Genomic DNA, 72089 nt, shown 5'->3' with positions numbered 1-72089 from the left:
CGAGGAGGTCACAAAGATGATTGATGCAGATAGGGCAGTGGATGCTGTCTATATGGACTTCAGTAAGACCTTTGACAAGGTCCCTCATGGTAGACTAGCACAAAAGGTGAAGTACACGGGATCAGGGGTGAGCTGGCAAGGTGGATACAGAACTGGCTAGGTCATAGAAGGCAGAGAGTAGCAATGGAAGGATGCTTTTCTAATTGGAGGGCTGTGACCAGTGGTGTTCCGCAGGGATCAGTGCTGGGACGTTTGCTGTTTGTAGTATATAGAAATGATTTGGAGGAAACTGTAACTGGTCTGATTAGTAAGTTTGCAGACGACACAAAGGTTGGTGGAATTGCGGATCGCGATGACGATACAGCAGGATTTAGATTGTTTGGAGACTTGGGCGGAGAGATGGCAGATGGAGTTTAATCTGGACAAATGTGAGGTAATGCATTTTGGAAGGTCTAATGCAGGTAGGGAATGTACAGTGAATGGTAGAACCCTCAAGAGTATTGAAAGTCAGAGAGTTCTAGGAGTACAGGTCACTGAAAGGGGCAACACAGGTGGAGAAGGTAGTCAAAAAGGCATACGGCATGCTTGCCTTCATTGGCCGGGGCATTGCGTATAAGAATTGGCAAGTCATGTTGCAGCTGTATAGAACCTTAGTTAGGCCACACTTGGAGTATAGTGTTCAATTCTGGTCGCCACACTACCAGGAGGATGTGGAGGCTTTAGAGAGGATGCAGAAGAGATTTACCAGAAGGTTGCATGGTATGGAGGGCATTAGCTATGAGGAGCGGTTGAATAAACTCGGTTTGTTCTGACTGGAACGACGGAGGTTAAGGGGCGACCTGAAAGAGGTCTACAAAATTATGAGGGGCATAGACAGAGTGGATAGTCAGAGGCTTTTCCCCAGGGTAGAGGAGTCAATTACTAGGGGGCATAGGTTTAAGGTGAGAGGGGCAATGTTTAGAGTAGATATACGAGGCATGTTTTTACACAGAGGGTAGTGGGTGCCTGGAACTCGCTACCAGAGGAGGTGGTGGAAGCGGGGACGATAGTGACATTTAAGGGGCATCGTGACAAATACATGAATAGGATGGGAATAGAGGGATACGGACCCGGGAAGTGTAGAAGATTGTAGTTTAGTCGGGCAGCATGGTCGGCACGGGCATGGAGTGCCGACGGGCCTGTTCCTGTGGTGTACATTTCTTTGTTCTTTGTTCTTTGATGCATTTTGGTTGATCCAATCAGAGCTGGACTCGCTCAATTAATAGGAGGGATTTGGGTATAGTTATAGAACAAAAAGATCAAGGAGTACAGGTCCATAGCTCCTTGAAGATAGACTCGTAGTCGGACAGAATGCTGAAGAAGGCATTCAGCATGCTAGGTTTTATTGGTCAGAATATTGAATACAGGTGTTGGGACGTCTTGTTGAAGTTGTACAAGACATTGGTAAGACCGCACACGGTATGCTGTGTTCAGTTATGGTCACCCTATTATAGGAAGCATATTGTTGAACTAGAAAGAGTGCAGAAGCAATTTACGAGGGTGCTACCAGGACTTGATCGTCTGAGTTATAAGGAGAGGCTGAATAGGCTGGGACTTTCCCCCCTGTAGTGTGAGAGGCTTACGGGTGATCTTACAGCGAACTATAAAATAATGAGGAACATAGATAAGGTAGATAGTCGACATATTTTCCCAAAGGTAGATGTGTCTCGAACTAGTGGGCATTTGTATAAGGGGAGAGGGGAGAGATACTAAATAGACCAGACAGGAATTTCTTCACGCTGAGGGTGGTGAGCATCTGGGACGGGCTGCCAGATTCAATTCAATTTTTAAAAATCAGTTGGACAGTTACATGGGCAGGGTGGATAAGAGAGGGATGTGGGCCAAACACGGGCAAGTGGGACTAGCTTAGTGATAGAAACTGGGCGGCATGATCAAGCTGGGCCGAACGGCCTGTTTTCATGCTGTAAACATCTATGACTCTATCCATCTTCCTGAGGACATTCGAATTTCCTCCACAGAATTGTATTGAACCGATTGATACATAATCATTTATTCTACACTTTATTCAAATCAGACAGATATTGTGGATTCATTAGGGGCTAAACAAAATACTAAGATGAGAGACAATTGAATGAACAAAGTTACAAGAAATTACATTCAAAAAAACCCCAACAGTGTTTGGATGGACAGGTGGAAGTTTGAGCTGAGGAGGGAAAACTCGGCTGTCAGCAAGTTCCACCGGATTTCTGTATAAAACGACCGCGGCAGGACTCGAACCTGCAATCTTCTGATATCATCACTGAAATTCACCGAAGTCAGACGCCTTATCCATTAGGCCACGCGGCCAACAGCGAGAATCTGCGAGCTGATGTTTAGCCCATGTGAATAAATACTGCGATTATATGTGTTTCACTTCTATTGTTTGGTGATCCGCTGTTTCCCCAGATCCCAGAAAATACAAGGGAAAGCTCCAGCTGCCGGACATGGTCATTTTAAAAGTGGAAAAGCCCTTCACTCTGTGAGCTGTTCAGATTCATGGAGGCTCGGGGACTCTCAGGCCGGCCAGGGCTCTTTATCCGGCTCCATTCACAGGAAAAGTGACTTCAGTTTTCTCAATAACATCCGCCCTCTCTGAAAACCCCCAAACTGAAATTCAGACTCACCGTTAAGGTGAAGACTGCGGACTGCGGTTCCCGCTCCTGCTGTTTAATACAGATCACTACAACTGTGTACATTGAGCAGAAAGAAATTGCTGTTGTTTGTAAACATTTCTTACTGAACTCACTGACATTCTGCTTTAACGGGACGGGTCTGAGTCTCGTGATATTTGATCCGATATTAAACCGTGCAAAAAGAGAAACTGAGCTGTTGAATCAGAAATATCCGGAAAAGATTATTTGAATTGTGCTTTTGAAAGGAGTCATTTCAAAAACATTCCAAAGCAGAGAAAAATTCCTGGAACCAGCTGCAGAAAATCTCCGGGAGCCTGACGTGATTTGGACGCAACCTTGTGGAGTCAGACGCGCTACCTTAGCGCCAGAAGCCCAAGTTCTAATAACTGAACCTTTCTCCTCAGAGATTTATTTTGTATTTACACTTTGACGGTACACTGTAAATCAGCACCTGTGCGAAAGAAACCCAAGGAAGTTAGATTCAGGGATACTAAAGGGCCCTGAAGTAAAGCAGCTGTACCACGTGGTTAAGGTGATGCACAATAATCCATTGTGCTCTGTGCACGTGGCTTCAAATCCCATCCTCGTCTGTAACGTGTCTGTTGTGTCTCTGTTTGGTCCACTTGATGTGGGTGAAGTGAAAATGCTGTGATTTTTAGCTTTTGTTTGAGGGCTTGGTGGTGAATAGTCAAACACTGTCCATACTGAAAGCACATTCATCGTGGACGGAAACTTCCACAAGGCCAACCTCAAGAGTGTACTGCCAAAATTCCACCAGCACATCTCCTGTCCCCCCAGGGGGGACAACACTATTGACCACTGCTCCTGAAAAATCAAGGGCGCCTACCGTTCCATCCCGCGGCCGCACTTTGGAAAATCAGACCATAAGACGGTGCTCCTTCACCCGGCAGACACGCAGAAACTTAATTGGAGAATCCGGCTAAGAAGTTCATGCAGTGCTGGTCCGAGGAAGCAGAAGAGCTCTGACGTGACTGCTTGGAAGCAGTGGACTGGTCCATATGTAAGAAATCAGCGACTAACTGAAATGAGTATGTCACCACCGTCACAGACTTCATCAGCAAATGTGTGGACGACTGCCTGCCAAAGAAAGCAGTGCATACATTTCCCAACCTGAAACCATGGCTTAATCGGGAGATTGACTCCCTCCAGAAGGACAGGTCCGAGGTGTTCAAGTCAGGCGACCCTGACCTATACAATAAATCCAGGTACAACCTCGGTAAAGCCATCCGGGATGCCAAGAGAGACTATCAGACCAAGCTAGAGTCACAGCCTAGCGTTACAGACTCTCGTCGGTTGAAGCAAGGTGTAAACAACATAACGGGCTCAAAGCCGAGCAGTATCTCCCGCAGCAGCGCACCCCTCGCCGATAAACTCAATGCATTCTATGCGTGGTTCAAGCAGGGAACCATTGACCCGCTGTTGAATGCCCCAACAGCCCAAAAAACACTCATACCCACCGATACTGAATTAATCCCACTTTTCCCAAACAGTAATTGTGATTGGTAGATACAGAAAGATTTCCACACTGATATTCGGCACCAATACCTGACAGAGACTGGATTCCACCCTCACCTGCAGTACCAGTCATTGACTCATAATGAATAAATCTATGAGGAGAAAGGTTCAGTGACCAGCACTTGAGCGTGTCGCGCAACGGTAGCGCGTCTGACTCCAGATCAGAAGGTTGCTTGAAACAAAAGAGAAAACGATGGAAAATCTCAGCAGGTCTGGCAGCATCTGTAGGGAGAGTAAAATCTAATGTTTTGAGTCTAATGACTCTTTGTCACATCAGGAGGTTGCTTGTTCAAATCACGTCAGGCTGACTGAGTTTATCTACAGCTGATTCCACAATTTTACATTTGGACAAAGTTCATTGTGTGGAAATGAAATGACTCCGTTTAGAAGCATAATGTAAATAATCTTTTCAGGATATTTCACATTTAACCGTTCAGTTTATATCTTTGCACAGTTTAATATCGATTCAAATATCAGAAGACACAACCTCGTCCTGTTAAAGCAGAATGACAGTGATGTCAGTAAGAAATGTTTACAAACAACAGCAATTTCTTTCTGCTCAATGTACACAGTTATAGTGATCCGTATTAAGCAGCAGTCTGAATTTCAGTTTGTGGGTTTCAGAGAGAGTGGATGTTACTGTAGAAACTGAAGTCACTTTTGCTGTGAATGGAGCCGGCTAAAGAGCCCTGGCCGGCCTGAGAGTCCCCGAGCCCGGGGTCAGTGGGAGCCCGGAAACAAGGGAGAGACCAGAGAACGAGAAAGAGAGGGGGAGTGGGGGAGGAAGGGGGAGACATGGAGGGGTAAAGAGAAGGAAATCGAAGGATGGCACAATGTGTGAGAGTGAAGGAGGAACAGAGGGAGGGAGCTGGAGGAAGAAAGGCAGCTGGAGACAGGACTCCGGGTAAATCTCCTCTTCTCTGGTTGTAAATAGTCTGGTTGGATTGTTCACACCCGTCCAAGAGGGGAAACTGGGGTCTCGATTTCTATTGTGGTTTATTACTGGATATTGTTAAATATCCTTATTGCCCCTCTGTGGGGTGTTACTGGAAATTGTTAAATATCCTTATTGCCCCTCTGTGGGGTATTATTGGATATTGTTAAATATCCTTATTGTCCCTCTGTGGGGTATTACTGGATATTGTTAAATATCCTTATTGCCCCTCTGTGGGGTACTACTGGATATTGTTAAATATCCTTATTGCCCCTCTGTGGGGTATTACTGGAAATTGTTAAATATCCTTATTGCCCCTCTGTGGGGTATTATTGGATATTGTTAAATATCCTTTATGTCCCTCTGTGGGGTATTACTGGATATTGTTAAATATCCTTATTGCCCCTCTGTGGGGTACTACTGGATATTGTTAAATATCCTTATTGCCCCTCTGTGGGGTATTACTGGAAATTGTTAAATATCCTTATTGCCCCTCTGTGGGGTATTATTGGATATTGTTAAAAATCCTTATTGCCCCTCTGTGGGGTATTACTGGATATTGTTAAATATCCTTCTTGCCCCTCTGTGGGGTATTACTGGATATTGTTAAATATCCTTATTGCTCCTCGGTGGGGTATTACTGGATATTGTTAAATATCCTTATTGTCCCTCTGTGGGGTATTACTGAATATTGTTAAATATCCTTGTTGCCCCTCTGTGGGGTACTACTGGATATTGTTATATATCCTTATTGCCCCTCTGTGGGGTATTACTGGATATTGTTAAATATCCTTATTTCCCCTCAGTGGGGTATTACTGGATATTGTTAAATATCCTTATTGCCCCTCTGTGGGGTATTACTGGATATTGTTAAATATCCTTATTGCCCCTCGGTGGGGTATTACTGGATATTGTGATTCTAACTTTACCAAATGACGTCACCGTGATAATAAAACATAACCCATTCCAGTCAGTGGAGATGTGATATTGGCAGGAATAATACTGACACACCACAGCAGATGTTGTCTGTTTTATCATGACTCATCATAGAATTTGCAGTGCAGTAGGAGGCCATTCGGCCCATCGAGTCTGCACCGGCTCTTGGAAAGAGCACCCTACGCAAGGTCAACACCTCCACCCTATTCCCATAATAACCCAGTAACCCTACCCAACACTACGGGTGCCCCTGTTCAAAAAAGGAACTAGGGATTACCCTGGGAATTACAGGCCAGTTAGTCTTACTTCGGTGGTAGGCAAAGTAATGGAAAGGGTACTGAAGGATAGGATTTCTGAGCATCTGGAAAGACACTGCTTGATTAGGGATAGTCAGCACGGATTTGTGAGGGGTAGGTCTTGCCTTACAAATCTTATTGAATTCTTTGAGGAGGTGACCAAGCATGTGGATGAAGGTAAAGCAGTGGATGTAGTGTACATGGATTTTAGTAAGGCATTTGATAAAGTTCCCCATGGTAGGCTTATGCAGAAAGTAAGGAGGCATGGGATAGTGGGAAATTTGGCCAGTTGGATAACGAACTGGCTAACCGATAGAAGTCAGAGAGTGGTGGTGGATGGCAAATATTCAGCCTGGATCCCAGTTACCAGTGGCGTACCGCAGGGATCAGTTCTGGGTCCTCTGCTGTTTGTGATTTTCATTAATGACTTGGATGAGGGAGTTGAAGGGTGGGTTAGTAAATTTGCAGACGATACGAAGATTGGTGGAGTTGTGGATAGTAATGAGGGCTGTTGTCGTCTGCAAAGAGACATAGATAGGATGCAGAGCTGGGCTGAGAAGTGGCAGATGAAGTTTAACCCTGAAAAGTGTGAGGTTGTCCATTTTGGAAGGACAAATATGAATGCGGAATATAGGGTTAACGGTAGAGTTCTTGGCAATGTGGAGGAGCAGAGAGATCTTGGGGTCTATGTTCATACATCTTTGAAAGTTGCCACTCAAGTGGATAGAGCTGTGAAGAAGGCCTATGGTGTGCTCGCGTTCATTAACAGAGGGATTGAATTTAAGAGCCGTGAGGTGATGATGCAGCTGTACAAAACTTTGGTAAGGCCACATTTGGAGTACTGTGTACAGTTCTGGTCCCCTCATTTTAGGAAGGATGTGGAAGCTCTGGAAAAGGTGCAAAGAAGATTTACCAGGATGTTGCCTGGAATGGAGAATAGGTCTTACGAGGAAAGGTTGAGGGTGCTAGGCCTTTTCTCATTAGAGCGGAGAAGGATGAGGGGCGACTTGATAGAGGTTTATAAGATGATCAGGGGAATAGATAGAGTAGACAGTCAGAGACTTTTTCCCCGGGTGGAACTCACCATTACAAGGGGACATAAATTTAAGGTGAAAGGTGGAAGATATAGGAGGGATATCAGAGGTAGGTTCTTTACCCAGAGAGTAGTGGGGGCATGGAGTGCACTGCCTGTGGAAGTAGTTGAGTCGGAAATATTAGGGACCTTCAAGCAGCTATTGGATAGGTACATGGATGACGGTAAAATGATATAGTGTAGATTTATTTGTTCTTAAGGGCAGCACGGTAGCATTGTGGATAGCGCAATTGCTTTACAGCTCCATGGTCCCAGGTTCGATTCCGGCTTGGGTCATTGTCTGTGCGGAGTCTGCACGTCCTCCCCGTGTCTGCGTGGGTTTCCTCCGGGTGCTCCGGTTTCCTCCCACAGTCCAAAGATGTGCGGGTTAGGTGAATTGGCCAATGATAAATTGCCCTTAATGTCCAAATTGCCCTTGGTGTTGGGTGGAGGTGTTGAGTTTGGGTATGGTACTCTTTCCAAGAGCTGGTGCAGACTCAAAGGGCCGAATGGCCTCCTTCTGCACTGTAAATTCAATGATAATCTATGATTAATCTAGGACAACGGTTCGGCACAACATCGTGGGCCGAAGGGCCTGTTCTGTGCTGTATTTTCTATCTACGGGCAATTTTGGACACTAAGGGCAATTTATCATGGCCAATCCACCAATCTTTGGATTGTGGGAGGAAACCGGAGCACCCGGAGGAAACCCACGCACACACGGGGAGGATGTGCAGACTCCACAAAGACTTCATCAGTGGCCTCATGATTAAGGTGTGAGTGATGTTAATCATGATGTGATCAAATGTGTGTCTGATTCTGCCTTTCCGCGGGGAGTTTTCATGCTGAGAAGAAAGGGGCATTGAAATTTCCAAATCTCCGTCCGAAAAGGGCGACACCCTTGTTTTTAACTGCCCAGTAGTTCTGCTCTTACCCACAAGCAGAGACATCCTTTCCACGTCCACCTTGTCAAGGCCATTCAAAATCTGATCTTCTTCAATCAAACCAACTGTCACTCTTCACCTCTCCTTTCCTCAATAGAAAACCCGCTCATTCCTGGGACCAATCGAGGAAACCTCCAAATTCACTTTCGGCTAGGTTTATCACCAAACCTGCCTCCTGAAGTCGATCGAAGAACTCCATACGACGCTTTAAATGCTCTTTCCATGTCTGGAAGTAGGAAGTAAAAGCAGATTGTCCACTTTCTCAATGCAATCCCTCAATGTTGGGATAGGATAAGAGTCCGTTCTTGTAACTGCATTCACCTTTCTGTAGACCACACACAACCATTGGGTCCCGTCTGGTTTAGGTGCCATCACTATGGGTGACCTCCATTGGCTGCAACCCACTTCAATTATGCCATTCTTCAGCATAACATCAATCTCTCTGTTAACCTGTGCCAATTTTAAAGGATTAAGTCTACATGAATGTTGTTTGATAGGGACAGCATTTCCCACATCTACATCATGTATAGCCATTTTAGTACTTCCCGATTTATCTCTACAAACTTGCCCATGTGATATCAATAACTCTTTCAGGTCAGTTCGTTTTTCCTCTGGCAGGTAACTTCACAATTCATCCCAATTTTTAAGAACATCCTCATTTTCCAATTTAATTTGAGGTATGTCAAATTCACAGTCATCTGGATTTGGTTTGTCACTTTGAGTTAGAATCATTTAAACCTCCTTTCTCTCTCCTTACCTTTCAAAGTACCTTTTAAGCATATTCACATGACACACTCGGTGAGTCTTCCTTATATCTGGTGTTTTTACCACATAATTCACCTCACTTAATTTCCTTTCAATCTGATACGGTCCACAAAACCTAGCTTTTAAAGGCTCCCCTACCACTGGTAACAACACTAAAACGTTATCTCCACTGGTAAAACTACGAACTTTGGTTTCTTGTCTGCTACCCGTTTCATCGCATTTTGTTCAATTTTCAAATGTTGTCTAGCCAATTCACCTGCTCTATTTAATCGTTCCCTAAAATTTGACACGTAATGCAATTTCCGATTTCTCACACACCAATTTTTCGTGAAGCAATTTAAGTGGTCCTCTTACCTCATGACCAAAAATTAGTTCAAAAGGACTAAATTCGGTAGACTCATGAGGTGCATCCCTAATTGCAAACAATACGAATGGGATTCAGGCACTAGCTCATATGCACTCAAGGTGGGTTTCTTCACCTCCTCATACGTTGCAGATACCTCCTCCGGGAGTGATGCAAACACTTCACTAACTCTACCTACCAGCTTTGTTTGAATCAGTAACACCCACATGTCCTGTGGCCATTTCATTTGTTTAACTACCTTCTCAAATTAAATGAAAAAGGCTTCCACATCCTTCTCGTCAACCCTTGGCAATGCTTGGACATACTTGAATAGATTCCCACCAAGCCTTCTACTATGACGCTCTTTCTCATCACACTATCCTCATCACTATCATCCAACTGTACGTTTCCCTTTATGCCTGCCAATTTTAATTAATTGTCATGTTTCATGGCCATTTTCTGAAGTTCAAACTCCCTCTCTTTATCTTTTTCCCTGATCTGTATCTCCCTTTCTTTTTCGTTTTGTTCTGCTAGGGCTATTCTTGCTTTTCTCCTTTCTTCTCTCTCCTTTTCATTTTCCTCTCTCTCTCTTTCTCTTTCGACTCTCTCACTCTCGTATTCAAGCCGCTTTAATTCTTTCTCATGTTCCATTTGTTTAATTTGCAACTGAATTTTTGCCATTTGCAATGAGCCAAACTCCATCTCAGGCAACTTTTAATGCTTAATCACCGCCATAATTACCTCATCTTTTCGCATTTTGTCAATACTGTTAACTGCAATGTTCTTGCAAAATCTAACAGTCTGCTTTTCGTTTCTGTCCGTAAAGACCATTAGACCATAAGACATAGGAGCGGAAGTAAGGCCATTCGGCCCATCGAGACCACTCCACCATTCAATCATGGCTGATTTCAACTCCATTTACCCGCTCTCTCTCCATAGCCCTTAATTCCTCGAGAAATCAAGAATATATCAACTTCTGTCTTAAAGACACTCAACGTCCCGGCCTCCATCGCCCTCTGTGGCAATGAATTCCACAGACCCACCACTCTCTGGCTGAAGAAATTTCTCCTCATCTCTGTTCTAAAGTGACTCCCTTTTATTCTACGGCTGTGCCCCCGGGTCCTAGTCTCCCCTGCTAATGGAAACAACTTCCCTACATCCACCCTATCTAAGCCATTCATTATCTTGTAAGTTTCTATTAGATCTCCCCTCAACCTCCTAAACTCCAATGAATATAATCCCCGGATCCTCAGACGTTCATCGTATGTTAGGCCTACCATTCCTGGGATCATCCGTGTGAATCTCCGCTGGACCCGCTCCAGTGCCAGTATGTCCTTCCTGAGGTGTGGGGCCCAAAATTGCTCATAGCATTCTAAATGGGGCCTAACTAATGCTTTATAAAGCTTCAGAAGTACACCCCTACTTTTATATTCCAAGCCTCTTGAGATGAATGACAACATTGCATTTGCTTTCTTAATTACGGACTCAACCTGCAAGTTTAACTTTAGAGAATCCTGGACTAGGACTCCCAAGTCCCTTTGCACTTCAGCATTATGAATTTTGTCACCGTTTAGAAAATAGTCCATGCCTCTATTCTTTTTTCCAAAGTGCAAGACCTCGCACTTGCCCACGTTGAATTTCATCAGCCATTTCTTGGACCACTCTCCTAAACTGTCTAAATCTTTCTGCAGCTTCCCCACCTCCACCATACTACCTGCCCCTCCACCTATCTTTGTATCATCGGCAAACTTAGCCAGAATGCCCCCAGTCCCGTCATCTAGATCGTAAAGTACTACATGTGCCATTCTGCACCCCCAAAAACTTCTGAGCCTCTGAAAGAGACATTGTTCGCAACACTCTCCCCACTCAAACTAAAATACCACACCGGAAAAGCAACAATCGTTCACTGTGTTTAACTTCACAAAAAACAATCCAATAGATAGACTATTATCGCTGACGAGCACCCAATTGTTATGGGCGAGGCGTTTTCAGAACCCCAAAATGTATCATGGAGTTCAACCAACCTCTCCCTTTAATGGTTTTGTTGCTTTTCCTAGCACACGGCTTGTTCCCTAGGGGTGAGATTACAATATGGACACGTGGCTTTTTAAACACAAAACACTGTTCATTCCATGAACTCAGCTTAACATCTTAAATAAACATTCGATCTCTTAACACCCCTTACTTCAAAAATAACTCAGAAAATATTGCAACAGTAACTAAATCCTTAAAATGTTCCTTCAAACTTCCAAGCGACTTAACACATTTGAACAGAATCACATCAGGTTAAAGGCTTAACAATTATGAATTTACATCACCCAAATGATCCAGAGATGGTCTTTTATGTCAGAGATCCAGCTCTCTGCAAACACAGACACTCCCAAGCTCTTTTCAATCTTGCAGCTCTCTGGAAACACACAGACACACACAAGCTGCTTTTTAAACTGAATCTAAAAACCTGCAAAATGGCTGACCTAAACCCCAGCTCCACCCACTCTCTGACATCACTGTTTTCTTAAATGTACATTGCTTAAATATCCATGTCTTGAAGGTACACTCACATGACAGTACACTATGCAACCATGTGATTTATCTACCTTCTGTATCTGATTCGTCATTGTTTGCGATACGACCTACCACAGTGGTATCATCCACAAACGTATAGATAGAGTTGGAGCTAAATCCTGCCACACAGAATATGCCTCCATATTCAGCGGGTCCGTCCATGACAAGACTGAAGAACGATCACTCGTCTATCCAATCAGTGAGGTTTGCCTCACTGTGAGACAAGATTAGCAGAAGGAAAACCAGATGAATTAGATTCAGATCACACGGTTATGCTAGAACTGAATCATGAAAACCCCGCCTTCACACAATTCCCGTTCCAGCCTCCCCGAACAGGCGCTGGAATGTGGCGACTCGGGACTTTTCACAGTAACTTCATTGAAGCCTACTTGTAACAATAAGCGATTATTATTAGTAGTAGTATTATTGCTCCTCGCCTGAGGTATGATGGTCCTGAGGTTAAATCATCACCAGTCAGATCTCACCCTCAAAGGGGAAAGCAGCCTATGGTCATCAGGGACGAGAGCGACTTAATTTACTTTAGAACTGGATCAATGTTTGACATTTCCAGGATGTGACTTCCTCAGACTGACCAAAGGATTGACAGCCGGGAAATTAACGACCATTGAGGAGTTACTGGTACCTGAGGCTTGGTTGGAATGTTGGTTTTAAAGGTTCATCGTGAAATCTAGATATAAAAAGCCGGGAAAGTGGACATGAGGGTTATCATGAAATCTTTAAAATGTAAAAGGTGGCCATTCTGCCAATCGACTCTGCAACGATATTCTGAAAGAGCCCCTATGTCCCCACCACATCCCTGTAACACCACCCAACTTTCTGAACACTAAGGGGCAATTTAGCATGGACACTCCACCTAACCCGCACACATTTGGACTGTGCGAGGAAATCGCAGCACCCAGAGGAAACCCACACAGACACGGAGAGAAAGTGCAAACTCCACACAGTCAGTGACTAAAAGCTGGAATTGAACCCGGATCGCTGGCAGGTATCCACTGTGACAACGTGCCACCGTATGAGATCATAACACGTCATATATGCGATCAATTATGATCTCATTGAAATACGGAGCATATTCGATGGGCTGAATGGCCTACTTCTGCTCCTAAGTCCTATACCCTGATATTGTGCAAATGTGTTCCGGCTCTTGTTAAACCAACACAGACACCGCGTGTCGACTGCGTCTGATTATCTGGCGCAGAGAAGGTAATTGTGGAATCCATGTCGTACCCATCAAACTCTGCTACTCACCTGACTGAGATTTGTTCTGTATCTGTAAATCACAGGTAGTGTTCGGGAGTGGAGGGAACACTCTGCACCTTAGTCTCTGGAACTGTTTGTGAGAGCAGGATTCCTTCATTATGAGTCAAAGTCTGGTACTGTATTTGAGGGTGGAATCCAGTCTCTATCAGACATTGGTACTGAATGTCAGTGTGGAAATCTTTCTGTATCTATCAATCACAATTATTTTTGGGACAAGTGAGATTAATACATAACATCAGCATTGCTGTAACAGACAGAGAAAGACACACAGAAAATCAGGAAGAGACTATCAGGACACACCCACAATGACACACAGAAAAGGTGCCGAGATGGAGAAACTGGTTATTTAGGAAAATGTGTTTTCTGCTGCACACAGGGAGCACTGTTTGTAAATGTATATCCTGCTGTGTAACTGTCGGCTGTGTAACTGAGCTATCTGCCGTGAAACTGTGCTCTCTGCGATGTAACTGTTCTCTCTGCTGTGTAACCGTGCTGTCTGCTGTGTAACTGTGCTCTCTGCTGTGTAACTGTGCTCTCTGCTGTGTAACCGTGCTCTCTGCTGTGTAACTGTGCTCTCTGCTGTGTAACTGAGCTCTCTGCTATGTAACTCTCCTCTCTGCTGTGTAACCGTGCTCTCTGCTGTGTAACTGTGCTATCTGCTGTATAACTGTGCTCTCTGCTGTGTAACAGAGCTCTCTGCTGTGTAACCGTCCTCTCTGCTGTGTAACTGAGCTCTCTGCTATGTAACTGTTCTCTCTGCTATGTAACCGTGCTCTCTGCTGTGTAACTGTGCTCTCTGCTGTGTAACCGTGCTCTCTGCTGTGTAACCGTGCTCTCGGCTGTGTAACTGAGCTCTCTGCTATGTAACTGTTCTCTCAGCTGTGTAACTGAGCTCTCTGCTGTGTAACTGTTCTCTCTGCTGTGTAACCGTGCTCTCTGCTATGTAACTGTGCTCTCTGCAGTGTAACCGTGCTCTCTGCTGTGTAACTGTGCTCTATGCTGTGTAACTGTGCTCTCCGCTATGTAACTGTTCTCTCTGCTGTGTAACCGTGCTCTCTGCTGTGTTACTGTGCTCTCTGCTGTGTAACTGAGCTCTCTGCTCTGTAACTGTGCTCTCTGCTGTGTAACTTTGCTCTCTGCTGTGTAACTGAGCTATCTGCTATGTAACTGTTCTCTCTGCTGTTCAACTGAGCTCTCTGCTGTGTTACTGTGCTCTCTGCTGTGTAACTGAGCTCTCTGCTCTGTAACTGTGCTCTCTGCTGTGTAACTGTGCTCTCTGCTGTGTAACTGAGCTCTCTGCTATGTAACTGTTCTCTCTGCTGTGTAACTGAGCTCTCTGTTGTGTAACTGTGCTCTCTTCTGTGTAACTGTGCTCTCTGCTGTGTTACTGTGCTCTCTGCTGTGTAACCGTGCTCTCTGCTGTGTAACCGTGCTCTCTGCTATGTAACTGTGCTCTCTGCTGTGTAACTGTGCTCTCTGCTGTGTAACCGTGCTCTCTGCTGTGTAACCGTGCTCTCTGCTATGTAACTGTTCTCTCTGCTATGTAGCTGTTCTCTCTGCTGTGTAACCGTGCTCTCTGCTGTGTAACTGTGCTCTCTGCTGTGTAACTGAGGTGTCTGCTGTGTAACTGTGCTCGATGCTGTGTAACTGAGCTCTCTGCTGTGTAACTGAGCTCTTTGCTGCGTAACTGAGCTCTCTGCTGTGTAACTGTGCTCTCTGCTGTGTAACCGTGCTCGCTGCTGTGTAACTGTGCTCGCTGCTGTGTAACTGTGCTCTCTGCTGTGTAACTATGCTCTCTGCTGTGTAACTGAGCTCTGTTCTGTGTCACTGTGCTCTCTGCTATGTAATCTGCTGATTATCTGATCTCTCTGCAGAGTAACTGTGCTCTCTGCTGTGTAACTGTGCTCTCTGCTGTGTAACGGAGCTCTATGATGTGTAACTGCTTTCTGCTGTGTAACTGAGCTCTCTGCTATGTAACTGTGCTCTCTGCTGTGTAACTGTGCTCTCTGCAACGTAACTGATCTCTCTGCTCTGTAACTGATCTCTCTGCTGTGTAACTGTGCTCTCTGCTGTGTAACGGAGCTCTATGCTGTGTAACTGTGCTTTCTGCTGTGTATCTGAGCTCTCTGCTATGTAACTGTGCTCTCTGCTGTGTAACTGTGCTCTCTGCTAAGTAACTGATCTCTCTGCTGTGTAACTGACCTCTCTGCTGTGTAACTGTGCTCTCTGCTGTGTAACTGAGGTGACTGCCGTGTAACTGTGCTCGCTGCTGTGTAACTGAGCTCTCTGCTGTGTAACTGCGCTCTCTGCTGTGTAACTGTGCTCGCTGCTGTGTAACTGTGCTCTCTGCTGTGTATCTATGCTCTCTGCTGTGTAACTGAGCTCTCTGCTGTGTCACTGTGCTCTCTGCTATGTAATCTGCTGATTAACTAATCTCTCTGCTGTGTAACTCTGCTCCCTGCTGTGTAACGGAGCTCTATGCTGTGTAACTGTGCTTTGTGCTGTGTATCTGAGCTCTCTGCTGTGTAACTGAGCTCTCTGCTGTGTAACTGTGCTCTCTGCTGTGTAACTGTGCTCTCTGCTGCGTAACTGTGCTTTCTGCTATGTAACTGTGCTTTCTGCTATGTAACTGTGCTCTCTGCTATGCAACTGTGCTCTCTGCTGTGTAACTGAGTTCTCTGTTGTGTAACTGTGCTCTCTGCTGTGGAACTGTGCTCTCTGCTATGTAACTGAGCTCTCTGCTGTGTAACTGTTCTCTCTGCTATGTAACTGAGCTCTCTGCTGTGTAACCGTGCTCTCTGCGATGTAACTGTGCTCGCTGCTGTGTGACTGAGCTCTCTGCTGTGTAACAGAGCTCACTGCTGTGTAACTGTGCTCTCTGCTGTGTAACTGTGCTCTTTGCTGTGTAAACATGCTCTCTGCTGTGTAACTGTGCTCTCTGATGTGTAACTGTGCTCCCTGCTGTGCAACCTTGCTCTCTGCTGTGTAACTGTGCGCTCTGCTGTTTAACTGTGCTCTCTGCTGTGTAACTGAGGTGTCTGCTGTGTAACTGTGCTCGCTGCTGTGTGACTGAGCTCTCTGCTGTCTAACTGAGCTCTCTGCTGTGTAACTGTTCTCTCCGCTGTGTAACTGTGCTCTCTGCTGTGTAACCTTGCTCTCTGCTGTGTAACTGTGCTCTCTGGTGTGTAACTGTGCTCTCTGCTGTGTAACCGTGCTCTCTGCTGTGTAACTGTGCTCTTTGCTGTGTAACTGAGGTGTCTGCTGTGTAACTGTGCTCGCTGATGTGTAACTGAGCTCTCTTCTGTGTAACTGTGCTCTCTGCTGTGTAACTGTGCTCTCTGCTGTGTAACTGTGCTCTCTGCTGTGTAACCGTGCTCTCTGCTATGTAACTGTGCTCTCTGCTGTGTAACTGATGTGTCTGCTGTGTAACTGTGCTCGCTGCTGTGTAACTGAGCTCTCTGCTGTGTAACTGTGCTCTCTGCTGTGTAACTGTGCTCTCTGCTGTGTAACCGTGCTCTCTGCTGTGTAACTGTGTTCGCTGCTGTGTTACTGAGCTCTCTGCTGTGTAACTGTGCCCTCTGCTGTGTAACTGTGCTCTCTGCTGTGTAACTGTGCTCTCTGCTGTGTAACTGTGCTCTCTGCTGTGTAACAGTGCTCTCTGCTGTGTAACTGAGCTCTCTGCTGTGTAACTGAGCTCTCTGCTGTGTAACTGTTCGCTCTGTCGTGGAACCGTGACTCTGCCGGTGACAGATCTTCACTGTGGTTGTGTCAAATCATTCCCTGTTGTGTAAATTTGTTCCCAGTTGTGGAAATATGATCCGTCTGAAGCGGAACCTTTCTCCGCCATTACTGAGACGATATTTCAATTCCAGATTTATTAAAGTTTGTCACGAAACGTTTGTTCAGACCTCTGGACTCCAAGTCCAGCGACATAATCTTGTGTTCCTGTTATGAATACAATTCATGCAGCATCAATATTTTCATGGAAGCGCCCACGATCCTAGGATTAAGTGTCCCAGGCTCTACCGACTGAGCTAGCCGGGCTGGTGCTGCACCAACTCTGAAATCTCTCCTTGAAGAGAGTTGCTGCGGTGCTCTTTCGGAGGGTCAGTGCTGACTCGTTGGGCCGAATGGCCTCCTTCTGCGCTCGAGATTCTACGATTCTATGATCCAAGGAGGTTGATGCGGTGAAGTCCTTCTGCCATACTGCCCACTCCTGACACCATGTAGAAATGCTGCTCTCTCAATGAGTGGTGACCAAGGACTTGTAATAAAAAACAACTGAGTTAACAATTGAGCAGCCCCTCCTGGCTTGTGCTCTGACCGCGATCCGGTGAGAACTGCCGGAATCCAGACACGTGATCATGTTAGTTGCGTCATCAGGTCATCGTGTGACCGTTCGGCCTGCACAGGTCTCCTTCTGTGCTGTAATTTCTGGATTCCACCTTTTTAATCAGTGGAATTGTGCATTTAGGGAGCTGAGATCTTCGAGTCTCTCAACGCTTCTCTCCAAATCCAATGGTCATTTTCCACGAAGATTCAACCCCTCCTCACATAAACCCCGGAGCCCCGTTTATCGTTGGAATGCAATAACTTCCTGGAGTGATTCCAGGCTGGTTTTAGAATGTATTCTATCGACCAAATTACTAATGAATGACGCAATGGACACAGCTGCGATGGCCGAGTGGTTAAGGCGTTGGACTCGAAATCCAATGGGGTTTCTCCGCGTAGGTTCGAACCCTACTCGCAGCGAAATAATGGTGATGTTGGAGCCATTTGTTCGTAAAATGCGGTGTTATATCATTTAAGCATCAATTTGTTTCATCATTCAATGTAGTCTGATGAAATGTCATTACATTAGAATCTTCTTGTGCCCTGAAGCTGTGTTTCTCATTCTGCTTTCGCTCTGAATTTTCTGATTTGTCAGGACAAGATCACCACCTCAGTAACGTTCATATTAACTTCATCAGGAACCAGAATTGTGAAAATGACTGATAACAAAGCAATGTGAAATTTATTTTTGTCACATCTTTTGCCAGAATTTGTCATATGTCAGATCTTTTAATGTCTCTTATTTTCAAACTGACCAGCCGAACTGAAAGTTCGAAATAAAGCAGCGCAACAAATTGAAGGCTGGTCAACAGCCGGGAAGGCTGTGGGACTGTGTTCTCTGCTGTGAAACTGCTCTCTGCTGTGGAAATGTGGACCAGATGTGATGCAGCCGAGGATGCTGAGTAATGTGACGTGGACATTGTGAAGTTACTGGCCAGAAATTTCCGAATTCTATTTTTGTTTTTAATGGACAGCTAAAATCCACGTGTTTATTCTGGGACACAACAATGAATAAAAATGAATCAGTGCTGAGCAGATTCTAACATCCCACACCTCCAGTTGTTCTTATTGAAAACCCCGTCCTCGATGGAAACTTTTGCTCTCCGAATCAGACCACCGCCTCCTGGGAATACAGCAGCGATATCTCCAAGATCTGATCTGTAACAGAATCACAGAATAATACAGTGTCCCCTTGTGACAGACCCTTCTACTGAGGGGAGCAGGTGCTCCCTATCCGCCCTCTCTATGCCTATCAGAATCTTGTACAACTCGATGAGATCACGCCTCAGTCATCTCTGTTCCTGCGAGAGAGAAAAAAACAAACCTATCCAACCTCTCTTCATATCTTAAATGTTCCATCCCAAGCAACATCCTGCTGAATCACCTCTGCACCCCATCCAGTGCAGTCACATATTTCCTATAATGTGGTGACCAGAATTGCACACGGTACTCCAGCTGTGACCTCCCCAACATTCTATACAACTCCACCATGACCTCTCTGCTTTTGTAATCCATGCCCCGATTGATTAAGACACGTATCTCATATGTCTTTTCCACCACCCAATTAACCTGCCCTTCTGCCTGCAGAGATCTCTGGACAAACATTCCAAGGTCCCTTTGTTCCTCAGGACTTCCCAGTGTCAGGCCATTCACATTAATCCTTTAATAATAATCTAATATTCTTTATTGTCACAAACAAATATGCTTATATTAACACTGCAATGAAGTTACTGTGAAAACCCCCCTACCAAATGGATCACATCTAATTTTTTAGCGTTAAATTCCATCAGCCACTTTTCTGCCCATTTGACCATCCCGTCTGTATCTTCCTGTGACTCAAGACACTAAACCGCACTGTGAGCTTGAAACTCAGTGAAAGGATTTCACCCTCCTCTCGGAATTTGATCACCAGCTCAATCCCAACATTCAGCTTGGGTGGGCAGACAAGACGCAGCTTCCCGCAGCTTCCCATCACAGTCTGGATTATATCCCAAACTCGTATCCTGCTATTGTCACATTGCTCCACCACCTTGTTCTCTTCACAAAACGCCAGGAATCTCAGACCAATTCTTCAGACCTTTGATTCTCTCTTCAAACAACATATTGTCACCGATTAAGTCCATCTTGAGGAGAGGGGATCGTCATTCTGAGTTCCTCTGCAGACATCCGGTTGCCGTTGATGGACCAAAAGAGGCTTCAAACCTAAAAGGAAGCCTCTCTCACAGCACTGTGAGCATGTCTCCATTAGACGGTGCAGTCAATACCTGCAGAGTAGTTAACAATGGAGAGAAGTGTGAGCAATTTCAGCGTCACAATTCTCTGGACACAGTGGATTAAAAATAAAACATTATTGAAAATACTGAACAGAACCTCCGGGAGCAGGACTCAAGTCAAAGGGGAAAGATTTAACAACTGGATGATGGCAGCTGAAATCAATCCTTGCGTTACAATCTTTGTGGATATTCTACTGAATTGAAACCGGCAAAAGGCATATTTTTCGACTAGAAATCCAACACATTTCCCCCTGTTGTGGAGGAAGTTCTCAATCGCACAGGTGGTCAAACGGAATAAGGCTGGGCTGGGATTTGAATCCAGATTTTTCTTTAGGGAACAGACACTTTACCGGACGAAGCTACAGAGTCTGAGGATGTTCAGCTAATCACAAGGGAATGCTGGAAATACTGTACGGATCTGTAGTATCTGTGAAAAGAGAAATAGTTAACATTTCACAACCTGACCTTTCGTTGGAACGATCTGTTTCTCTCTGCCGGATCAGCTGAATATTTCCAGCATTTTCTGTCTTTGTTTCAGATTTGCAGCATCCGCAGTATTTTGCTTTTGAGCCTTTCCTGCTCTGAGGGTTATTGCAGGTCTCTCTGGCTTTGATTGTCGCTGATTCGGCCAAACATTTACAATCTATCATTAATTGACCGTGAGAATGGGCGGTGAGGGGATTTTGGAACCGCTGCAAGTCCATATGGTGTATGTACACACACAGTGCTGTTAGGGAGGGGTTCCAGGTTTGGATGGTGCTTCGCGGAGGAAAAGTCAATTTCAGGAGTGAGATTCGAGCCCTGGCCTCCAGAGGAAACTGCGACCAGCGCTCGGCCATCCTGACGTATTCGAAAGGTTAGGTGCGTTTCGGCCGAAATCTGGTGCTTTTTCCGAGGGTCGGTACCGGTTCCATGGGCCGAATGGCCTCCTTCTGCACTGGAGGCATTCTGTGATTACTTAAACAGGATGAAAATGGCAGCATCAGGACACAGGGACGAGTTAAGGTCTCAGGCCAGAGTAAGTGTCCTATGTAATGACACATAGAATGTACATTTATTGTGGACTGGTGCCATCTCCTGGCGACACGGACACTTTCATTCAGGAGCATTTTAAATTGGAGTGAAATAACTTACGCAAAGTAAGTACTTGATACGAAACAGTTAATCAAACTGATCTAAAGAACCAAAAGGGCACGTCACCAAACAGTGAGCGATGGTGGTATAGTGGTGAGCGTAGCTGTTTTCCAAGCAGTTGACTTGACCCGGGTTCGATTCCCGGCCATCGCAATAACAAATTGGCAACTTTTGCGCCTCTTCGTGAGTTTCAAACTGAGGAAGAGAAAGTTTATCACTCAGAATTTAGACGCAAATACAGCGGGGAATGAAATAAGTACTTATCGTTTTTTAACGTGGTTTCAATGTGGACAGTGTTCGACTATTCAACCCCCCCCCCCCCGCCAGCCATCAAATAAAAGCTAAAAATAACAGCATTTTTACTTCACCTTTGATGCACGATCAATTGCACAAAGACTAAAGTTGTGTACAACTGTGGCTTTATTACAGTCAGATGCGAGGCCTCCTGCTGCATCTGGCGAAATGGCAGGGCACTGGAGGGCATGCATATTTATACAGTTCACACTGGGCGGAGCCAGCAGGCAGGAGCTACCGGCGAACCTGTAGTGCAGGCCCTACCTTACATCTCCTGTTACAGTGGATCATCACATTCACCCATGAGGGGACCAAACAGAGACGTTACAGACCAGGATTGCATTTGAAGCCACGTGTACGGAGCACAATGGATTATTGTGCATCCCCTTAACCACGTGATACAGCTGCTTTACTTCATGGCCCTTTAATATCCCTCAAGAGAACTTCTTTGCGTTTCTTTCGCACAGTTGGGTATAAATAAAACATAAATCTATGAGGAGAAACAGGCAATGGTCCGCACTTGGGCTTGTGGCGCAACGGTAGCGCGTCTGACTCCAGATCAGAAGGTTGCGTGTTAAAATCACGTCAGGCTCAGGAAGTTTTTCTGCCGCTTGTTCCAGGAATTTCTCTCTGTGGGAATGTTCCCGAAATGACTCCGTTCAAAGCCACACTGCTGGTAAATGTTTCCGGATATTTCAGTTGACCCGCTCAGTTTATATTTTTGAGCAGTTTAATCAAACATGCGGAGACTCGGATAGCTCAGTCAGTAGAGCATGGGACTCTACCTCCCAGGGTCGAGGGTTCGACCCGCACGTTGGCCGCGTCCATATTATTATCTGAGAATATTGAACCAACCATTGTGCTGTCCAAACAGTTGGTTCAATCTCACTGCTCGTGGATGCCACCAGAACAACTGGGCAGTTAAAAACAAAGATGTCGCTCTTTTTCTGACGGAGATGAGGAAATTTCTCACTCTCAGAGAGTTGTGCGACTTTGCAACTCTGCCTCAGAAGGCCGCGGAAGCGGGACATTGGTTATTTTTAAGGCGGAGATGGGGAAATTCTTGTTCAGCAAATAAATCAAAGGTTTCTCGGGGTTGCATACAACCATTGCATTCAGCCAGTAACCTGCGTGCTGTTTTTAAAAAAATGTCGTTTTCATTTCTTCACGTGTTCTCCACTGATATATTCGCTGCAATAAATTCTCTGGGCACAAAGCACGGTAGCACAAGTGGCTAGCACTGTGGCTTCACAGTGCCAGGCTCCCAGGTTGGATTCACTGCCTGTCCGCGGAGTCCTCACGTTCTGCCCGTGTCTGCGTGGGTTTCCTCCGGGTGCTCCGGATTCCTCCCACAGTGCAAAGACGTGGATTAGGTGGATTGGGTAAATTGCCATGGAGTTTGCTCATTCTTCCCATGTGTGCGTGGGTTTCACCCCCGCAACCCAAAGATGTGCAAGGTATGTGGATTGGCGCCGCTAAATTGGCCCTTAATTGGAAAAAAATAATAATTGGGTACTCTAAACTAATACAGAACTAAAGAAATAAATAGAAACGCCGAGCACAAAGGCAAGGCCGCTATGGAGATTCTTCATAAAATCCTGCAACAGAAATAGACAATGTTGGATAACTCGGCTGGTCTGGCAGCATCTGTGGAGAGAGAAACAGAGTTACAGTTTCCAGTCCAGTCTGACCCTGCTTCCCATTCTCTGTTTCCCGCTCCACAGATGCTGCCAGACCTGCTGAGATTTTCCAGCTCTGGGCGACTGACATGGGCACGGTGGGCGGAATGGCCGCACCCTGTGCTGGAGCCATTCTATGATTCTATAATTCTAATCTGTTCTCGTAATTGAAACCTTCTATGTCTGTATCATTCTGGTGAAGCTCCATTGCCGCCGCTACATTAAAGTTCTGAATACATTTTTGGAATCCCCTCATTCCCTCCTCCAGCACATTTTTGCCGGGTAAATATCCTGATTCCCTAAACTCCTCATTCTCTCGAACAATGAAATGTCGCTTGGCTTTGACACTACCCAATAGACAGAGTGGTTCCGACCTCACTACCCGATCAATGCATCTCAATCGGAACAAGGCTGCATTTTCAAGACTCGTTCTTCCAACACAACTCGATGAAATCCGGCCTCAAAACTTGGACTGGATTGTCACATCAGTGATTGCAGATTCTTTGGAAAAATAAGTTCCACTGGGAGAAAACCAGATGGAAAATCGACAATGATGGGATTCGAACCCACGCATGCAGAGCACAAGGGATTAGGAATCCGTCCCCTTAACCACTCGGCCACCTCATCCCGCAAGCGCGTTGGTCAAATCAAAGGCTTATCAGGTACAAAGAACCATTGTATTCAGCCAGCTGCGCGGATGCACAAGCGTGCGTCTGTTTTTACTTGAGGATAAATTCAGAATCCCACACCATGATCAAACGACCTTTAAATACCCTGTCCGTTTCTTCACGTGTTCTGCACTGATATATTCGCTGCAATAACTTCCCGGGAGCTCAAACCTCCTCTCGATTTCAGTCAATGTCACCATCCGGGCTCGTCCGGGTTTTTGAACCCGTGTCCTCTGGCATTTTATCGCAGCTGAGAATCAATGTCAATGTCAGGAGTGGGATTGAACCCTCGTCTCCAGAGGAGACTGACACCTGATGTATCCAAACGGTTCGGAGATGATTGGGCCGTGTTGGGGTGCTCTTTCCGAGGGTCGGTGCAGACTGGATGGGCCGAATGGTCTCCTTCTGCATTGGACGCATTCTATGATTACTTAACCAGGTTGCAAACGGCAGCATCAGGCCACAAGGACAAGGTGAGGTCTCAGGCCAGAGCAACAGTCCTGTGTAATGACACACAGAACATCAGAAATAAATACATGTATTGTGAACTGGTGCCATCTCCTGGCTGACGGGGAGCAGTGCGACACGGACACTTTCATTCAGGAGCATTTTAAATTGGAGTGAAATAACATAAACATAGTAAGACGTTGTTTACGAAACAATTTATCAAACTAATGCAAAGCATCAAAAAGACTCAACATTCGGCAGTAAGTGATGGGGGGATACTGGGGAGCATCGCTGCCTCCCAAGCAGTTGATCCGGGTACGATTCCAGGCCATCGCAATAATAATTTGGTCGGAGGCGTTTGCATGATGTCGTGTGTTTCGAGCTGAGGAAGAAGCTGGAGAAAGTGAGGTGGCTGGAGGCAGGAATCTTCGCTTGTTGTAAATAGCCTGGTTGGATTGTTCACATCCGTCCGAGTGGCGAAACTGTGATCTCGGTTTCTATAGTGGTTTATTATTGGATATTGTTATATATGCTTATTGCCCCTCTGTGGGGTATTCCTGGAAGTTAAAGAACATAGAACACTACAGCGCAGTACAGGCCCTTCGGCCCACGATGTTACACCGAAACAAAAGCCATCTAACCTACACTAGACCATTATCATCCATATGTTTATCCAATAAACTTTTAAATGCCCTCAATGTTGGCGAGTTCACTACTGTAGCAGGTAGGGCATTCCACGGCCTCACTAGTCTTTGCGTAAAAAACCTACCTCTGACCTCTGTCCTATATCTATTACCCCTCAGTTTAAAGTTATGTCCCCTCGTGCCAGCCATTTCCATCCGCGGGAGAAGGCTCTCACTGTCCACCCTATCCAACCCCCTGATCATTTTGTATGCCTCTATTAAGTCTCCTCTTAACCTTCTTCTCTCCAACGAAAAAAACCTCAAGTCCATCAGCTTTTCCTCATAAGATTTTCCCTCCATACCAGGCAACATCCTGGTAAATCTCCTCTGCACCCGCTCCAAAGCCTCCACGTCTTTCCTATAATGTGGTGACCAGAACTGTACGCAATACTCCAAATGCGGCCGCACCAGAGTTCTGTACAGCTGCAACATGACCTCCTGAGTCCGGAACTCAACCCCTCTACCAATAAAGGCCAACACTCCATAGGCCTTCTTCACCACCCTATCAACCTGGGTGGCAACTTTCAGGGATCTATGTACATGGACACCTAGATCCCTCTGCTCATCCACACTTCCAAGAACTTTTCCATTAGCCAAATATTCCACATTCCTGTTATTCCTTCCAAAGTGAATCACCTCACACTTCTCTACATTAAACTCCATTTGCCACCTCTCAGCCCAGCTCTGCAGCTTATCTATATTCCTCTGTAACCTGCTACTTCCTTCCACGCTATCGACAACACCACCGACTTTAGTATCGTCTGCAAATTTACTCACCCACCCTTCTGCGCCTGCCTCTAGGTCATTGATAAAAATGACAAACAGCAACGGCCCCAGAACAGATCCTTGTGGTACTCCACTTGTGACTGTACTCCATTCTGAACATTTCCCATCAATCACCACCTTCTGTCTTCTTTCAGCTAGCCAATTTCTGATCCACATCTCTAAATCACCCTCAACCCCCAGCCTCCGTATTTTCTGCAATAGCCTACCGTGGGGAACCTTATCAAACGCTTTGCTGAAATCCATATACACCACATCAACTGCTCTACCCTCGTCTACCTGTTCAGTCACCTTCTCAAAGAATTCGATAAGGTTTGTGAGGCATGACCTACCCTTCACAAAGCCACGCTGACTATCCTTGATCATATTATTCCTATCTAGATGATTATAAATCTTGTCTCTTATAATCCCCTCCAAGACTCTACCCACTACATAGAACATAGAACATAGAACAATACAGCGCAGTACAGGCCCTTCGGCCCACGATGTTGCACCGAAACAAAAGCCATCCAATCTACACTATGCCATTATCATCCATATGTTTATCCAATAAACTTTTAAATGCCCTCAATGTTGGCGAGTTCACCACTGTAGCAGGTAGGGCATTCCACGGCCTCACTACTCTTTGCGTAAAGAACCTACCTCTGACCTCTGTCCTATATCTATTACCCCTCAGTTTAAGGCTATGTCCCCTCGCTATCTCCCCTCACAGACGTGAGGCTCACCGGTCTATAGTTGCCGGGGTTGTCTCTGCTCCCCTTTTTGAACAAAGGGACCACATTTGCTATCCTCCAGTCCACTGGCACTATTCCTGTAGCCAATGATGACATAAAAATCAAAGCCAATGGTCCAGCAATCTCTTCCCTGGCCTCCCAGAGAATCCTAGGATAAATCCCATCAGGTCCCGGGGACTTATCTATTTTCAGCCTGTCCAGAATTGCCAACACCTCTTCCCTACGTACCTCAATGCCATCTAATCTATTTACCTGGAGCTCAACATTCTCCTCCACAACATTATCTTTTTCCTGAGTGAATACTGACGAAAAATATTCATTTAGTATCTCGCCTATCTCTTCAGACTCGACACACAACTTCCCATCCCTGTCCTTGACTGGTCCTACACTTTCCCTAGTCATTCGCTTATTCCTGACATGCCTTTCGAAAGCTTTTGGATTTTCCTTGATCCTTCCTGCCAAATACTTCTCATGTCCCCTCCTTGCTCGTCTTAGCTCTCTTTAGATCCTTCCTCGCTACCTTGTAACTATCCATCGCCCCAACTGAAACTTCACACCTCATCTTCACATAGGCCTCCTTCTTCCTCTTAACAAGAGATTCCACTTCTTTAGTAAACCACAGTACCCTCGCTCGGCACCTTCCTCCCTGCCTGACCGGTACATAATTATCAAGAACACGCAGTAGCTGATCCTTGAACAAGCTCCACTTATCCAGTGTGTCCAACACTTGCAGCCTACTTCTCCACCTTATCCCCCCCAAGTCACGTCTAATGGCATCATAATTTCCCTTCCCCCAGCTATAACTCTTGCCCTGCGGTGTATGCTTATCCCTTTCCATCCTTAACGTAAACGTCACCGAATTGTGGTCACTGTCCCCAAAGTGCTCACCTACCTCCAAACCCAACACCTGGCCTGGTTCATTACCCAAAACCAAATCCAATGTGGCCTCGCCTCTTGTTGGCCTGTCAACAAACTGTCAGGAAACCCTCCTGCACACACTATACAAAAAACGACCCATCTAATGTACTCGAACTATATATTTTCCAGTCAATATTTGGAAAGTTAAAGTCTCCCATAATAACTACCCTGTTACTTTCGCTCTTATCCAGGATCATCCTCGCCATCCTTTCCTCTACATCCCTCGAACTATTTGGAGGCCTATAGAAGACTCCCAACAGTGTGACCGCTCCTTTCATGTTTCTAAACTCAGCCCATACTACCTCGCAAGATGAGTCCCCATCTAGCATCCTCTCCACCACCGTAATACTACTCTTGACTAGCAGCGCCACACCTCCCCCTCTTTTGCCTCCTTCTCTGAGCTTACTAAAACACCTAAACCCCGGAACCTGCAACATCCATTCCTGTCCCTGCCTCCGAAATGGCCACAACATCGAAGTCCCAGGTACCAACCCATGCTGCCAGTTCCCCTACCTTATTTCGTATACTCCTGGCATTGAAGTAGACACACTTCAAACCACGTACCTGAACACTGGCCCCCTCCTGCGACGTCAAATCTGAGCTCCTGACCTCTATACTCTCATTCTCCCTTACCCTAAAACTACAATCTAGGTTCCCATGCCCCTGCTGCAGTCGTTTAACACCCCCCCCCCCCCAAAGAGCACTAACAAATCTCCCCCCCCAGGATATTTGTGCCCCACAGGTTCAGATGTAGACCATCCTGTCTGTAGAGGTCCCACCTTCCCCAGATATAGCCCCAGTTATCCAGAAATCTGAATCCCTCCCGCCTGCACCATCCCTGTAGCCACGTGTTTAATTGCTCTCTCTCCCTATTCCTCATCTCACTATCACGTGGCACGGGCAACAACCCAGAGATAACAACTCTGTTTGTTCTAGTTCTGAGCTTCCATCCTAGCTCCCTGAAAGCCTGCCTGACATCCTTGTCCCCTTTCCTACCTATGTCGTTAGTGCCAATGTGGACCACGACTTGGGGCTGCTCCCCCTCCCCCTTAAGGACCCGGAAAACACGATCCTAGACATCACGTACCCTTGCACCTGGGAGGCAACATACCAAACGTGAGTCTCTCACGCTCCCACAAAATCTCCTATCTGTGCCCCTGACTACAGAGTCCCCAATTACTAATGCTCTGCTCCTCTCCCCCCTTCCCTTCTGAGCAACAGGGACAGACTCCGTGCCAGAGGCCCGTACCCCATGGCTTACCCCTGGTAAGTCGTCCCCCCCCCCCCCCCCCGCAATTAACCAAAGTGGTATACTTGTTTCGCAGGGGAACGACCGCAGGGGATCCCTGCACTGACTGCTTTTTCCCAGTCCCTCTTACAGTTACCCATCTATCTCCAATCTTTGGTGTAACTAATTCCCTGAAGCTGCTATCTATGACCCCCTCTGCCTCCTGAATGATCCGAAGTTCTTCCAACTCCAGCTCCAGTTCCCTAACTCGGTCTTGGAGGAGCTGGCGATGGCAGCACTTCCTGCAGGTAAAATCAGCAGGGACACTGACTGCATCCCTCACCTCAAACATCCTGCAGGAGGAACATTGCACTCCCTTCCCTGCCATCCCTCTAACTTTCTACCAAGATCTGGCTAACAACTAAATTAAATTTTTTATATGAAAAAAATATTAATAACAATAATAAAATATGTTACTTACCTCACACCAAAGGGTTTTATTATTAGGTTAGAGGTGGAGGGCGGGTGGGAGACACTACACGTGTAGTGTCTCGGGTTTGCTCTCCACCAGAATTTATTGGTGAGGGTCTTCCCAGAAGTCCGCAGGTCAACTACCTGTTCCCACCTTAAACACTAAAATTAAAAAAAAATTTTTTAAAGGAGAGACTTACCTCCCAGAAATCACTTCCGCACTGTTTCTAAGGTCCCGGCTCTCACTCCCGAACTAAACAGCTGACCTGCAAGGTAAGTAAGTTAATCAGTACTTACCTCACCCAGGCAGCGACCTTTTAAACGGTCCCCTCTGCCTCGCAGCTCCCGCGCTGTTTCTAAGGTCCCGGCTCTCACTCGCGAACTAAACAGATGACCTGCAAGGTAAGTAAGTTAATCAGTACTTACCTCACCCAGGCAGCGACCTTTTAAACGGTCCCCTCTGCCTCGCAGCTCCCGCGCTGTTTCTAAGGTCCCGGCTCTCACTCCCGAACTAAACAGATGACCTGCAAGGTAAGTAAGTTAATGAGTACTTACCTCACCCTGGCAGCGACCTTTTAAACGGTCCCCTCTGCCTCGCAGCTCCCGCGCTTTTTCAAATTCCCGCGCTGTTTCTAAGGTCCCGGCTCTCACTCCCGAACTAAACAGCTGACCTGCAAGGTAAGTAAGTTAATGAGTACTTACCTCACCCTGGCAGCGACCTTTTAAACGGTCCCCTCTGCCTCGCAGCTCCCGCGCTTTTTCAAATTCCCGCGCTGTTTCTAAGGTCCCGGCTCTCACTCCCGAACTAAACAGCTGACCTGCAAGGTAAGTAAGTTAATGAGTACTTACCTCACCCAGGCAGCGACCTTTTAAACGGTCCCCTCTGCATCGCAGCTCCCGCCTCTCACTCCCGAACTAAACAGCTGACCTGCAAGGTAAGTAAGGTGTTAATCAGTACTTACTTCACCCAGGCAGCGACCTTTAAAACGGTCCCCTCTGCCACGCAGCTCCCGCGCTGTTTCTAAGTTCCCGGCTCTCACTCCCGAACTAAACGGATGACCTGCAAGGCAAGTAAGTTAATCAGTACTTACCTCACCCAGGCAGGGACCTTTTAAACGGTCCCCTCTGCCTCGCAGTTCCCGCACTTTTTCAAATTCCCGCGCTGTTTCTAAGGTCCCGGCTCTCACTCCCGAAATAAACAGCTGACCTGCAAGGTAAGTAAGTTAATCAGTACTTACCTCACCCAGGCAGCGACCTTTTAAACGGTCCCCTCTGCCTCGCAGCTCCCGCGCTTTTTCAAATTCCCCCGCTGTTTCTAAGGTCCCGGCTCTCACTCCCGAACTAACCAGCTGTCGTGCAAGGTAAGTAAGTTAATCAGTACTTAACTCACCCAGGCAGCGACCATTTAAACAGTCCCGTCTGCCTCGCAGCTCCCGCGCTTTTTCAAATTCCCGCGCTGTTTCTAAGGTCCCGGCTCTCACTCCCGAACTAAACAGCTGACCCGCAAGGTAAGTAAGTTAATGAGTACTTACCTCACCCAGGCAGCGACCTTTTAAACGGTCCCCTCTGCATCGCAGCTCTCGCCTCTCACTCCCGAACTAAACAGCTGACCAGCAAGGTAAGTAAGTTGTTAATCAGTACTTACCTCACCCAGGCAGCGACCTTTTAAACGGTCCCCTCTGCCTCGCAGCTCCCGGGCTGTTTCTAAGGTCCCGGCTCTCACTCGCGAACTAAACAGATGACGTGCAAGGTAAGTAAGTTAATCAGTACTTACCTCACCCAGGCAGCGACCATTTAAACGGTCCCCTCTGCCTCGCAGCTCCCGCGCTGTTTCTAAGGTCCCGGCTCTCACTCCCGAACTAAACAGATGACCTGCAAGGTAAGTAAGTTAATCAGTACTTACCTCACCCAGGCAGCGACCTTTTAAACGGTCCCCTCTGTCTCGCAGCTCCCGCACTTTTTCAAATTCCCGCGCTGTTTCTAAGGTCCCGGCTCTCACTCCCGAACTAAACAGCTGACCTGCAAGGTAAGTAAGTTGTTAATCAGTACTTACCTCACCCAAGCAGCGACCTTTTAAACGGTCCCCTCTGCCTCGCAACTCCCGCGCTTTTTCAAATTCCCGCGATGTTTCTAAGGTCCCGGCTCTCACTCCCGAACTAAACAGCTGACTTGCAAGGTAAGTAAGTTAATCAGTACTTAACTCACCCAGGCAGCGACCTTTTAAACGGCCCCCTCTGCCTCGCAGCTCCCGCGCTTTTTCAAATTCCCGCGCTGTTTCTAAGGTCCCGGCTCTCACTCCCGAACTAAACAGCTGACCTGCAAGGTAAGTAAGTTAATCAGTCAATTAATCAGTTCATTATATAAACTTTTCCCCTTCTCGCTGTAAAGTATTTGAAAACACTGAAAAACTCCCGGTTTGATCTTTACCAAATGACATGACTGTGTTCATAAAACATAACTCATTCCAGTCAGTGGAGATGTGATATTGGCACCAATAATACTCACACACCACAGCAGATGTTGTCTGTTTTCCTCAGAGAGAGTCAATTGAAGAGCTTCCCTATTTTGTTACTTTGAGCTTCACAGTGATGTAATGCTGTCTGCTTCATTCCTGGGCAAATGCCCGGATCACACTGGATGCAACACTTTGATACTAATCTACTGAACAGAAAAGGCGGATATGCTGCAGGGTGATAGCGTCATGTTTAATTTTGGGGTGACTGAGAATATAAATAGCAGAGGATGGTTTCCATCCATCGACCTCTGGGTTATGGGCCCAGCACGCTTCCGCTGCGCCACTCTGCTTTTTCGATCCGCCGTGTTCGCAATTGCTGTTCTGCGGCAGCCACATAACTATTTTTTTCTTAAACGAGAACCACGTGTTGTGAAGCTCACCTTGGCTGGACAATAACACGGAACATCAGCACGGCTGTAACAGACAGAGAAAGACACACAGTAAAGCAGGAAGAGACTATCAGGACACACACACAATGACACACAGAAAAGGTGCCGAGCAAACCAGCAAGATACTGAAATGGAAAAACTGGTTATTTAGCAAAAAGGGATTTTCTGTTCCACAAAGATAGGCAATTAAATGTTTTTCCTGCTGTGAAACTGTGCTCGCTGCTGTGTAACTGTTCTCTCTGTTGGAACCGTGACTCTGCCGGTGACAGATCTTCACTGTGGTTGTGTCAAATCATTCCCTGTTGTGTAAATGTGTTCCCAGTTGTGGAAATATAATCAGTCTGAAGCAGAACCTTTCTGCGCCATTACTGAGACGAAATTTCAATTCCAGATTAATTAAATCTTGTCACGAAAGATCAGTTCAGGCCTCTGGATTCCCAGTTCAGGAACATAACCTTGTGTTCCTGTTATCAAATCAGTTCGTTCAGCTCAACACTCTCAGATTACAATATGGAAGCGCCCAACGCGGGTCTGGAACCCACGACCCTGGGATTAAGAGTCCCATGCTCGACCGACTGAAGTAGCCGGGCTGATGTCCAAAATACCATTAACCCTCTTCCTGAGGAGATTAGAATTTGCTAAGCAGCGAACTTTGCGTCAAACCGTATACTAAAAATCGATTAATTCTTCAGTCACAGTCGTTGGGAGCAGGGCTCGAACCTGCTGGGGAAAGTCCAACACCTTAACCACTCGATCATCGCAGCTGTGTTCAATAGGTCATTCATTAAACATTATAAAACATACACAACATTGTTAAACCGGCCTGGAATCACTCCAGGAACTTCTTGCATTCCTGCGATGAACAGTTCCCCGGTGTTTATGTGAGGAGCGGTTGAATCTACCTTAAAATGACCATTGGATTTGGAGAGAAGCCTTGAGAGACTCGAAAATCCCAGCTCCCGAAACGCACAATTTCACTAATTCAATTGTTTCCGTAAGAAAAACAGTTACATTGGAAATATCCTCGAAGTTCATTTTTGCTTTACATGGAACAGCACCGAACGTCCCAGTCTAGATCCAAATTAAAGCATGAGTGGGGTGCAGGATTGGAGGGTCAGTGCAGAGTCGATGGGCCGAATGGCCTCCTTCTGCATTGTACTGGTTCCTAGGGAAACAGAGAGAATTACAGTATTTATTTACATGCGATAAACATCGGCTCGTATGTCCCATGCGGTGGTCGCGTGGCTTAATGGCTGAGGTGTCTGATTTCGGTGAACCTAATGAAGATATCAGAAGATTGGAAGCTCGAGTACCACCTCGATCGTTTGATATAGAAATCCGGTGGAGCTTGCTGTCAGCCGAGTTTTCCTTCCTCCGCTCAAAGTTTCACCTTTCCATCCAAACGTTGCAGGGCTCTTTTTGGAATATAATTTTTTGGAACATTGTTCATTCAATTCGCTCTCATCCTAGTATTTTGTTTATCCCCTGATGAATCCACAGTATCTGTTTGACTTGGATAATATATAGAATAAAATATTATGTATCAATCGGTTCAATACAATTCTGTGGAGGAAATTCTAATATCATCAGGACGACAGACAGAGTCAAAGAGTCGTGGATGTTGGCAGCATGGAAACAGCCCTTCGTGCCAGCTTGTCAATGCCGCCCAGTTTCTATCACTAAGCTAGTCCCACTTGCCCGCATTTGGCCCATATCCATCTACACCCACCCTGCCCTTGTAACTGTCTAACTGATTTTTAAAAGACAAAATGATAACTGCCTCTACTACTGCCTCTGGCAGCCCGTTCCAGATGCTCCTCATTACCTTATTTATGCCCCTCATTATTTCATAAACCTCTATGACATCACCCATGAGCCTCCTACGCTCCAGGAAAAAAAAGACCCAGCCTATCCAGCCTCTACTTTTCACTCACACCATCAAGTCCTGGTAGCATCCTTGTAAATCACTTCTGCACCCTTTCTAGTTTAGCAATATCCTTCCGAAAATAGGGTGACCAGAATTGAACACAGAATTTCCCGTGTGGTCTTACCAGCATGTCTTGTACAACTTGAACAAGACATCACAACTCTTGGATTCAATATTTTGACCTTAAAATCTAGCATGCTGAATGCCGTCTTCACCACCCTGTCCACCTGCGACACTACCTTCAAGGATGTGTGAACCTGTTCTCCTCGATCTGTTTGTTCTGTAATATTCCCCAACTCCCTACCATTAACTGAGTATGTCAATCACTGATTTGAGCTACCAAAAAGCATCACCTCTCATTTATCCAGATTAAACTCCATCTGCCATTCATCGGCCCACTGGCCCAAGATGTTTAATAATGAGCCGAATCAACTGTTGTTCAGAGGGATGAAATATTATGTCACTGGATTGGGAATCCAGAGGCCTGAACTAATTTTTGGGACAGGGAATAAATCCCACCATTCAAATTCACTGATTTAATAGCTTTTCAGGGGGGTTGACAGGGTGGATGCTAAGAGGTTGTTTCTCCATGTGGGAGAGTCTGGGACCTGAGGGATTAATCTCAGGGTAAGGGACCGCCCAGTTAAGCCAGAAATGATGAGTAATTTCTTCTCTAAGGAGATAGTATATCTGTGGAAATATCGTTTCTAAGCGAATAGGATTGTCGAGGATGAGTCAGTTAATATGTTCAAGATTTAATCAGTAAAGAAAACAAGGATTATGGGGATGTAGCGGGAAAGTGGGTTTGAAGATTATATCAGATCAGTCATAATCTCTTTGAATGGTAGAGCAGACACGATTGGCCGAATGGCCTACTTCTGCTCCTCCGTCTTACAGTGTAATGAGATCATCTGATGAACTTGATTTCACGGCTGGGCGGCCGGTTCTGGAAAGATAAAATCTGCCAGCCGTGCCCCAGATGAAGCTGGCGTCTGTTTTGGAGTTTCTGAAGCCGCACGTTTTCATGGTGCCAAACTCCTGCCCAAAGCTGGTGTCGTGATTTAAATCGATTATCAGACAGAGGATTCGGAATATCGGTATAGAGATTGGTGCAAGAAGATTCACTCCTCAGGCCTGTTGAACTCCAAATCTAAACTCCATCCTAGTTCCGGATACACTGAATGAATCATCAGGTCACCCTCAATAAGTGGCCCAACGCGGAGACGCAGGAAATGGATCATCGACGAGGATGGATTCAGACCCGCAGATGCAAAGCACAATGGAATAGCAGCGCATCGCCATCACCCGTCGGCCAACTCGCCAAATGACCTGACTTCACCAAACCACCTCATGGATGTTTAATATCCACAATAACTAACGGAAGAAGGTCGTCTTTGTGCATCGGTCCAGATGTGCAGCCGGATGTGAAGTGTTGGGAATGTTGTTTCTGTCAGCAAATTACATTTCCATCATATCAGCTGAAGGATTGTTCTGAATGGACTGATGGGAAACACTTCAACACCATGTTAAACATGTTTCTACACATTGTAAATACATTGTAAAGACTGAAAGATACAAACATTTGATCGCATCATGATGAAGATCAGTCAGACGCCTAAAACATCCCGTCAATGTCGGAGTTCTGACGATTCTAATTTATTATCCAGAGAATCCCTGCAGGACATTCGGCCTCTTGAGTCTGCACCGAACTTCCGAAAGAAACCGGAGGCACCCGGAGGAAACCTACGCAGACACCGGGTGAACGCGCAGACTCCACACAGGCAGCTCCCTGGGGCTGTGAAACAACTGTGCTAACCACTGTGCTACCGTGCTGCCTACAGTGCGAGTAGGTTTCGAATCTGTGCGGGCGAACCTCATTTGATTGCAAGTACCAAGCCACAGCCACTCCGCTAACTGAACTACGTTTAACAAGACATTCATTGACAATTTATGCGATATAAACCCAACCTGGAATCACTCCAGGAAGTTATTGCTTTCATGCGATGACGGGTCTCCCAGTCTGTCTGTGAGAAGGGATAGAATCTCCGCGGAAAAAGACCATTGGATTTGGAGTCTGTCATAATATCCACTCATGTATATAATGAGATGCAGACAGTCAGTGATGGACACACAGGATGACCAGTAAGCACAACACAGTGCAGCCAATCACCAAACAGGACACTACCACTATAAAGCCAGAGGGCACTAGGTTTCCCGCTCTCTCTGGTCCCAGCCACTGAGACAGTCAGAGTCCACGAGCTAGCAAGTACAAACACCATGCGGTAGCTAGTAAGTCTGATCAGGCTACTACAAGGTCTCCAGTCAGTTCAGTATAGTGTCGACCCACAGCTGAATATGTGTATCAGTTCTATCGTTGAATAAAACAGTGTTGGATTTTCTCCAGTGTTCGACGTCTGTTTTTAGCTTCCCTGCATCGAGTGCAGTCCACATTGAACCTACCTGCCTAACACATCATTGTACCAGAGTGATACTGATCTTGACGGACCTACCTCGAGCGAATTAGCATTGACCAGGAAGCAGCCATCCGGTGAAATGGAAAACACCAGCCTCCTCCGCAGCTCCGCATCTCCGGCAACCTTGGCGCCAATTGGAAAATCTTCAAGCAAAAGTTCCTCCTGTACATCGAGGCCTCCGACCTCGAAGCAGCATCGGATGCCAGGAAGATCACGCTGTTTCTCTCCACCATGGGGGACCATGCCATCCACATCTACAACTCCCTTACGTTCGCTGCCGGCGAAGACAAAACAAAATTCAAAACAGTCCTGCTGAAGTTTGACAGCCACTGCGACACTGAGGTGAATGAGGGCTTTGAATTGTACTTTTTCCAGCAGAGGCTTCAGGGTAAGAATGAACCTTTTCAGTCCTTCCTGACCCATCTCCGCATCCTAGCGCAGTCATGTAACTATGACTCGACGGCTGATTCCATGATCCGGGATCAGATCGTTTTCGGGGTCCACTTAAACTCCCTTCGGCAGCAGCTCCTGAAAGTCAAACAGTTGACCCTCTCAGTTGCTATCGAGACATGCGTTATCCATGAGCATGCTAAGAATCGTTACTCCCACATCAGGGCGGCAGAAACTGCAAAACTGGCCTCCCACGAGGCGGAACGGGTGCAGGCTATTGTTCAAATGCAAGGCCTGAGCATCGAGGAGAGTGGTCACTTTGTGCGATTTTCCCGGGTCCCTGCGCATGTGCGCCATGACCGAGTGGACAGCGAGGCCAAAAACACGACTGCATAGGTGTGTACGTCGACCGACCGCACTGCGCATCCGCGATGGCGCACGGAATGCCCTGTCGTTGGCGTCATGACGTCTCCGAATTGTAGCTCCACCCACTTAAAGCAGAAATGTCCGGCAAAAGGACGCCGGTGTCTACAGTGTGGCAAGCTTGGCCACTATGCAGCCCTTTGCAGATCTGCTCCACCACTCAGCAGCCAGCGATCCCAGCTGTGGCGCAGAAGTGTCCGCTCAATACAACAAGGCATGCCAGATTCCGATCCCGACAGCCCAACAGACCCTGATGCTGAGTGCGTCAGGTCCCCGTACCGGGTGGGCATCATAACTACACATGCGCTGCCTTCCACCACAACGGCGAAACGCCTCTCGATCCTCAGTGTGGATCGACGAGTGCAGTGCTGTCCACACAATTAATGAAATGAAAACGAAATGTAATGAAATGAGACAAGGCTTGCATCCGATTCAAACTTCACACCGGCGCATCAGCGAACCTCATCTCAAAATCCGGCCTCGACACCATCCGCAGCATTCTTCCACCGGCCTGCCAGTTCCTTGACTACAATGGCAATGCCATAGCTGCCAGTGGTTCCTGTCAACTAGGGGTATCCAACAAGGCGACACGGCAACACTGTGGTTTGAAATCGTCGGGCCTGACAGAGCGTCCCTGCTCGGTGCTCGAACCTGGTTCGGCGAGTCCACACCACGTCATCATCACCGGCGACGGCCTCACCAGCAAGTTGCAAGCCGATTTCTATTCTCACTCACACCAAACGGAAACAAGTCGCTATTTGTCAGCAGCACACCTGCCTTCTTCTTTATTAGTAGCAAAGTTTTGCTTTCTGTCTGATCCGCTCCTTGTTTTTCAGCGAACCACAGTACAGTCTGTGAACTTGTCTGTGAAAGCAGTACGGGAAGCAACTGTGGAGAGAGATTGCAGTCGCCAGAATGCAACTCTCCAAATGGATACTTCACGTCCTCAGATCTTAGACTTTCAATAGCTTCGTGTGAGGAAACGGTAGAGCGGGAATTCGGACCTTGTTGATTTGACCAAACGGATCAATGCAGCAATGAGAAGCTCCTGAACCTCCAGCGGTTTGGACAAGGAGGGCACTCAGATACAGGACTCTGGCAGGGGTTCAAAAGTAGGAAAAGCATATCTTGTTTGAAATGAAATAACGATGAAGATAGACTTTAAGTCGATTTGTGCACGGATCTTAATTTCCGCGACAACGCCTCAGGATGGCCGAGCGGTCTAAGGCGCTGCGTTCAGGTCGCAGTCTCTTCTGGAGCCGTGGGTTCGAATCCCACTCCTGATATTGCCTTTTACACCACGAGGTTCAATTTCTCCAGCAAGATTTTCAACCTCAGGAAGATCCAATACCTCCCTTTCAATGGAAAAGCGTTGGTCTCAGGACATGAGATTCCTGCTTAAATATGCACAGCAAGACCCCACCGGCAAAAACCCAGTTCATGACTCGATAACTTGCTTCCGTGACTCTGGTTGAGGAATTAACATTGATCCCAAGAGAAGGGTAAAATTCGTCTTCTCTTGTAAATAGTCTGGCAGGTTGGATTGTTCACATCCGTCCAAGAGGGGAAGTTGGGGACTCGGTTTCTATTGTGATTCATTGCTCGATAAAGCTTTATTTCCTGATTGGCCCCCTGTGAGTTATTACTGGATATCGCTATATATCTATATTGCCCCTCTGTGGGGTACTACTGGATAACGTTTCCCGAGCAGCATTCACGATGGGTCACCTGTACTCGACACGTTAGCTCATTTCTCTCCCTACAGATGCTGTCAGATCTGCTGAGACTTTAAAGCATTTTCTCTGTGGTTCCCTCTGTGTGAGCATTACTATGTTGTAATGTGTCGTGCTGTCTCTTTCATTCTTGGGACTAATGTCGGGATGAGACTGCAAGAAAGTTTCTGATAGGTATTTGCGGCAAAGCCAGGAACGTGTGTTATGTTAACTTTTAGTGTTAAAGAGAATGTAAATAGCAGAGAATACCCTCGATTCCTCGACCTCGGGCTAATAGCCCAGCACGCTTCCGCTGCGGCACTCTGCTCCTTAAACCAGGAGCTACAACATTACTGGCCTGCGGTAGCCACACAACTATTCACTTCCTCACTTTTTTATTTCAAGAACATAGAAAATACAGCACAGAACAGGCCCTTCGGCCCACGATGTTGTGCCGAACCTTTGTCCCAGATTAATCATAGATTATCATTGAATTTACAGTGCAGAAGGAGGCCATTCGGCCCTTTGTGTCTGCACCGGCTCCTGGAAAGAGCACCGTACCCAAACTCAACACCTCCACCCAACACCAAGGGCAATTTTGGACATTAAGGGCAATTTATCATTGGCCATTTCACCTAACCTGCACATCTTTGGACTGTGGGAGGAAACCGGAGCACCCGGAGGAAATCCACGCAGACACGGAGAGGTCGTGCAGACTCCGCACAGACAGTGACCCAAGCCGGAATCGAACCTCGGACCCTGGAGCTGTGAAGCATTGTGCTATCCACAATGCTACCGTGCTGCCCTTAAAAACAAATAAATCTACACGATATCATTTTACCGTAATCCATGTACCTATCCAATAGCTGCATGAAGGTCCCTAATGTTTCCGACTCAACTACTTCCACAGGCAGTGCATTCCATGCCCCCACTACTCTCTGGGTAAAGAACCTACCTCTGATATCCCTCCTATATCTTCCACCTTTCACCTTAAATTTATGTCCCCTTGTAATGGTTTATTCCACCCGGGGAAAAAGTCTCTGACTGCCTACTCTATCTATTCCCCTGATCATCTTATAAACCTCTATCAAGTCGCCCCTCATCCTCCTCCGTTCTAATGAGAAAAGGCCTAGCACCCTCAACCTTTCCTCGTAAGTCCTACTCTCCATTCCAGGCAACATCCTGGTAAATCTTCTTTGCACCTTTTCCAAAGCTTCCACATCCTTCCTAAAATGAGGCGACCAGAACTGTACACAGTACTCCAAATGTGGCCTTACCAAAGCTTTGTACAGCTGCATCATCACCTCACGGCTCTTAAATTCAATCCCTCTGGTAATGAACGCGATCACACCATAGGCCTTCTTCACAGCTCTATCCACTTGAGTGGCAACTTTCAAAGATGTATGAACATAGACCCCATAGACAGAGACCTGTATTCCGCATTCATAGTTGTCCTTCCAAAATGGACAACTTCACACTTTTTAGGGTTAAACTCCATCTGCCACTTCTCAGCCCAGCTCTGCATCCTATCTATGTCTCTTTGCAGCCGACAACAGCCCTCCTCACTATCCACAACTCCACCAATTTTCGTATCGTCTGCAAATTTACTGACCCACCCTTCAACTCCCTCATCCAAGTCATTAATGAAAATCACAAACAGCAGAGGACCCAGAACTGATCCCTGCGGTACACCACTGGTAACTGGGATCCAGGCTGAATATTTACCATCCACCACCACTCTCTGACTTCTATCGGTTAGCCAGTTCGTTATCCAACTGGCCAAATTTCCCACTATTCCATGCCTCCTTACGTTCTGCATAAGCCTACCATGGGGAACCTTATCAAATGCCTTACTAAAATCCATATACACTACATCCACTGCTTTACCTTCATCCACATGCTTGGTCACCTCCTCAAATAATTCAATAAGACTTGTAAGGAAAGACCTACCCCTCACAAATCCGTGCTGACTATCCCTAATCAAGCAGTGTCTTTCCAGATGCTCAGAAATCCTATCCTTCAGTACCCTTTCCATTACTTTGCTTACCACCGAAGTAAGACTAACTGGCCTGTAATTCCCAGGGTTATCACTAGTCCCTTTTTTGAACAGAGGCACGACATTCGCCACTCTCCAATCCCCTGGTACCACCCCTGTTGACAGTGAGGACGAAAAGATCATTGCCAACGGCTCTGCAATTTCATCTCTTGCTTCCCATAGAATCCTTGGATATATCCCGTCAGGCCCGGGGGACTTGTCTATCCTCAAGTTTTTCAAAATGCCCAACACATCTTCCTTCCTAACAAGTATTTCCTCGAGCTTACCAATCTGTTTCACACTGTCCTCTCCAACAATATCGCCCCTCTCATTTGTAAATACAGAAGAAAAGTACTCGTTCAAGACCTCTCCTATCTCTTCAGACTCAATACACAATCTCCCGCTACTGTCCTTGATCGGACCTACCCTCGCTCTAGTCATTCTCATATTTCTCACATATGTGTAAAAGGCCTTGGGGTTTTCCTTGATCCTACCTGCCAAAGATTGTTCATGCCCTCTCTTAGCTCTCCTAATCCCTTTCTTCAGTTCCCTCCTGGCTATCTTGTATCCCTCCAATGCCCTGTCTGAACCTTGTTTCCTCAGCCTTACATAAGTCTCCTTTTTCCTCTTAACAAGACATTCAACCTCTCTTGTCAACCATGGTTCCCTCACTCGACCATCCCTTCCCTGCCTGACAGGGACATACATATCAAGGACACGTAGCACCTGTTCATTGAACAAGTTCCACATTTCACTTGTGTCCTTCCCTGACAGCCTATGTTCCCAACTTATGCACTTAAATTCTTGTCTGACAACATCGTATTTACCCTTCCCCCAATTGTAAACCTTGCCCTGTTGCACGTACCTATCCCTCTCCATTACTCAAGTGAAAGTCACAGAATTGTGGTCACTATCTCCAAAATGCTCCCCCACTAACAAATCTATCACTTGCTCTGGTTCATTACCCAGTACTAAATCCAATATTGCCCCTCCTCTGGTCGGACAATCTACATACTGTGTTAGAAAAGCTTCCTGGACACACTGCACAAACACCACCCCATCCAAACTATTTGATCTAAAGAGTTTCCACTCAATATTTGGGAAGTTAAAGTCGCCCATGACTACTACCCTATGACTTTGGCACCTTTCCAAAATCTGTTTCCCAATCAGTTCCTCCACATTTTAGCTACTATTGGGGGGCCTATAGAAAACTCCTAACAAGGTGACTGCTACTTTCCTATTTCTGACTTCAACCCATACTAACTCAATAGGGTGATACTCCTCGAACTGCCTTTCTGCAGCTGTTATATTATCTCTAATTAATAATGCCACCCCCCCCCCACCTCTTTTACCACCCTCCCTAATCTTATTGAAACATCTATTACCAGGGACCTCCAACAACCATTTCTGCCCCTCTTCTATGCAAGTTTCCGTGATGGCCACCAAATCGTAGTCCCAAGTACCGATCCATGCCTTAGGTTCACCCACCTTATTCCTGATGCTTCTTGCGTTGAAGTATATACACTTCAACCCACCTCTGTGCCTGCAAGTACTCTCCTTTGTCAGTGTTCCCTTCCCCACTGCCTCACTACATGCTTTGGCGTCCTGAATATCGACTACCTTAGTTGCTGGACTACAAATCCGGTTACATTCCCCTGCCAAATTAGTTAAAACCCTCCCGAAAAGTACTAGAAAACCTCCCTCCCAGGATATTGGTGCCCCTCTGGTTCAGATGCAACCCGTCCTGCTTTTACAGGTCCCACCTTCCCCAGAATGCGCTCCAATTATCCAAATACCTGAAGCCCTCCCTCCTACACCATTCCTGCAGCCACGTGTTCAACTGCACTCTCTCCCGATTCCTAGCCTCGCTATCACGTGGCACCGGCAACAAACCAGAGATGACAACTCTGTCCTGGCTTTTAACTTCCAGCCTCACTCCCTAAACTTGTTTATTACCTCCACACCCCTTTTCCTACCTATGTCGTTGGTACCAATGTGCACCACGACTTCTGGCTGCTCCCCCGCCCCCTTAAGGATCCTGAATACACGATCTGAGACATCCCTGGCCCTGGCACCCGGGAGGCAACATACCTTCTGCACTTCCCGCAGGTATAGTCAGCGGGGACACCGGTGGTATCCCTCACCACCCACATCCTACAGGAGGAGCATGCAACTGGCCTAGCCTCCATCCCTTCTTACCTGACAGAATATAGCTGCCCCGTGGATTAACTAGATCTCCGCCCTCCGACCCTGCTCCCAGTCAGCTCCACTTTCTGTAAACTCCTGGCTCTCTTCGCACTCTTTGCGGAAATGTCGGAAACAAAATGAAAGGAGCACCTTACTCCCTCCTCATCTAACTCCCTCGGTCACCAAACTCTTACTGTAGCACTCAAAAAGCACCAAATTCAGCACTCAGTGCAAACAAAGTCTGCACTGTCGGGGATCACTTTTATTCTGTGAATCTAGCCACTGAAAACTGGCCTAATCCAATTAACTAATTAACAAGCTCCAGCTGCAAGTGCCTACAAGTAGAAGTATGTTTAAAGCTTATTGAAAATTCACCTTCTTCTAAACCAAACAGCAACTTTTAAGTTAATTAACTAAATAAAAGAAAGACTAAACTTTGGATAAAAATGAAGCCTTATACTCCCTCGGTCACCAAACTCTTACTATAGCACTCAAAAAGCACCAAATTCAGCACTCAGTGCAAAACACAAGTTTGAGCTCACTGATTCTGGTCAGCATCGTTTAGATAATTTACTTTCGTGCTGAATGGTTGTTCTGTGAAGGTGATGTGATTTCTTCTGTGACGTTGTTCTGATGGGAAAATGGGGAGTGACTGGAATCACCTTCATAAAATGAAGTTCGGGGCGGCAGTTTCATCTCTCTCGGAACATTGATCACGCTGTTACAGACTTCCTCAAACTTTGCCTCAAGTCCGACCACAGCAATAAAGAACACCGAGCAGAGTGGCGCAGCGGAAGCGTGCTGGGCCCATAACCCAGAGGTCGATGGATCGAAACCATCCTCTGCTATTCATATTCTCACTCACACCAAACGGAAAAAGTTGCTGTTTTTCAGCAGCGCATCTGCCTTTTTCTCTATTGGTGCCAAAGTTTTGCTTTCAGTCTGATCCACTGCGTTAACGCGGAAACTAAGATCCGTGCACAAATCGACTTAAAGTCTTTCTTCATCTTTATTTCATTTCAAACAAGATATGCTTTTCCTACTTTTGAACCCCAGCCAGAGTCCTGCATCTGAGTGCCATCCTTGTCCAAACCGCTGGTGTTTAAGGAGCTTCTCATTGCTGCATTGAGCAGTTTGCTCTCATCAACAAGGTCCGATTTCCCGCTCTACCTGTTCCTCAGACGAAGGTATTGAAAGTCTAAGATCTGAGGACGTGAAGTATCCAATTGGAGAGTTGCGTCTGGAAACTGCAATCTCTCTCCACAGCTGCTTCCGGTGCTGCTTTCACAGACAAGTCGCCGAAGAACCCCTCCAGTGTCCAATCAGGTGAACGTTCATCCAGCAGAGGAGGCAGAAGACTGTTCTGGGATAAATCAACTTAGTCACCTCGACTGTACTGTGGTTAGCTGAAGAACAGGTGTCAAAGAGCGGCTCAGACTGAAAGCAAAACTTTGATACTAAGAAAGAAAAAGGCCGATGCGTTGCAGACATAGAGCAACTTGTTTCCGTTTGCTGTGAATGAGAATACAAACAGCAGAGAATGGTTTCGATCCATCGACTTCAGGGTTATGGGCACAGAACACTCACGCTACGCCACACGGATCACACTCACACACTATCAGAGAGTGAGTAAATCCCACACTCACACACTGTATCAGAAAGTGAGTAAATACCGCACTCACACACTGTATCAGAGTGAGTAAATCCCACACTCACACTGTATCAGAATGAGTAAATCCCACAGTCTCACACTGTATCAGAGTGAGTAAATCCCACACTCACACACTGCATTAGAGTGAGTAAATCCCACAGTCTCACACTGTATCAGAGTGAGTAAATACCACATTCATACACTGTATCAGAGTGAGTAAATCCAACACTCACACGGTATCAGAATGAGTCAATCCCACACTCTCACACTGAATCAGAGTGAGTAAATCCCACACTCACACACTGTATCAGAAAGTGAGTAAATACCGCACTCTCACACTGTATCAGAGTGAGTAAATCCCACACGCACACACTGTATCAGAGTGAGTAAATCCCACACTCACACACTGTATCAGAGAGTGAGTAAATCCCACACTCACACACTGTATCAGAGAGTGAGTAAATCCCACACTCACACACTGTATCAGACAGTGAGTAAATCCCAAACTCACACACTGTATCAGAGAGTGAGTAAATCCCACACTCACACTGTGTCAGAGAGTGAGTAAATCCCACACTCACACACAGTATTAGAGAGTGAGTAAATCGCACACTCACACTGTATCACAGAGTGAGTAAATCCCACACTCACACACTGTATCAGAGAGTGAGTAAATCCCACACTCACACACTGTATCAGAGAGTGAGTAAATCTCACACTCGCACTGTATCAGAGTGAGTAAATCCCACACACTATCATTTTATCAGAGAGTGAGTAAATTCCACGCTCACACAATGTTTCGGAGAGTGAGTAAATCCCACACTCACACACTGTATCAGAGAGTGAGTAAATCCCACACTCACATACAGTATTAGAGAGTGAGTAAATCCCACATTCACACATTGTATCAGAGAGTGAGTAAATCCCACACTCACACACTGTATCAGAGAGTGAGTAAATCTCACACTCGCACTGTATCAGAGAGTGACTAAATCCCACACGCTATCACTGTATCAGAGAGTTAGTAAATCCCACACTCACACACTGTTTCAGAGAGTGAGTAAATCCCACACTCACACACTGTATCAGAGAGTGAGTAAATCCCACACTCACACACTGTATTAGAGAGAGAGTAAATCCCACACTCACACATGGCATCAGAGAGTGAGTATATCCCACACTCACAAACTGTGTCAGAGAGTGAGTAAATCCCACACTCATACACTGTATCAGAGAGTGAGTTAATCCGACACACAATCACTGTATCAGAGAGTGAGCTAACCCCACACTCACACACTGTATCAGAGAGTGAGTGAATACTACACTCACACATGGCATCAAAGAGTGAGTATATCCCACACTCACACACTGTGTCAGAGAGTGAGTTAATCCCACACTCACACACTGTATCAGAGTGAGTAAATCCCACACTCACACACTGTGTTAGCGTATGAGTAAATCCCACACTCACACACTGTATCTGAGAGTGAGTAAATCCCACACTCACACACTGTATCAGAGAGTGAGTAAATCCCACACTCTCACTCTGTATCAGAGAGTGAGTAACTCCCACACTCTCACTCTATCAGAGAGTGAGTCAATCCCCCACACACACACTGTTTCGGAGTGAGTAAATCCCACACTCACACACTGTATCAGAGAGTGAGTAAATCCCACACTCACACACTGTATTAGAGAGGGATTAAATCCCACACTCACACACTGTATCACACAGTGAGTAAACCCCAGACTTACACTGTATCAGAGAGAGAATAAATCCCACACTTACACTGTATCAGCGAAGGAATAAATCCCACACTCACACACTGTATCAGAGAGTGAGTAAATCCCACACACTATCATTTTATCAGAGAGTGAGTAAATCCCACGCTCACACACTGTTTCGGAGAGTGAGTAAATCCCACACTCACACACTGTATAAGAGAGTGAGTCAATCCCACACTCACATACAGTATTAGAGAGTGAGTAAATCCCACACTCACACATTGTATAAGAGAGTGAGTAAATCCCACAGTCACACACTGTATCAGAGAGTGAGTAAATCTCACACTCGCACTGTATCAGAGAGTGACTAAATCCCACACGCTATCACTGTATCAGAGAGTTAGTAAATCCCACACTCACACACTGTTTCAGAGAGTGAGTAAATCCCACACTCACACACTGTATCAGAGAGTGAGTAAATCCCACACTCACACACTGTATTAGAGAGAGAGTAAATCCCACACTCACACATGGCATCAGAGAGTGAGTATATCCCACACTCACAAACTGTGTCAGAGAGTGAGTAAATCCGACACTCATACACTGTATCAGAGAGTGAGTTAATCCGACACACAATCACTGTATCAGAGAGTGAGCTAACCCCACAATCACACACTGTATCAGAGAGTGAGTAAATACTACACTCACACATGGCATCAGAGAGTGAGTATATCCCACACTCACACACTGTGTCAGAGAGTGAATTAATCCCACACTCACACACTGTATCAGAGTGAGTAAATCCCACACTCACACACTGTATCAGCGAATGAGTAAATCCCACACTCCCACACTGTATCTGAGAGTGAGTAAATCCCACACTCACACACTGTATCAGAGAGTGAATAAATCCCACACTCTCACTCTATATCAGAGAGTGAGGACCTCCCACACTCTCACTCTATCAGAGAGTGAGTAAATCCCACACTCACTGTATCAGAGTGATTAAATCCCACACTCCAACACTGTATCAGAGAGTGAGTAAATCCCACACTCCCACACTGTATCTGAGAGTGAGTAAATCCCACACTCACACACTGTATCAGAGAGTGAATAAATCCCACACTCTCACTCTATATCAGACAGTGAGGACCTCCCACACTCTCACTCTATCAGAGAGTGAGTAAATCCCACATTCACTGTATCAGAGTGATTAAATCCCACACTCCAACACTGTATCAGAGAGTGAGTAAATCCCCCACACACACACTGTTTCGGAGTGAGTAAATCCCACACTCACACACTGTATCAGAGAGTGAGTAAATCCCACACTCACACACTGTATTAGAGAGTGATTAAATCCCACACTCACACACTGTATCACACAGTGAGTAAACCCCAGACTTACACTGTATCAGAGCGAGAATAAATCCCACACTTACACTGTATCAGCGAGGGAATGAATCCCAAACTCACACACTGTATCAGAGAGTAAGTAAATTCCACACACTATCATTTTATCAGAGAGTGAGTAAATCCCACGCTCACACACTGTTTCGGAGAGTGAGTAAATCCCACACTCACACACTGTATTAGAGAGTGAGTCAATCCCACACTCACATACAGTATTAGAGACTGAGTAAATCCCACACTCACACATTGTATCAGAGAGTGAGTAAATCCCACACTCACACACTGTATCAGAGAGTGAATAAATCTCACTCTCGCACTGTATCAGAGAGTGACTAAATCCCACACGCTATCACTGTATCAGAGAGTTAGTAAATCCCACACTCACACACTGTTTCAGAGAGTGAGTAAATCCCACACTTACACACTGTATCAGAGAGTGAGTAAATCCCACACTCACACACTGTATTAGAGAGAGAGTAAATCCCACACTCACACATGGCATCAGAGAGTGAGTATGTCCCACACTCACAAACTGTGCAGAGAGTGAGTAAATCCGACACTCATACACTGCATCAGAGAGTGAGTTAATCCGACACACAATCACTGTATCAGAGAGTGAGCTAACCCCACACTCACACACTGTATCAGAGAGTGAGTAAATACTACACTCACACATGGAATCAGAGAGTGAGTATATCCCACACTCACACACTGTGTCAGAGAGTGAGTTAATCCCACACTCACACACTGTATCAGAGTGAGTAAATCCCACACTCACACACTGTATCAGCGAATGAGTAAATCCCACACTCACACACTGTATCTGAGAGTGAGTAAATCCCACACTCACACACTGTATCAGAGAGTGAGTAAATCCCACACTCTCACTCTATATCAGAGAGTCAGTACCTCCCACACTCTCACTCTATCAGAGAGTGAGTAAATCCGACACTCACTGTATCAGAGTGATTAAATCCCACACTCCAACACTGTATCAGAGAGTGAGTAAATCCCCCACACACACACTGTTTCGGAGTGAGTAAATCCCACACTCACACACTGTATCAGAGAGTCAGTAAGTCCCACACTCACACACTGTATTAGAGAGTGATTAAATCCCACACTCACACACTGTATCACACAGTGAGTAAACCCCAGACTTACACTGTATCAGAGAGAGAATAAATCCCACACTTACACTGTATCAGAGAGGGAATAAATCCCACACTCACACACTGTATCAGAGAATGAGTAAATCCCCCACACACACACTGTATCAGTGAATGAGTAAATCCCACACTCACACACTGTATAAGAGAGTGCGTAAATCCCACACTCACACTGTATGAGAGTGAGTAAATCCCACACTCACACACTGTATCAAAGAGTGGGTAAATCAATCACTCACACAGTGTGTCAGAGGGTGAGTAAATCCCACACTGACACATTGTGTCAGAGAGTGAGTAAATCCCACACTCACACACTGTATCAGAGAGTGAGTAAATCCCACACTCACACACTGTATTGGAGAGAGAGTAAAATCCACACTCACACATTGTATCATTTCGTGAGTAAATCCCACAGTCACACACTGTATCAGAGATTGAGTAAATTCCACAGTCACACACTGTATCAGAGTGAGGAAATCCCACACGCACACACTGTAACAGAGAGTGAGTAAATCCCACACTCACACACTGTATTAGAGAGAGAGTAAAATCCACAGTCACACACTGTTTCAGAGAGTGAGTAAATCCCACACACACACTGTATCAGTGAGTGAGTAAATCCCACACTCACACACTGTATCAGAGAGTGAGTAAGTCCCACACTCACAATGTATCAGAGAGTGAGTAAATCCCACACGAACAGACTGTATCAGAGACTGAGGAAATCCCACACACACACACTGTATCAGAGAGTGAGCAAACCCCACACTCACACACTGTATCAGAGAGTGAGTAAATACCTCACTCACACATGGCATCAGAGAGTGAGTATATCCCACCCTCACACACTGTGTCAGAGAGTGAGTAAATCCCACACTCATACACTGTAACAGAGAGTGAGTTAATCCCACACTCACACACTGTATCAGAGTGAGTAAATCCCACACTAACACACTGTGTCAGCGAATGAGTAAATCCCACACACTGTATCTGAGAGTGAGTAAATCCCACACTCACACACTGTATCAGAGAGTGAATAAATCCCACACTCTCACTCTATATCAGAGAGTGAGTACCTACCACACTCTCACTCTATCAGAGAGTGAGTAAATCCCACACTCACTGTATCAGAGTGATTAAATCCCACACTCCAACACTGTATCAGAGAGTGAGTAAATCCCCCACACACACACTGTTTCGGAGTGAGTAAATCCCACACTCACACACTGTATCAGAGAGTGAGTAAATCCCACACTCACACACTATATTAGAGAGTGATTAAATCCCACACTCACACACTGTATCACACAGTGAGTAAACCCCAGACTTACACTGTATCAGACTGTTAAACATGTTAAACATGTTTCTACACATTGTAAATACATTGTAAAGACTGAAAGATACAAACATTTGATCGCATCATGATGAAGATCAGTCAGACGCCTAAAACATCCCGTCAATGTCGGAGTTCTGACGATTCTAATTTATTATCCAGAGAATCCCTGCAGGACATTCGGCCTCTTGAGTCTGCACCGAACTTCCGAAAGAAACCGGAGGCACCCGGAGGAAACCTACGCAGACACCGGGTGAACGCGCAGACTCCACACAGGCAGCTCCCTGGGGCTGTGAAACAACTGTGCTAACCACTGTGCTACCGTGCTGCCTACAGTGCGAGTAGGTTTCGAATCTGTGCGGGCGAACCTCATTTGATTGCAAGTACCAAGCCACAGCCACTCCGCTAACTGAACTACGTTTAACAAGACATTCATTGACAATTTATGCGATATAAACCCAACCTGGAATCACTCCAGGAAGTTATTGCTTTCATGCGATGACGGGTCTCCCAGTCTGTCTGTGAGAAGGGATAGAATCTCCGCGGAAAAAGACCATTGGATTTGGAGTCTGTCATAATATCCACTCATGTATATAATGAGATGCAGACAGTCAGTGATGGACACACAGGATGACCAGTAAGCACAACACAGTGCAGCCAATCACCAAACAGGACACTACCACTATAAAGCCAGAGGGCACTAGGTTTCCCGCTCTCTCTGGTCCCAGCCACTGAGACAGTCAGAGTCCACGAGCTAGCAAGTACAAACACCATGCGGTAGCTAGTAAGTCTGATCAGGCTACTACAAGGTCTCCAGTCAGTTCAGTATAGTGTCGACCCACAGCTGAATATGTGTATCAGTTCTATCGTTGAATAAAACAGTGTTGGATTTTCTCCAGTGTTCGACGTCTGTTTTTAGCTTCCCTGCATCGAGTGCAGTCCACATTGAGCCTACCTGCCTAACACATCATTGTACCAGAGTGATACTGATCTTGACGGACCTACCTCGAGCGAATTAGCATTGACCAGGAAGCAGCCATCCGGTGAAATGGAAAACACCAGCCTCCTCCGCAGCTCCGCATCTCCGGCAACCTTGGCGCCAATTGGAAAATCTTCAAGCAAAAGTTCCTCCTGTACATCGAGGCCTCCGACCTCGAAGCAGCATCGGATGCCAGGAAGATCACGCTGTTTCTCTCCACCATGGGGGACCATGCCATCCACATCTACAACTCCCTTACGTTCGCTGCCGGCGAAGACAAAACAAAATTCAAAACAGTCCTGCTGAAGTTTGACAGCCACTGCGACACTGAGGTGAATGAGGGCTTTGAATTGTACTTTTTCCAGCAGAGGCTTCAGGGTAAGAATGAACCTTTTCAGTCCTTCCTGACCCATCTCCGCATCCTAGCGCAGTCATGTAACTATGACTCGACGGCTGATTCCATGATCCGGGATCAGATCGTTTTCGGGGTCCACTTAAACTCCCTTCGGCAGCAGCTCCTGAAAGTCAAACAGTTGACCCTCTCATTTGCTATCGACACATGCGTTATCCATGAGCATGCTAAGAATCGTTACTCCCACATCAGGGCGGCAGAAACTGCAAAACTGGCCTCCCACGAGGCGGAACGGGTGCAGGCTATTGTTCAAATGCAAGGCCTGAGCATCGAGGAGAGTGGTCACTTTGTGCGATTTTCCCGGGTCCCTGCGCATGTGCGCCATGACCGAGTGGACAGCGAGGCCAAAAACACGACTGCATAGGTGTGTACGTCGACCGACCGCACTGCGCATCCGCGATGGCGCACGGAATGCCCTGTCGTTGGCGTCATGACGTCTCCGAATTGTAGCTCCACCCACTTAAAGCAGAAATGTCCGGCAAAAGGACGCCGGTGTCTACAGTGTGGCAAGCTTGGCCACTATGCAGCCCTTTGCAGATCTGCTCCACCACTCAGCAGCCAGCGATCCCAGCTGTGGCGCAGAAGTGTCCGCTCAATACAACAAGGCATGCCAGATTCCGATCCCGACAGCCCAACAGACCCTGATGCTGAGTGCGTCAGGTCCCCGTACCGGGTGGGCATCATAACTACACATGCGCTGCCTTCCACCACAACGGCGAAACGCCTCTCGATCCTCAGTGTGGATCGACGAGTGCAGTGCTGTCCACACAATTAATGAAATGAAAACGAAATGTAATGAAATGAGACAAGGCTTGCATCCGATTCAAACTTCACACCGGCGCATCAGCGAACCTCATCTCAAAATCCGGCCTCGACACCATCCGCAGCATTCTTCCACCGGCCTGCCAGTTCCTTGACTACAATGGCAATGCCATAGCTGCCAGTGGTTCCTGTCAACTAGGGGTATCCAACAAGGCGACACGGCAACACTGTGGTTTGAAATCGTCGGGCCTGACAGAGCGTCCCTGCTCGGTGCTCGAACCTGGTTCGGCGAGTCCACACCACGTCATCATCACCGGCGACGGCCTCACCAGCAAGTTGCAAGCCGATTTCTATTCTCACTCACACCAAACGGAAACAAGTCGCTATTTGTCAGCAGCACACCTGCCTTCTTCTTTATTAGTAGCAAAGTTTTGCTTTCTGTCTGATCCGCTCCTTGTTTTTCAGCGAACCACAGTACAGTCTGTGAACTTGTCTGTGAAAGCAGTACGGGAAGCAACTGTGGAGAGAGATTGCAGTCGCCAGAATGCAACTCTCCAAATGGATACTTCACGTCCTCAGATCTTAGACTTTCAATAGCTTCGTGTGAGGAAACGGTAGAGCGGGAATTCGGACCTTGTTGATTTGACCAAACGGATCAATGCAGCAATGAGAAGCTCCTGAACCTCCAGCGGTTTGGACAAGGAGGGCACTCAGATACAGGACTCTGGCAGGGGTTCAAAAGTAGGAAAAGCATATCTTGTTTGAAATGAAATAACGATGAAGATAGACTTTAAGTCGATTTGTGCACGGATCTTAATTTCCGCGACAACGCCTCAGGATGGCCGAGCGGTCTAAGGCGCTGCGTTCAGGTCGCAGTCTCTTCTGGAGCCGTGGGTTCGAATCCCACTCCTGATATTGCCTTTTACACCACGAGGTTCAATTTCTCCAGCAAGATTTTCAACCTCAGGAAGATCCAATACCTCCCTTTCAATGGAAAAGCGTTGGTCTCAGGACATGAGATTCCTGCTTAAATATGCACAGCAAGACCCCACCGGCAAAAACCCAGTTCATGACTCGATAACTTGCTTCCGTGACTCTGGTTGAGGAATTAACATTGATCCCAAGAGAAGGGTAAAATTCGTCTTCTCTTGTAAATAGTCTGGCAGGTTGGATTGTTCACATCCGTCCAAGAGGGGAAGTTGGGGACTCGGTTTCTATTGTGATTCATTGCTCGATAAAGCTTTATTTCCTGATTGGCCCCCTGTGAGTTATTACTGGATATCGCTATATATCTATATTGCCCCTCTGTGGGGTACTACTGGATAACGTTTCCCGAGCAGCATTCACGATGGGTCACCTGTACTCGACACGTTAGCTCATTTCTTTCCCTACAGATGCTGTCAGATCTGCTGAGACTTTAAAGCATTTTCTCTGTGGTTCCCTCTGTGTGAGCATTACTATGTTGTAATGTGTCGTGCTGTCTCTTTCATTCTTGGGACTAATGTCGGGATGAGACTGCAAGAAAGTTTCTGATAGGTATTTGCGGCAAAGCCAGGAACGTGTGTTATGTTAACTTTTAGTGTTAAAGAGAATGTAAATAGCAGAGAATACCCTCGATTCCTCGACCTCGGGCTAATAGCCCAGCACGCTTCCGCTGCGGCACTCTGCTCCTTAAACCAGGAGCTACAACATTACTGGCCTGCGGTAGCCACACAACTATTCACTTCCTCACTTTTTTATTTCAAGAACATAGAAAATACAGCACAGAACAGGCCCTTCGGCCCACGATGTTGTGCCGAACCTTTGTCCCAGATTAATCATAGATTATCATTGAATTTACAGTGCAGAAGGAGGCCATTCGGCCCTTTGTGTCTGCACCGGCTCCTGGAAAGAGCACCGTACCCAAACTCAACACCTCCACCCAACACCAAGGGCAATTTTGGACATTAAGGGCAATTTATCATTGGCCATTTCACCTAACCTGCACATCTTTGGACTGTGGGAGGAAACCGGAGCACCCGGAGGAAATCCACGCAGACACGGAGAGGTCGTGCAGACTCCGCACAGACAGTGACCCAAGCCGGAATCGAACCTCGGACCCTGGAGCTGTGAAGCATTGTGCTATCCACAATGCTACCGTGCTGCCCTTAAAAACAAATAAATCTACACGATATCATTTTACCGTAATCCATGTACCTATCCAATAGCTGCATGAAGGTCCCTAATGTTTCCGACTCAACTACTTCCACAGGCAGTGCATTCCATGCCCCCACTACTCTCTGGGTAAAGAACCTACCTCTGATATCCCTCCTATATCTTCCACCTTTCACCTTAAATTTATGTCCCCTTGTAATGGTTTATTCCACCCGGGGAAAAAGTCTCTGACTGCCTACTCTATCTATTCCCCTGATCATCTTATAAACCTCTATCAAGTCGCCCCTCATCCTCCTCCGTTCTAATGAGAAAAGGCCTAGCACCCTCAACCTTTCCTCGTAAGTCCTACTCTCCATTCCAGGCAACATCCTGGTAAATCTTCTTTGCACCTTTTCCAAAGCTTCCACATCCTTCCTAAAATGAGGCGACCAGAACTGTACACAGTACTCCAAATGTGGCCTTACCAAAGCTTTGTACAGCTGCATCATCACCTCACGGCTCTTAAATTCAATCCCTCTGGTAATGAACGCGATCACACCATAGGCCTTCTTCACAGCTCTATCCACTTGAGTGGCAACTTTCAAAGATGTATGAACATAGACCCCATAGACAGAGACCTGTATTCCGCATTCATAGTTGTCCTTCCAAAATGGACAACTTCACACTTTTTAGGGTTAAACTCCATCTGCCACTTCTCAGCCCAGCTCTGCATCCTATCTATGTCTCTTTGCAGCCGACAACAGCCCTCCTCACTATCCACAACTCCACCAATTTTCGTATCGTCTGCAAATTTACTGACCCACCCTTCAACTCCCTCATCCAAGTCATTAATGAAAATCACAAACAGCAGAGGACCCAGAACTGATCCCTGCGGTACGCCACTGGTAACTGGGATCCAGGCTGAATATTTACCATCCACCACCACTCTCTGACTTCTATCGGTTAGCCAGTTCGTTATCCAACTGGCCAAATTTCCCACTATTCCATGCCTCCTTACGTTCTGCATAAGCCTACCATGGGGAACCTTATCAAATGCCTTACTAAAATCCATATACACTACATCCACTGCTTTACCTTCATCCACATGCTTGGTCACCTCCTCAAATAATTCAATAAGACTTGTAAGGAAAGACCTACCCCTCACAAATCCGTGCTGACTATCCCTAATCAAGCAGTGTCTTTCCAGATGCTCAGAAATCCTATCCTTCAGTACCCTTTCCATTACTTTGCCTACCACCGAAGTAAGACTAACTGGCCTGTAATTCCCAGGGTTATCACTAGTCCCTTTTTTGAACAGAGGCACGACATTCGCCACTCTCCAATCCCCTGGTACCACCCCTGTTGACAGTGAGGACGAAAAGATCATTGCCAACGGCTCTGCAATTTCATCTCTTGCTTCCCATAGAATCCTTGGATATATCCCGTCAGGCCCGGGGGACTTGTCTATCCTCAAGTTTTTCAAAATGCCCAACACATCTTCCTTCCTAACAAGTATTTCCTCGAGCTTACCAATCTGTTTCACACTGTCCTCTCCAACAATATCGCCCCTCTCATTTGTAAATACAGAAGAAAAGTACTCGTTCAAGACCTCTCCTATCTCTTCAGACTCAATACACAATCTCCCGCTACTGTCCTTGATCGGACCTACCCTCGCTCTAGTCATTCTCATATTTCTCACATATGTGTAAAAGGCCTTGGGGTTTTCCTTGATCCTACCTGCCAAAGATTGTTCATGCCCTCTCTTAGCTCTCCTAATCCCTTTCTTCAGTTCCCTCCTGGCTATCTTGTATCCCTCCAATGCCCTGTCTGAACCTTGTTTCCTCAGCCTTACATAAGTCTCCTTTTTCCTCTTAACATGACATTCAACCTCTCTTGTCAACCATGGTTCCCTCACTCGACCATCCCTTCCCTGCCTGACAGGGACATACATATCAAGGACACGTAGCACCTGTTCATTGAACAAGTTCCACATTTCACTTGTGTCCTTCCCTGACAGCCTATGTTCCCAACTTATGCACTTAAATTCTTGTCTGACAACATCGTATTTACCCTTCCCCCAATTGTAAACCTTGCCCTGTTGCACGTACCTATCCCTCTCCATTACTCAAGTGAAAGTCACAGAATTGTGGTCACTATCTCCAAAATGCTCCCCCACTAACAAATCTATCACTTGCCCTGGTTCATTACCCAGTACTAAATCCAATATTGCCCCTCCTCTGGTCGGACAATCTACATACTGTGTTAGAAAAGCTTCCTGGACACACTGCACAAACACCACCCCATCCAAACTATTTGATCTAAAGAGTTTCCACTCAATATTTGGGAAGTTAAAGTCGCCCATGACTACTACCCTATGACTTTGGCACCTTTCCAAAATCTGTTTCCCAATCAGTTCCTCCACATTTTAGCTACTATTGGGGGGCCTATAGAAAACTCCTAACAAGGTGACTGCTACTTTCCTATTTCTGACTTCAACCCATACTAACTCAATAGGGTGATACTCCTCGAACTGCCTTTCTGCAGCTGTTATATTATCTCTAATTAATAATGCCACCCCCCCCCCCACCTCTTTTACCACCCTCCCTAATCTTATTGAAACATCTATTACCAGGGACCTCCAACAACCATTTCTGCCCCTCTTCTATGCAAGTTTCCGTGATGGCCACCAAATCGTAGTCCCAAGTACCGATCCATGCCTTAGGTTCACCCACCTTATTCCTGATGCTTCTTGCGTTGAAGTATATACACTTCAACCCACCTCTGTGCCTGCAAGTACTCTCCTTTGTCAGTGTTCCCTTCCCCACTGCCTCACTACATGCTTTGGCGTCCTGAATATCGACTACCTTAGTTGCTGGACTACAAATCCGGTTACATTCCCCTGCCAAATTAGTTAAAACCCTCCCGAAAAGTACTAGAAAACCTCCCTCCCAGGATATTGGTGCCCCTCTGGTTCAGATGCAACCCGTCCTGCTTTTACAGGTCCCACCTTCCCCAGAATGCGCTCCAATTATCCAAATACCTGAAGCCCTCCCTCCTACACCATTCCTGCAGCCACGTGTTCAACTGCACTCTCTCCCTATTCCTAGCCTCGCTATCACGTGGCACCGGCAACAAACCAGAGATGACAACTCTGTCCTGGCTTTTAACTTCCAGCCTAACTCCCTAAACTTGTTTATTACCTCCACACCCCTTTTCCTACCTGTGTCGTTGGTACCAATGTGCACCACGACTTCTGGCTGCTCCCCCGCCCCCTTAAGGATCCTGAATACACGATCTGAGACATCCCTGGCCCTGGCACCCGGGAGGCAACATACCTTCCGGGAGTCTCACTCGCGAACACAGAATCTCCTCTCTATTCCCCTAACCATTGAATCTCCTACAACTATTGCTTTTCTATTCTCCCCCTTCCCTTCTGAGCCCCAGAGCCAGACTCAGTGCCAGAGACCTGGCCGCTAGGGCCTTCCCCCGGTAGGTCATCCCCCCCAACAGCATCCAAAACGGTATACTTGCTTTGAAGGGGAACGGCCACGAGGGATCCCTGCACTGTCTGCCTGTTTGTTTTTTTCCCCCTGACTGTAACCCAGCTGTTCTTGTCCTGTACCTTGGGTGTGGTTACCTCCTTGTAACTCTTCTCAATCACCCCCTCTGCCTCCCGGATGAGCCGACGTTCATCCAGCTTCAGCTTCAGTTCCCTAATACGGTCTTTGAGGAGCTGAAGTTGGGTGCACTTCCCGCAGGTATAGTCAGCGGGGACACCGGTGGTATCCCTCACCACCCACATCCTACAGGAGGAGCATGCAACTGGCCTAGCCTCCATCCCTTCTTACCTGACAGAATATAGCTGCCCCGTGGATTAACTAGATCTCCGCCCTCCGACCCTGCTCCCAGTCAGCTCCACTTTCTGTAAACTCCTGGCTCTCTTCGCACTCTTTGCGGAAATGTCGGAAACAAAATGAAAGGAGCACCTTACTCCCTCCTCATCTAACTCCCTCGGTCACCAAACTCTTACTGTAGCACTCAAAAAGCACCAAATTCAGCACTCAGTGCAAACAAAGTCTGCACTGTCGGGGATCACTTTTATTCTGTGAATCTAGCCACTGAAAACTGGCCTAATCCAATTAACTAATTAACAAGCTCCAGCTGCAAGTGCCTACAAGTAGAAGTATGTTTAAAGCTTATTGAAAATTCACCTTCTTCTAAACCAAACAGCAACTTTTAAGTTAATTAACTAAATAAAAGAAAGACTAAACTTTGGATAAAAATGAAGCCTTATACTCCCTCGGTCACCAAACTCTTACTATAGCACTCAAAAAGCACCAAATTCAGCACTCAGTGCAAAACACAAGTTTGAGCTCACTGATTCTGGTCAGCATCGTTTAGATAATTTACTTTCGTGCTGAATGGTTGTTCTGTGAAGGTGATGTGATTTCTTCTGTGACGTTGTTCTGATGGGAAAATGGGGAGTGACTGGAATCACCTTCATAAAATGAAGTTCGGGGCGGCAGTTTCATCTCTCTCGGAACATTGATCACGCTGTTACAGACTTCCTCAAACTTTGCCTCAAGTCCGACCACAGCAATAAAGAACACCGAGCAGAGTGGCGCAGCGGAAGCGTGCTGGGCCCATAACCCAGAGGTCGATGGATCGAAACCATCCTCTGCTATTCATATTCTCACTCACACCAAACGGAAAAAGTTGCTGTTTTTCAGCAGCGCATCTGCCTTTTTCTTTATTGGTGCCAAAGTTTTGCTTTCAGTCTGATCCACTGCGTTAACGCGGAAACTAAGATCCGTGCACAAATCGACTTAAAGTCTTTCTTCATCTTTATTTCATTTCAAACAAGATATGCTTTTCCTACTTTTGAACCCCAGCCAGAGTCCTGCATCTGAGTGCCATCCTTGTCCAAACCGCTGGTGTTTAAGGAGCTTCTCATTGCTGCATTGAGCAGTTTGCTCTCATCAACAAGGTCCGATTTCCCGCTCTACCTGTTCCTCAGACGAAGGTATTGAAAGTCTAAGATCTGAGGACGTGAAGTATCCAATTGGAGAGTTGCGTCTGGAAACTGCAATCTTTCTCCACAGCTGCTTCCGGTGCTGCTTTCACAGACAAGTCGCCGAAGAACCCCTCCAGTGTCCAATCAGGTGAACGTTCATCCAGCAGAGGAGGCAGAACACTGTTCTGGGATAAATCAACTTAGTCACCTCGACTGTACTGTGGTTAGCTGAAGAACAGGTGTCAAAGAGCGGCTCAGACTGAAAGCAAAACTTTGATACTAAGAAAGAAAAAGGCCGATGCGTTGCAGACATAGAGCAACTTGTTTCCGTTTGCTGTGAATGAGAATACAAACAGCAGAGAATGGTTTCGATCCATCGACTTCAGAGTTATGGGCACAGAACACTCACGCTACGCCACACGGATCACACTCACACACTATCAGAGAGTGAGTAAATCCCACACTCACACACTGTATCAGAAAGTGAGTAAATACCGCACTCACACACTGTATCAGAGTGAGTAAATCCCACACTCACACACTGTATCAGAGAGTGAGTAAATCCCACACTCTCACACTGTATCAGAATGAGTAAATCTCACACTCACACACTATCAGAGAGTGAGTAAATCCCACACTCACACACTGTATCAGAGTGAGTAAATCCCACACTCACACACTGTATCAGAATGAGTAAATCCCACAGTCTCACACTGTATCAGAGTGGGTAAATCCCACACTCACACACTGCATTAGAGTGAGTAAATACCACATTCATACACTGTATCAGAGTGAGTAAATCCAACACTCACACGGTATCAGAATGAGTCAATCCCACACTCTCACACTGAATCAGAGTGAGTAAATCCCACACTCACACACTGTATCAGAAAGTGAGTAAATACCGCACTCTCACACTGTATCAGAGTGAGTAAATCCCACACGCACACACTGTAACAGAGAGTGAGTAAATCCCACACTCTCACACTGTGTCAGAGAGTGAGTAAATCCCACACTCACACACTGTATCAGAGAGTGAGTAAATCTCACACTCGCACTGTATCAGAGTGAGTAAATCCCACACACTATCATTTTATCAGAGAGTGAGTAAATTCCACGCTCACACAATGTTTCGGAGAGTGAGTAAATCCCACACTCACACACTGTATCAGAGAGTGAGTAAATCCCACACTCACATACAGTATTAGAGAGTGAGTAAATCCCACATTCACACATTGTATCAGAGAGTGAGTAAATCCCACACTCACACACTGTATCAGAGAGTGAGTAAATCTCACACTCGCACTGTATCAGAGAGTGACTAAATCCCACACGCTATCACTGTATCAGAGAGTTAGTAAATCCCACACTCACACACTGTTTCAGAGAGTGAGTAAATCCCACACTCACACACTGTATCAGAGAGTGAGTAAATCCCACACTCACACACTGTATTAGAGAGAGAGTAAATCCCACACTCACACATGGCATCAGAGAGTGAGTATATCCCACACTCACAAACTGTGTCAGAGAGTGAGTAAATCCCACACTCATACACTGTATCAGAGAGTGAGTTAATCCGACACACAATCACTGTATCAGAGAGTGAGCTAACCCCACACTCACACACTGTATCAGAGAGTGAGTAAATACTACACTCACACATGGCATCAAAGAGTGAGTATATCCCACACTCACACACTGTGTCAGAGAGTGAGTTAATCCCACACTCACACACTGTATCAGAGTGAGTAAATCCCACACTCACACACTGTGTTAGCGTATGAGTAAATCCCACACTCACACACTGTATCTGAGAGTGAGTAAATCCCACACTCACACACTGTATCAGAGAGTGAGTAAATCCCACACTCTCACTCTATATCAGAGAGTGAGTACCTCCCACACTCTCACTCTATCAGAGAGTGAGTCAATCCCCCACACACACACTGTTTCGGAGTGAGTAAATCCCACACTCACACACTGTATCAGAGAGTGAGTAAATCCCACACTCACACACTGTATTAGAGAGGGATTAAATCCCACACTCACACACTGTATCACACAGTGAGTAAACCCCAGACTTACACTGTATCAGAGAGAGAATAAATCCCACACTTACACTGTATCAGCGAAGGAATAAATCCCACACTCACACACTGTATCAGAGAGTGAGTAAATCCCACACACTATCATTTTATCAGAGAGTGAGTAAATCCCACGCTCACACACTGTTTCGGAGAGTGAGTAAATCCCACACTCACACACTGTATAAGAGAGTGAGTCAATCCCACACTCACATACAGTATTAGAGAGTGAGTAAATCCCACACTCACACATTGTATAAGAGAGTGAGTAAATCCCACAGTCACACACTGTATCAGAGAGTGAGTAAATCTCACACTCGCACTGTATCAGAGAGTGACTAAATCCCACACGCTATCACTGTATCAGAGAGTTAGTAAATCCCACACTCACACACTGTTTCAGAGAGTGAGTAAATCCCACACTCACACACTGTATCAGAGAGTGAGTAAATCCCACACTCACACACTGTATTAAAGAGAGAGTAAATCCCACACTCACACATGGCATCAGAGAGTGAGTATATCCCACACTCACAAACTGTGTCAGAGAGTGAGTAAATCCGACACTCATACACTGTATCAGAGAGTGAGTTAATCCGACACACAATCACTGTATCAGAGAGTGAGCTAAGCCCACACTCACACACTGTATCAGAGAGTGAGTAAATACTACACTCACACATGGCATCAGAGAGTGAGTATATCCCACACTCACACACTGTGTCAGAGAGTGAATTAATCCCACACTCACACACTGTATCAGAGTGAGTAAATCCCACACTCACACACTGTATCAGCGAATGAGTAAATCCCACACTCCCACACTGTATCTGAGAGTGAGTAAATCCCACACTCACACACTGTATCAGAGAGTGAATAAATCCCACACTCTCACTCTATATCAGAGAGTGAGGACCTCCCACACTCTCACTCTATCAGAGAGTGAGTAAATCCCACACTCACTGTATCAGAGTGATTAAATCCCACACTCCAACACTGTATCAGAGAGTGAGTAAATCCCCCACACACACACTGTTTCGGAGTGAGTAAATCCCACACTCACACACTGTATCAGAGAGTGAGTAAATCCCACACTCACACACTGTATTAGAGAGTGATTAAATCCCACACTCACACACTGTATCACACAGTGAGTAAACCCCAGACTTACACTGTATCAGAGAGAGAATAAATCCCACACTTACACTGTATCAGCGAGGGAATGAATCCCAAACTCACACACTGTATCAGAGAGTGTGTAAATTCCACACACTATCATTTTATCAGAGAGTGAGTAAATCCCACGCTCACACACTGTTTCGGAGAGTGAGTAAATCCCACACTCACACACTGTATTAGAGAGTGAGTCAATCCCACACTCACATACAGTATTAGAGAGTGAGTAAATCCCACACTCACACATTGTATCAGAGAGTGAGTAAATCCCACACTCACACACTGTATCAGAGAGTGAATAAATCTCACACTCGCACTGTATCAGAGAGTGACTAAATCCCACACGCTATCACTGTATCAGAGAGTTAGTAAATCCCACACTCACACACTGTTTCAGAGAGTGAGTAAATCCCACACTTACACACTGTATCAGAGAGTGAGTAAATCCCACACTCACACACTGTATCTGAGAGTGAGTAAATCCCACACTCACACACTGTATCAGAGAGTGAGTAAATCCCACACTCTCACTCTATATCAGAGAGTCAGTACCTCCCACACTCTCACTCTATCAGAGAGTGAGTAAATCCGACACTCACTGTATCAGAGTGATTAAATCCCACACTCCAACACTGTATCAGAGAGTGAGTAAATCCCCCACACACACACTGTTTCGGAGTGAGTAAATCCCACACTCACACACTGTATCAGAGAGTCAGTAAGTCCCACACTCACACACTGTATTAGAGAGTGATTAAATCCCACACTCACACACTGTATCACACAGTGAGTAAACCCCAGACTTACACTGTATCAGAGAGAGAATAAATCCCACACTTACACTGTATCAGAGAGGGAATAAATCCCACACTCACACACTGTATCAGAGAATGAGTAAATCCCCCACACACACACTGTATCAGTGAATGAGTAAATCCCACACTCACACACTGTATAAGAGAGTGCATAAATCCCACACTCACACTGTATGAGAGTGAGTAAATCCCACACTCACACACTGTATCAAAGAGTGGGTAAATCAATCACTCACACAGTGTGTCAGAGGGTGAGTAAATCCCACACTGACACATTGTGTCAGAGAGTGAGTAAATCCCACACTCACACACTGTATCAGAGAGTGAGTAAATCCCACACTCACACACTGTATTGGAGAGAGAATAAAATCCACACTCACACATTGTATCATTTCGTGAGTAAATCCCACAGTCACACACTGTATCAGAGAGTGAGTAAATCCCACAGTCACACACTGTATCAGAGTGAGGAAATCCCACACGCACACACTGTAACAGAGAGTGAGTAAATCCCACACTCACACACTTTATTAGAGAGAGAGTAAAATCCACAGTCACACACTGTTTCAGAGAGTGAGTAAATCCCACACACACACTGTATCAGTGAATGAGTAAATCCCACACTCACACACTGTATCAGAGAGTGAGTAAATCCCACACTCACCATGTATCAGAGAGTGAGTAAATCCCACACGAACAGACTGTATCAGAGACTGAGGAAATCCCACACACACACACTGTATCAGAGAGTGAGCAAACCCCACACTCACACACTGTATCAGAGAGTGAGTAAATACCTCACTCACACATGGCATCAGAGAGTGAGTATATCCCACCCTCACACACTGTGTCAGAGAGTGAGTAAATCCCACACTCATACACTGTAACAGAGAGTGAGTTAATCCCACACTCACACACTGTATCAGAGTGAGTAAATCCCACACTAACACACTGTGTCAGCGAATGAGTAAATCCCACACACTGTATCTGAGAGTGAGTAAATCCCACACTCACACACTGTATCAGAGAGTGAGGAAATCCCACACTCACACTGTCAGTGAGTGAGTAAATCCCACACTCACACACTGTGTCAGAGTGAGTATATCCCACACTCACACACTGTGTCAGAGAGTGAGTAAATCCAACACTCATATACTGTATCAGAGAGTGAGCTAACCCCACACTCACATACTGTATCAGAGAGTGAGTAAATACCACACTCACACATGGCATCAGAGAGTGAGTATATCCCACACTCACACACTGTGTCAGAGAGTGAGTTAATCCCACACTCACACACTGTATCAGAGTGAGTAAATCCCACACTCACACACTGTACCAGCGAATGAGTAAATCCCACACTCACACACTGTATCTGAGAGTGAGTAAATCCCACACACTATCACTGTATCAGAGAGAGAGTAAATCCCACACTCACACACTGTTTCAGAGAGTGAGTAAATCCCACATTCACACACTGTATCAGAGAGTGAGTAAATACCACACTCACACATGGGATCAGAGAGTGAGTATATCCCACACTCACACACTGTGTCAGAGGGTGAGTAAATCCCACAGTCACACACTGTATCAGAGTGAGGAAATCCCACACGCACACACTGTAACAGAGAGTGAGTAAATCCCACACTCACACACTGTATTAGAGAGAGAGTAAAATCCACACCCACACATTGCATCAGTTAGTGAGTAAATCCCACAGTCACACACTGTATCAGAGAGTGAGTAAATCAAACAGTCACACACTGTATCAGAGTGAGGAAATCCCACACGCACACACTGTAACAGAGAGTGAGTAAATCCCACAAACTATCACTGTATCAGAGAGTGAGTAAATCCCACAGTCACACACTGTTTCAGAGAGTGAGTAAATCCCACACACACACTGTATCAGTGAGTGAGTAAATCCCACACTCACACACTGTATCAGAGAATGAGTAAATCCCACACTCACAATGTATTAGAGAGTGAGAAAATCCCACACGAACAGACTGTATCAGAGACTCAGGAAATCCCCCACACACACATGGCATCAGAGAGTGAGTATATCCCACACTCACACACTGTGTCAGAGAGTGAGTAAATCCCACACTCATACACTGTAACAGAGAGTGAGTTAATCCCACACTCACACACTGTATCATAGTGAGTAAATCCCACACTCACACACTGTGTCAGCGAATGAGTAAATCCCACACTCACACACTGTATCTGTGAGTGAGTAAATCCCACACTCACACACTGTATCAGAGAGTGAGTAAATCCCACACTCACACACTGTGTCAGAGTGAGTATATCCCACACTCACACACTGTGTCAGAGAGTGAGTAAATCCAACACTCATATACTGTATCAGAGAGTGAGCTAACCCCACACTCTCACACTGTATCAGAGAGTGAGTAAATACCACACTCACACATGGCATCAGAGAGTGAGTATATCCCACACTCACACACTGTGTCAGAGAGTGAGTTAATCCCACACTCACACACTGTATCAGAGTGAGTAAATCCCACACTCACACACTATATCAGCGAATGAGTAAATCCCACACTCACACACAGTATCTGAGAGTGAGTAAATCCCACACTCATACACTGAATCAGAGAGTGAGTAAATCCCTCACTCACACACTGTGTCAGAGTGAGTACATCCCACACTCACACACTGTATCAGAGAGTGAGTAAATCCCACACTCTCACTCTATATCAGAGAGTGAGTAAATCCCCCCCACACACACTGTTTCGGAGTGAGTAAATCACACACTCACACACTGTATCAGAGAGTGAGTAAATCCCACACTCACACACTGTATTAGAGAGTGATTAAATCCCACACTCACACACTGTATCACACAGTGAGTAAACCCCAGACTTACACTGTATCAGAGAGAGAATAAATCCCACACTTACACTGTATCAGCGAGGGAATAAATCCCACACTCACACTCTGTATCAGAGAGTGAGTAAATCCCCCCCACACACACTGTATCAGTGAATGAGTAAATCCCACACTCACACACTGTATCAGAGAGTGGGTAAATCAATCACTCACACAGTGTCAGAGAATGAGTGAATCCCACACTCATACACAGTATCAGAGAGTGAGTAAATCCCACACACACACTGTATCAGAGAGTGAATAAATCCCACACTCACACACTGTATCAGAGTGAGTAAATCTCACACTGTATCAGAGAGTGAGTAACTCCCACACACACTGTATCCGAGAGTGAGTAAATCCCACACTCACACACTGCATCAGAGAGTGAGTAAATCCAACACTCCCACACTGTATCAGAGAGTGAGTAAATCCCACACTCACACACGGTATCAGAGAGTGAGTATATCCCACACTCACACAATGTGTCAGAGAGTGAGTAAATCCCACACTGACACACTGTATCAGAGAGTGAGTATATCCCACACTCACACACTGTATCAGAGAGTGAGTAAATCCCAAACTCACACACTGTATTAGAGGGAGAGTAAATCCCACACTCACACAATGTATCACAGAGTGAGTAAACCCCAGACTTATACTGTATCAGAGACAGAATAAATCCCAAACTCACACCGTATCAGAGAGAGTAAATCCCACACTCATACAATGTATCAGAGTGAGTAAAACCCACACTCACACTGTGTCAGAATGAGTAAATCCCACACTCTCACACTGAATCAGAGTGAGCAAATCCTACGCTCACACACTGTCTCAGAAAGTGAGTAAATACCGCACTCACACACTGTATCAGAGTGAGTAAATCCCACACTCACACACTGTATCAGAGTGAGTAAATCCCACACTCTCACACTGTATCAGAGTGGGTAAATCCCGCACTCACACATTGTATCAGTTAGTGAGTAAATCCCACAGTCACACACTGTATCAGAGAGTGAGTAAATCCCACAGTCACACACTGTAACAGAGAGTGAGTATATCCCACACTCACACACTGTGTCAGAGAGTGAGCAAATTCCACACTCACACACAGTATTATAGAGAGAGTAAATCCCACACTCACACACTGTATCAGAGAGTGAGTAAATCCCACACACTATCACTGTATCAGAGAGTGAGTAAATCCCACACTCACACACTGTATCAGAGAATGAGTAAATACCAAACTCACACATGGTATCAGAGAGTGAGTATATCCCACACTCACACACTGTGTCAGAGGGTGAGTAAATCCCACACTCACACACTGTATCAGAGAGTGAGTATATCCCACACTCACACACTGTATCAGAGAGTGGGTAAATCAATCACTCACACAGTGTCAGAGAATGAGTGAATCCCACAGTCAAACACTGTATCAGAGAGTGAGTAAATCTCACACTTGCACTGTATCAGAGAGTGAGTAAATCCCACACACTATCACTGTATCAGAGAGTGAGTAAATCCCACACTCACACAATGTATCAGAGAATGAGTAAATACCAAACTCACACATGGTATCAGAGAGTGAGTATATCCCACACTCACACACTGTGTCAGAGGGTGAGTAAACCCCACACTCACACACTGTATCAGAGAGTGAGTATATCCCACACTCACACACTGTATCAGAGAGTGGGTAAATCAATCACTCACACAGTGTCAGAGAATGAGTGAATCCCACACTCATACACAGTATCAGAGAGTGAGTGAATCCCACACACACACTGTATCAGAGAGTGCATAAATCCCACACTCACACACTGTATCAGAGTGAGTAAATCTCACACGGTATCAGAGAGTGCGTAACTCCCACACACACTGTATCCGAGAGTGAGTAAGTCCCACACTCACACACTGCATCAGAGAGTGAGTAAATCCAACACTCTCACACTGTATCAGAGAGTGAGTAAATTCCACACTCACACACGGTATCAGAGAGTGAGTATATCCCACACTCACACAATGTGTCAGAGAGTGAGTAAATCCCACACTCACACATGGCATCAGAGAGTGAGTATATCCCACACTCACACACTGTGTCAGAGAGTGAGTAAATCCCACACTCATACACTGTATCAGAGAGTGAGTTAATCCGACACACAAACACTGTATCAGAGAGTGAGCTAACCCCACGCTCACACACTGTATCAGAGAGTGAGTAAATACTACACTCACACATGGCATCAGAGAGTGAGTATATCCGACACTCACACACTGTGTCATAAAGTGAGTTAACCCACACACACACTGTATCAGAGTGAGTAAATCCCACACTCACACACTGTATCAGCGAATGAGTAAATCCCACACTCACACACTGTATCTGAGAGTGAGTAAATCCCACACTCACACACTGTATCAGAGAGTGAGTAAATCCCACACTCTCACTCTATATCAGAGAATGAGTACCTCCCACACTCTCACTCTATCAGAGAGTGAGTAAATCCCACACTCACTGAATCAGAGTGATTAAATTCCACACTCCAACACTGTATCAGAGAGTGAGTTAATCCCCCACACACACACTGTTTCGGAGTGAGTAAATCCCACACTCACACACTGTATCAGAGAGTGAGTAAATCCCACACTCACACACTGGATCAGAGAGTGAGTAAATACCTCACTCACACATGGCATCAGAGAGTGAGTATATCCCACACTCACACACTGTGTCAGAGAGTGAGTAAATCCCACACTCATACACTGTAACAGAGAGTGAGTTAATCCCACACTCACACACTGTATCATAGTGAGTGAATCCCACACTCACACACTGTGTCAGCGAATGAGTAAATCCCACACTCACACACTGTATCTGTGAGTGAGTAAATCCCACACTCACACACTGTATCAGAGAGTGAGTAAATCCCACACTCACACACTGTGTCAGAGTGAGTATACCCCACACTCACACACTGTGTCAGAGAGTGAGTAAATCCAACACTCATATACTGTATCAGAGAGTGAGCTAACCCCACACTCACACACTGTATCAGAGAGTGAGTAAATACCACACTCACACATGGCATCAGAGAGTGAGTATATCCCACACTCACACACTGTGTCAGAGAGTGAGTTAATCCCACACTCACACACTGTATCAGAGTGAGTAAATCCCACACTCACACACTGTATCAGCGAATGAGTAAATCCCACACTCACACACTGTATCTGAGAGTGAGTAAATCCCACACTCACACACTGAATCAGAGAGTGAGTAAATCCCACACTCACACACTGTATCAGAGTGAGTACATCCCACACTCACACACTGTATCAGAGAGTGAGTAAATCCCACACTCTCACTCTATATCAGAGAGTGAGTAAATCCCCCCCACACACACTGTTTCGGAGTGAGAAAATCCCACACTCACACACTGTATCAGAGAGTGAGTAAATCCCACACTCACACACTGTATTAGAGAGTGATTAAATCCCACACTCACACACTGTATCACACAGTGAGTAAACCCCAGACTTACACTGTATCAGAGAGAGAATAAATCCCACACTTACACTGTATCAGCGAGGGAATAAATCCCACACTCACACTCTGTATCAGAGAGTGAGTAAATCCCCCCCACACACACTGTATCAGTGAATGAGTAAATCCCACACTCACACACTGTATCAGAGAGTGGGTAAATCAATCACTCACACAGTGTCAGAGAATGAGTGAATCCCACACTCATACACAGTATCAGAGAGTGAGTAAATCCCACACACACACTGTATCAGAGAGTGAATAAATCCCACACTCACACACTGTATCAGAGTGAGTAAATCTCACACTGTATCAGAGAGTGAGTAACTCCCACACACACTGTATCCGAGAGTGAGTAAATCCCACACTCACACACTGCATCAGAGAGTGAGTATATCCAACACTCTCACACTGTATCAGAGAGTGAGTAAATCCCACACTCACACACGGTATCAGAGAGTGAGTATATCCCACACTCACACAATGTGTCAGAGAGTGAGTAAATCCCACACTGACACACTGTATCAGAGAGTGAGTATATCCCACACTCACACACTGTGTCAGAAAGTGAGTTAACCCACACTCACACACTGTATCAGAGTGAGTAAATCCCACACTCACACACTGTATCAGCGAATGAGTAAATCCCACAATCACACACTGTATCTGAGAGTGAGTAAATCCCACACTCACACACTGTATCAGAGAGTGAGTAAATCCCACACTCTCACTCTATATCAGAGAATGAGTACCTCCCACACTCTCACTCTATCAGAGAGTGAGTAAATCCCACACTCACTGAATCAGAGTGATTAAATCCCACACTCCAACACTGTATCAGAGAGTGAGTTAATCCCCCACACACACACTGTTTCGGAGTGAGTAAATCCCACACTCACACACTGTATCAGAGAGTGAGTAAATCCCACACTCACACACTGGATTAGAGAGTGATTAAATCCCACACTCACACACTGTTAAAGAGAGTGAGCAAACCCCACAATCACACACTGTATCAGAGAGTGAGTAAATACCTCACTCACACATGGCATCAGAGAGTGAGTATATCCCACACTCACACACTGTGTCAGAGAGTGAGTAAATCCCACACTCACACACTGTAACAGAGAGTGAGTTAATCCCACACTCACACACTGTATCATAGTGAGTGAATCCCACACTCACACACTGTGTCAGCGAATGAGTAAATCCCACACTCACACACTGTATCTGTGAGTGAGTAAATCCCACACTCACACACTGTATCAGAGAGTGAGTAAATCCCACACTCACACACTGTGTCAGAGTGAGTATACCCCACACTCACACACTGTGTCAGAGAGTGAGTAAATCCAACACTCATATACTGTATCAGAGAGTGAGCTAACCCCACACTCACACACTGTATCAGAGAGTGAGTAAATACCACACTCACACATGGCATCAGAGAGTGAGTATATCCCACACTCACACACTGTGTCAGAGAGTGAGTTAATCCCACACTCACACACTGTATCAGAGTGAGTAAATCCCACACTCACACACTGTATCAGCGAATGAGTAAATCCCACACTCACACACTGTATCTGAGAGTGAGTAAATCCCACACTCACACACTGAATCAGAGAGTGAGTAAATCCCACACTCACACACTGTATCAGAGTGAGTACATCCCACACTCACACACTGTATCAGAGAGTGAGTAAATCCCACACTCTCACTCTATATCAGAGAGTGAGTAAATCCCCCCCACACACACTGTTTCGGAGTGAGTAAATCCCACACTCACACACTGTATCAGAGAGTGAGTAAATCCCACACTCACACACTGTATTAGAGAGTGATTAAATCCCACACTCACACACTGTATCACACAGTGAGTAAACCCCAGACTTACACTGTATCAGAGAGAGAATAAATCCCACACTTACACTG

The 72089-nt window shown here is 46.0% G+C and overlaps 8 non-coding genes across 8 annotated transcripts; 7 read left to right on the top strand and 1 right to left on the bottom strand.

Annotated features, from left to right (window-relative positions):
• Positions 1-2256: 2256 nt before the first annotated feature.
• Positions 2257-2346, bottom strand: trnar-ucg (transfer RNA arginine (anticodon UCG)). The gene is given in 2 exon segments: positions 2257-2292; positions 2310-2346. It is a non-coding gene; the product is annotated as a tRNA-Arg (tRNA).
• Positions 2347-18014: 15668 nt separating this feature from the next.
• Positions 18015-18096, top strand: trnas-cga (transfer RNA serine (anticodon CGA)). Its single transcript has one exon. It is a non-coding gene; the product is annotated as a tRNA-Ser (tRNA).
• A 3063-nt stretch (positions 18097-21159) lies between these two features.
• trnag-ucc (transfer RNA glycine (anticodon UCC)) lies at positions 21160-21236 on the top strand. The gene has a single exon. It is a non-coding gene; the product is annotated as a tRNA-Gly (tRNA).
• A 663-nt stretch (positions 21237-21899) lies between these two features.
• Positions 21900-21971, top strand: trnaw-cca (transfer RNA tryptophan (anticodon CCA)). The gene has a single exon. It is a non-coding gene; the product is annotated as a tRNA-Trp (tRNA).
• A 16338-nt stretch (positions 21972-38309) lies between these two features.
• On the top strand, positions 38310-38392 carry trnal-cag (transfer RNA leucine (anticodon CAG)). Its single transcript has one exon. It is a non-coding gene; the product is annotated as a tRNA-Leu (tRNA).
• Positions 38393-43816: 5424 nt separating this feature from the next.
• Positions 43817-43888, top strand: trnam-cau (transfer RNA methionine (anticodon CAU)). The gene has a single exon. It is a non-coding gene; the product is annotated as a tRNA-Met (tRNA).
• Positions 43889-53316: 9428 nt separating this feature from the next.
• Positions 53317-53399, top strand: trnal-cag (transfer RNA leucine (anticodon CAG)). The gene has a single exon. It is a non-coding gene; the product is annotated as a tRNA-Leu (tRNA).
• A 5830-nt stretch (positions 53400-59229) lies between these two features.
• Positions 59230-59301, top strand: trnam-cau (transfer RNA methionine (anticodon CAU)). Its single transcript has one exon. It is a non-coding gene; the product is annotated as a tRNA-Met (tRNA).
• Positions 59302-72089: the final 12788 nt, after the last annotated feature.

The sequence above is a fragment of the Scyliorhinus torazame genome, chromosome 24, assembly GCF_047496885.1.
Source record: "Scyliorhinus torazame isolate Kashiwa2021f chromosome 24, sScyTor2.1, whole genome shotgun sequence".
Taxonomy (NCBI): domain Eukaryota; kingdom Metazoa; phylum Chordata; class Chondrichthyes; order Carcharhiniformes; family Scyliorhinidae; genus Scyliorhinus; species Scyliorhinus torazame.
This window is presented reverse-complemented; position numbering and strand designations above follow the sequence as displayed.